Source organism: Gossypium hirsutum, chromosome D03 (assembly GCF_007990345.1).
Source record: "Gossypium hirsutum isolate 1008001.06 chromosome D03, Gossypium_hirsutum_v2.1, whole genome shotgun sequence".
Taxonomy (NCBI): Eukaryota; Viridiplantae; Streptophyta; class Magnoliopsida; order Malvales; family Malvaceae; genus Gossypium; species Gossypium hirsutum.
Genome location: NC_053439.1, coordinates 50965030 through 51020660, shown reverse-complemented (window position 1 = coordinate 51020660; position 55631 = coordinate 50965030). Strand labels below are relative to the sequence as shown.

The 55631-nt window shown below is 33.6% G+C and overlaps 3 protein-coding genes across 3 annotated transcripts; 2 read left to right on the top strand and 1 right to left on the bottom strand.

Moving 5' to 3' along the window:
• The first annotated feature begins 11075 nt into the window (after positions 1-11075).
• Positions 11076-12384, top strand: LOC107927101 (uncharacterized). The gene is made up of 4 exons (XM_016858077.2): positions 11076-11484; positions 11580-11865; positions 11942-12019; positions 12110-12384. The coding sequence occupies exons 1-4, from the start codon at positions 11282-11284 to the stop codon at positions 12164-12166; spliced, it is 624 nt and encodes a 207-aa protein (XP_016713566.1). The 5' UTR covers positions 11076-11281; the 3' UTR covers positions 12167-12384.
• Positions 12385-12668: 284 nt separating this feature from the next.
• LOC107927100 (calpain-type cysteine protease DEK1) lies at positions 12669-32879 on the bottom strand. The gene is given in 32 exon segments (XM_016858075.2): positions 12669-13705; positions 13793-13956; positions 13959-14028; positions 14149-14286; positions 14385-14765; positions 15564-15692; positions 15826-15927; positions 16015-16335; positions 16411-16762; positions 17003-17322; positions 18240-18537; positions 18638-18753; positions 18836-19213; positions 19654-19725; positions 19870-20032; positions 20190-20281; positions 20369-20439; positions 20567-20732; positions 20828-20939; positions 21069-21219; positions 21361-21634; positions 24033-24195; positions 25955-26013; positions 27104-27214; positions 27421-28426; positions 28531-28645; positions 28756-28886; positions 29558-29693; positions 29835-30017; positions 31563-31813; positions 32267-32401; positions 32544-32879. Coding segments are annotated over 31 exon segments (6450 nt in total). The 5' UTR covers positions 32386-32401; positions 32544-32879; the 3' UTR covers positions 12669-13399.
• A 9802-nt stretch (positions 32880-42681) lies between these two features.
• Positions 42682-43870, top strand: LOC107927040 (ribulose bisphosphate carboxylase small chain clone 512). The gene is made up of 3 exons (XM_016858011.2): positions 42682-43077; positions 43147-43278; positions 43428-43870. Exons 1-3 carry the CDS (start codon positions 42931-42933, stop codon positions 43650-43652), a joined length of 504 nt encoding a protein of 167 aa, XP_016713500.1. The 5' UTR covers positions 42682-42930; the 3' UTR covers positions 43653-43870.
• The last annotated feature ends 11761 nt before the right edge of the window (positions 43871-55631 follow it).

Genomic DNA, 55631 nt, shown 5'->3' with positions numbered 1-55631 from the left:
GTCTAAGTTCAATTGGTACTAGAACAAAAGTTGATACACTGGATATAAGACTTCTACATGATATAGCTTTACTTACAATAGTGAAATTCATAACCCAAGTAAATGGTAAATGATATCCTCTCATTGGCATTACATGATATATGAAAATGTAACGTAGCTACAGGTCATTCGTCTAGGACAAATGATTAATTACTATGTATAAGTAATTGACTTTTTCATGAAGGAATATGTAATGGTTACCATGAGATAAAATTGGATCAGATTGATTGAACATATTTAACTCATAGACATTAAGGATATCCTATGAGGGTAACATACATATGACAAGGTCATTGGATGAGCACTTGATAAGTAGTTTTCATAGTGATATATAATAAGAAAAGCTCAGTCATGATACTTTAGTGGAATGACTCTATGGCTAAATAATGTTGTAATCAATAGATGGAGAGTCGGAACTTTATTACAAATTAGTTGATCTCCAATTATATATGTCTAATCATTCTCCCTATTAATTCAATACAACCTTGATGGTTTGCATTTGAATAGATAAGATGAATAAATAAAAATGATGAATTAAAGAATTAGATCGCATGTATCACCATTCGCAGTGAATGTGTTTTCTCGCTATGAATAAGAGATTACTTAGAGATTAAATTAATTTCTTTAGATTATTATTTAATTGATTGTAATTGAATAATTGAAGTTTGAAGTGGAAATTAAATTAATTAGTTGTCATAGACTTATTGAACAAGATAATCAAATTTATTTACTCATAGATTGTAGTACGGTAAAGTCATCATGACTTTAATAGAATTAGAATTAAGTTGAGAAAATAATTTAATTAAGAAATTATTTTATTTTATTTTATATAAACAATATTTTGGGAATAAAAAATTGGTTATTGTGTTGGTTATTTTATATGGGTTGGTTAAAGGTCTAGTTAACACATATAATTGTACATAATATACAAATGAGCCCATTTGATATGGGATGGGCAACAACATTAAGGTTCGAGAGGGGGGTGTCGCCCACCCTAGCAATTCTAAAAGGATTCTGTATTTTATATTAAAATATTATTATTTTATTTTTACTTATTCAACTAAGACTCTTGTGATTCTCTCTATAAATAAATATCATTGGCTGGTCATCACTCACCAAATTAAGTGGACAGTCTATCAAAATTCAATGAGATTTATTCTTCTAAATAAATTCTAATATTGAGAGAGTTTACTTTTCGGTTTCTAGCCTTTAAGAGATATTGATATTCCTACTGAATATTAATAGAAAGTTTTCATAGTGTTCATAGGTTCTTAAATTAGAGCACACACTCTAAGTAAGTCGAGATTCGGGAATAGAGGAGAAGATCTTATTGGTCGGAAACCAAAAAAAAATCTTACAACGCCTATTTCAAAAACACATGTATGGATTTAGTAAAGGGTTTAATGCTATAAATAACACAACTGCTCGGTTTTAGAAAAACTTTAATTTTTCGTTGTGCAACAAAATTGTTTTCTAAACTGAAATTTTCTAAAAATTAGTATTAGAGACAGGTTGTGCTATATTTATAGTGTAAATCAATTTAACGAATTATTCCTCTCTCCCTCTCTCCCTCTCCCCTCTCTCTCCCCTAATCTTTCTCTATATATATATCATGAACTTTCATCTCCACGTAAGGTTTTAATTATATTTTTTTAAAATTAGAAAAATCATGAGAGGCTAAACGAATAAGGAATTTTTGTATCCTAAATTTTCGAAGGATCCTAGAAAAGCATGGCAAACCCATAACCCAAATGAAATGGAAAACGAATGAACAGCGAATGTAATGGCCTGAATTTTTAATGGTGTCAGAACGATGATTCGAGATCACTAAATCCGACAAGTGAGTATAAAATATTATTAATTTAGTGAGTATAAGTTAAATGTGAAGTTAAGAAAATTTTTGAAATAGTGAATAGTGTACTAGGAATAAATATTAAAATAATTAGAATCGAAAATGAGGTATCGAAACCCCAAATTCATAAACTGAGATATTTATAGAGTGTCATTGAGTTGGTATTAAAGTTTCGTTAGAAAATTCTAACGTTTGGGTGGTCAATTAATTAAAAAGGACTAAACTGAAAATAATACAAAATTTGCTAAAAAGTGATTAAATAGCTTAAGTGATAAATAATGAGGGACTTAAGGCATAAATATGCCAATATGGGATAGTTGAAACGGCATAGGAGAAGAAATTTTTTTTGAAAAAGTGATGTAATAAGGGCAAAATTGGAAATTTTGTAAAAATTAACAAATAAAAATCTTAATTAAAAGAGTTTCTAGGTAATTCTTCATATTTCTCAGCCAATAATGCCATTTAAGAGTCCCTCCAAGCTAATTTTTCATATATTTGAATCATGTAAGTTTAATTCTTGGTTATTTCTTCTAATTTTTGTGATTTTGATACTTTTACAATTAGGTCCAACTAATTATTTCATTAGTTTTTGATTTCATGGCTGATTTTGAGAGTTACCATTGATGAGTGCTGAATTTTTATGATGAATGAACATGGAATTAAAGTTTTAATTTTATTACATGATGATTTTATTAAGTGATTTTGATAGAAATTGATTTTAGGGACCTAGTTGTGAAAAAGTTTAGAATTAGGGTTTGGTGTTATGATTTTGAATATCAAAGGCTATATGGTAGTGTAAAATATTTGGAAAAGGTGTTAATTGAGAAAAATTAGATCAATTGAGGGGTTAATTGAGAAAGGACCGAATTGTATAAATTGTGGAATTTGGGGCAAAATGGAAATAATTAATTTTGCACTAAAGCAGTTTTGGACAGCAGCAGTAGTCTAACTTTGAAAAATCACAAAAATATTGGGAATTGAATTAGAGGATGAATAAAATATAAAATTAAAGCTTATTGAGTTTAGTTTCTCATAGAAGAAACAGTGTAAGCAATTGAATTGTAAATCATGAGATAATAATTTTTGTGAGACAATGTCAGAATGATCTGACTTTGGAAAATCATCAAAAATTGAAGAAAAATAATTAGGGAATTAAATTTATATATTTAAAATCCTAAATGATTCTATTTTCAAGAGAAACAAACGGGAACATCATTCGAATCCCGTACGAGGAGATAATTAATTTTTAGTGAAGAAGGGTCAGAACTATCAGACAGCAGAACAAGAGTGAATTTAAAGAATAAAATGTACTTATTGGCTAAACCAAAAATTCTGAAAATTTTATGGTAAGAATATATTTGAGTCTAGTTTCAGGGAAAATTTACGGATCCTAATTTGGAGTTCTGTAGCTCATGATAAAAATAATTTAGTGACTATGACACGGATGGACAGCATTGAATACACATAAGTAAATAGTGAAATTATGGATAATGTTACTTATAAGCGGGTTATAAACATTAAGGATGTGAAATAGAGTGAAGGTGAAATCAATACTGATAAGTGAATGATTTTACAATGATAGATCGAGAACCTGAAGCAAGCTGAGGAAAAGAAAAAGTAGCTGATTAGTCCCTGAACTTTTACAAATTCTGTAAATCGACCTAGGTAAGTTCATATGGCTGAAATTTAATGATTAAATGTTAATTTCATGAATTATATAATGTATGATGAGATATATTTATTGTTGAAATGCGAATAAAATAAAAATGCGAAAACCGAATAAATGATCAAATTGAGCGGAACGCCGAATTTGAGTACTTCTGATCAGTGACAAGTGATATGTAGTAGCTTCAACTACACTTATCTGATCAGTGACAAGTGACAAGTGATAAGTAGTAGCTTCAGCTATACTTATCTGATAAGTGACAAGTGGCAAGTGATAAGTGGTAGCTTAGTTACACTTATCTGATCAGGGACAAGTGATAAGTGATCATATGTAAGACCATAGTTATACTATGGCAAAGTGGAAGTGAAGTACTCAATTTTCCATAACCGTTCCCTAATTTTGATTAAGGATGGTAAGTGACAAATGGGCCCAAAAAAATTATAATAAAAGGATAAGTAGTAGTGAGTTTATACCAAGGGACTCACCAGTGATTGTGGTTGACAGGTAAACTTAGTAATGGTGTATAATGTATAAGTGTATAAATGTTTGGTAAGATTTATGTTTTATGCCTATGAACTTACTAAGTTTTTATAAGCTTACTTGAGTGTATTCAGTGTCTCTTGTAGATTGACGTGAAAATATACGGAGGATCGGATCAACACTGCGGATCACACTATCTAGATTTTCTCTGGTAGCTTTTGTAAATTTCCATTTTGATTTATATGGAATGTATATAGTTTGATGATAATATAAATACTAAAACTTGTTTAATGAATATGAATTAAAGTAAAGTGTGATGAATATGCTAAATAGTATAATTATAATTGAAGTATGATTTGGTATCAAATTGATTGAAATAGATTGGTTGGTTTGGATTGGTTCCGGTTTTAAAAATTGCAGGGAAGGTTGAATATTTATAAGGGGTTATATTGAGTTTTTATAATAATAAAAAAAATTTGAGACTTTGCGAAAAATTAATTAGGTAAACTTCGGTAATGCCTCGTACCCTATTCCGGCGATGAATACGGGTAGGGGGTATTACAGCGAACCCCCATGGGTGGCTAACTGGCGCATATACAAAATCTTTATAGAACTCTATTTATCCTATGTCATACCAATTATACCTGTAACAACCCAGTTTTGACTCTAATCGGAATAGTGGTTTCGGGACCACATATCCGAGTCTAAAAAAAATTTAGTATTTTATTTGGTGTATATTTTGTGTGAATTTGCATGTGTGGAAGTTTCGTGAATTAATATTATGGTTTGAGTGCTTAATTAAAGAAAAAGGACTTGATCGCGTAAAAAAATAAAAAGGCTAGTTAATGTGTAAAGTGTTAAATTGCTAATGCCTTTTTAATATGGAGTCCTTAATAGGTTATTAGCCCACTATTAAGTAAGTGGGTGATATTGGTCAAGAATGACCTTGTATTATAAGGTATAAAAATTTATAAACAAAGGTTAAATAAGTAAACTAGTAATATGTTAATATATGTTAAATTATATCAAAATATAATTCATTATTTTTCATCTTCTTATGACCGAAAACAAAAGAATGAAACTTTGTTCTTCAAGCTTTAACATTCGGTCATCTTAGGGATTTCAATTCAAGGTTAGTTTGATTTTAGTTTTTGATAATTTTTACGTTTTTGAGATCGTTGCTAAGTTATCTTTAAAGCCCATGCTTGAATTTTTGAATTGGTTGTGTATTTTGTGATATGCCATTGAAGAGAGTTTGTTGTTTTTGTTATTGGATGATGGAAAATAAATATATGTTGTTAGATTTTTCATGTTTTAATTAGTAATTTTTAATAAAAATGTGTATTAAGGACTAAATTAAGAAAAGTGTAAATTGAGGGACTAAAATGTGAAATATATGTCATGCATGGACTTACATGAGCTTATTGAATATTCGGCTAAGCTATGGTACAATGAAAGTTTGTTAATTTTATATTTTTTTTAAATAGAGACTAAATTGCAAAAAGTGTGAAATGTCAAGGGCAAATTGGTAATTTGCCCATTTGTGTGTTTTTGGACTAAACTAAATGAATTATTGAATAAAAGAGTTAATTTTAATATGTTTAGATCGAGAAACGAAGAAAACGGAATTGGATCGGGGGAAGTCAAAAGTAGTCGAGTAGTCGACTGTGTTCGTCGATAACCGAGGTAAGTCTAATAGCAATTTAAATGTTATTAAATTGGAATTTATATAAATATATCTATCATACATTTAGTAAGCTGGTACTAATAGTATATAAATTGAATAAAACTTCTTGATTTTTCTATGTGAAAGCCGAACATAGAAATTGATTTTGGGAGGTTAAAATTAACGGTATAAATTACATGTATATTAATTAAAGTATGCTTTAAGTTCAATGATATGAAACTAATAGTAGAATTTACATGGATATGTAGTTCGAATGTAAGATTTAATTTCATGAATTGAATTTAAAGTTATGAATTATATATATAAAGTTTGAATGTATGATATAAGTTCTTTGAGCTGAATTTAATGTATGAATTTTACATACATATGGTTCGAATATATATATTTCAAGTTCTTGAGCTGAATTTAATGTATGAATTTCACATACATATGTGGTTCGAATATAGGCTACAAATTCTTTGAGCTGAATTTTAATGTTGTAAATTATACATATGTGATCGAATGTTTGTTTGCTATGAAGAATTGAATATAATTCAATTCTTACGAAGATACGGTTAGTGAGTAAAACTTATGTAAACATAAAGAATTATACATAAGATCATCCTTGTATTTGAGATTTTCAGGCTTAATGCCTAGCAGACTTGATGTCGGTGGATTACATCAGGCTTTATGCCTAGCAGGCTCAGTGCCGGTGAATTATATCAGACTTTATGTCTAGCAGGCTTTGTGCCGGTGAAATGTATCAGGCTTTGTGCCTAGCAGGCTTTATGCCGGTGTTTTATACAAGGCTCTATGTTCTATAAATCTTATGTGAGCAATAGTAAAAGCAAATAAAGGTGTTAAGAAAGCTAAATTATTCAGGTATGTGTTAGCCATTTGATTAATTAGTGTTAAGGTAAGTTGATTATTTTTAAATTTATAATAGTTTCAAATGAAATATAGAGTATGAGTTAACCATTTGAGTATAAATATATTTTGGCATAATAATTTATTGAATATTTGGCTTTGCTAAATATTTATGTGTATTTGGCCATATGGTTTGTTTATATGAAAATTTAATGTGATTTTATTTAAAGCGTTATATGATACAAAATATTAGGATCTTTGGTTTATTTTAACTTAATGATAGAATAAGTATTAATATAAAAATATATATATGAATTTCTGCTTATGACTTACTAAGCTTTAATAGCTTATTATGTGTGTTTTTGTTTACCTCGATTTTATAGATTTTGGAATCGTGTACGAGCTCAGGGATCATCAGCAAGCCTATCACACTATCGACTGTTTTATTTGGTATTCTACTAAGTTAAAGTTTGAGCTTATGGCATGTATAGTCTGGATAAAATAATTGATTTTGGAACTTGTATGTATATAGCCATGCGAAAAATGGCTTGTCTTTAATCATTAGTATTTGTTTTGGTTTTTGTCTTATGGGTTCTTGATTAAGTGTTTAACTTTATAATTTTGGTTATGGCTTATTTACATGTAAAATACGGTAGCTATGTTTTGTTGATAATATGGTGAATGAGATGATATATAATATGAGTGGAATGTATGGAATTGGTAATTAATTGAGTTGCATGTTATTAAATTTTGGAAGTGTAGGATAACTTGATTTGGGTTGTATTGATAATATGTTTGGGTGTATCTTGGTTATACAGGTTCGGTTTGTTTTTTTTTAAGAGAATAGAAAAATGAGTTATCCATGATCATTTTGTTTAAGTTGAGTTTATGTGATTTTGAATGGATATTTGATGAGTAAAATTTTTATATGGAAATTGATTATATTGGAGCATGAATTGAGTTTGCAATCGAATGAATTATTAATGTGATATTTAATTATGAGTTTTGACATGTTAGTTGAATTTTAATTATGCTATGTAATAATTAGGTACTTAGAAATATCGTAAATTCATGTGGTGCTTTTAAAATATGTTTGGTTTGAAAATATAAGTGATTATATGATTCGGTTTGATGTTCATATTTAAATTGATAAGTATGCGAATTGATGAATGTCAATAAAGTATAAATATGTTATAGGTAATGTATTATAATGACCGAACATGTATTTCTTAGCCTGGTGATGATATTGAAATATGGTTATTTGGAAATGGCTCATTAGGAGTTCAGGCGCAAGCTTTGTTCTTTTATAATGATGTATATTTGTCTTTTAAATGAGTTTAAATAGGTTAGTCGAATAGAGTACATGGTAACTGGCAAGGTGTGAATATAAATTGATGTGAACAGCTGAACATAAGGAATTTAATTACTCAGGAATTTTTATTGAATCGATGTGATAATTCATAATTCTTACTTAAGATTTTAATGTACATTTTCTTGTATGGCTTTGTGACATGTTTATTTAAATATAATTATGATTATATGAAATTCAAAATTGTTTGAAAGTTGTATCTTATGTAGTAATGCATCGTAACCCTAATCCGACGACGGATAATGGTTAGAGGTGTTACAATACCCGGAAACCCTTCCAAATCATCTAATAGGGCTATTAAGATTAATACATATATTTCCTTCGCAATAAACAATTTAATGATATCATTAACATTAAATTCACCAACTTATTCCCATCAAATAACTCATTTAATCATCATATCAACATTCAAAACATTGCACTTCCACATAATCAAGCACATACATATCATAACTTCAACAACCAATTAATTCACCAAAGAGCAAATTAATTAACACAATTAGCAAAAATAAACCTTTGCACAATTAATTTAGGCAAAAGCATAGAGTGAGTCAAAAATTAAAGAGCATAAACCAAAACCGTCTATTATTTTGACACCTTCATTTTCTCTTTGACCTATGAAATTTTGATTAGTTCTTTTGTTTCACAAACACAATTAAATCGACGAATCAAGTTAGATTAACAAGAACAAACAAAAATTCTAAAACGACGATGAATGATGCATTTGATAAAACAAGACTAACTTCTCTTTTCTAAAACTCAACTAAAATCCAGATTAAAACGTTGTTGATTGATGAAGATATCATTTAAAATCAAACTTACCAACCTTAGATTGATGGAATTCAACCAAAGATTGAGAGAATTTTGAGAGAGAAATTTCTCTAGGTTGATTTCAACTAATGTGCATAAAATGGAAAGTAAAAATATAAGTTATAATGTCTTATTTGGTCCTCTAGCTTAGAGGTGCTCATGGGCCGGGCCGAGAAAAAAAATTGGTCCGTGTCCTAAGCCCTGGCCAGGCCCGAAATATGGGCCTGAAATTTTATCCAAGCCCGGTCCAGGAAAAGATTCCTAAGCCCGAGCCCAGCCCAGCCCGGCCCGGGCCATTTTTTAATAAACACCAAAAGTTTATTTTAAAAATAATAAATAAATAAAAAAATTATTTTAAAAATATTTTAAAAATAAAAAAAATAAAAATTTATTATATTCGGGCCGGGCCGGGCCGGGGCCAAAAAAGTGGTGCCCAAGGCACGGCTCGTTTTCTAAACGGGCCTCGTTTTTTTGCCCAAGCCCATATTTCGGGCCTATATTTTTACCCGAACCCTCCCATATTTTGGACGGGCCGTCGGGCCAGGCTAGCTTTATAAAAAAATTATTTAAACTATTTATTTAATTTTTTTATCTCTTTTAACCCTTGAATTTATATTTTTTTTGTCAAATTAATCTCAAATGGAAGAAAAAGTTAATAGTCGTTAACTTTGTTTATGGGCATTCACGTGTATACCACATCAACAATTAATTTTTTAAAATTTAAAAGATATTTTAAAAATTCTAAAAATAGAAAATTATTAAAACTATTTAAATTTTTTTGTAAAAATAAATAATATTATAATTTTTTTAAAAATAAATATATTATAAATTATATATTTAATTATTTTCACCTTTTTCAAAGATTTGATTTCTTTTAAATATTAAATAAAAATAAAGTATTAAAAAATACTCATTTTTTTTTAAAGATATAAGTTATAATTAAATAATTTATTTTTTAATTCTTTCTTTTCCTTTTCGTTTCCTTTCTTTCCTTCCTTTTTTTTTTTCTTGTACTTTCTCGTTTACCCATCTTCCTCTCTTCTCCTAACCCTAGCCACTGCCCTTCCAAGGCGCTACAGACGCCATTCGGCCTCCACCAATTGGAAGCCCCCAAAGCGATGCTCCTTGTCTTCCATTCACGTTTCTCAATTTAGATTTCCTCAAACCCAAACTAAAACCTTCAAAAAAGCCCATTGGTTATTATGTACCAAAAAAATCAAATTGGTTATTCATTTCTATTTTTTTTTCTTGGGATTTAATATTTTAGTTACAATAATAAATGGAAAAGAGAAAACTTATAGTTTGTATAATGTTAAGAAAATAACTAGCAGAAAAGAAAGAAATAAATCATGGAAGAAAATTATAAATTTTAATATATTTTTTTGAATTTTAAAAAATTAATCTCGGAAGAAACTTATAATTTGTAATATTTTTTATGAATTCTTTAATTTTTTTAATTATTTTAAAAAAATTAATTAACTGTTAACTTTTTGATCAGTTTTGGGTTAATTTGACAGAAACCATAAGTTTAAGGGTTGAAAGAGACAAAAAATTAAATTGAGGGGTAAAATGATTTTTTATAAAGTTGGAGATTCAAAGAATAATTGTTCCCTCCTCTAAATGTGAGTGATGGGCATGTTGCTATTTTGCTTGTGGTCTAATGACCCTATAAGGCCCTTTCATCATTTTAATCCTAAAATCTAAAGTTGAGACATTTTCTTATGAAATAGTCCATACCTCAATTCAGTAATAGAAATCCGCAGACATAATAGGTTTGAAGTGAAATGTGAATATTTAGAAGGCAGGCAAGCAGTTTTGTTAAAGATTGAAAGTTGGTTTTTTTATTTTATTTTGAAGCATTACAGCAGTTTCGTTTATAAATAAAAAAACCATTCTCTTCTTCTTGAAAGTTGTAAATTGTAATGGAATACTCACAAACTTTTGGTCTTTGGGGGAGAATGGCATGAGCCATCACTTCCAATTCAGGATATATTGCCCCTTAATTTCTTAAATTTCTCAACTGCTACTACTTTTCAGGTTGCAAAAGCGCTTTCACTTTGCTTCTCTTCTTCTTTGGCTTCATTTTTTTATAAAAAAATATAAAAAAAAATATTTTATTTTTATTGTTATTTTTATTTTTAATAAAAAAGACTTTTTTTTAATTATAATTGAATTAATTGAATATGTAAATATAAAACTACTAAAAAAATTGGGTGAAAAATGAAAAGGATTGGTGAGTAAATGGAAGTGATTTAGGGTTGGGTCGGGTATATGCATGTAGTGTAGGCAAAATAAAAACTTAAAAAAGGATATTATTATAAGAAGGAAATAGGGCGTAAGAAGAAGAGAGAAGTGAGAAGTGAGCGGGTGGGTGGGTGGGTGTTTTGGGGAAGAAAACATAAAAACAAAAGCGCCGTATTTGATTAGATATAGTTTTGGAGTTGAGAGAGAGAGGCAGTCCAGGATGAGAAATCATAAATGCTTTTGCTGAAGCGATACATTGGTTGGCAGATCTTGGGGAGAAGAAAGTGAATGGAAATGCAAGGTGGGAAAATGGAGAAAGATTTCGTGTTGCAATGGGGAAACAGAAAGAGGCTAAGATGTTTCAACAAGCTTAAAAAACAGCACCAGCATCAGTTTGGCAACAGCGGCGGCGGCACCTCTACCACGCCGCACTCCTTACCTCTGCCCAACAAGAAGATGGGCTCCTCGCCTGTTGCCAATCGTCTCAAAATGTAAGGAAAGGATTTTGTTTGTTTGCTTGATTACCCAGAACTAGTTTATTATTAGTTTAGAAGTGTAATCATAGATCTGGGATTTGGTTTAACAGGAATTCGGATTTGGGAACAAATAAGTCAAGATCGGCATTGACATCTCCGGAGAAGGAAGATAGGTACTATGCAACAAGGGGATCGGGTTCCATAGTGTTGGAAGACAATAATACCAAGGTTTTGATGGATCACCACCATGTTAAGGAAGATAAAGGGACTGTGTGGCCCAGATTGTTCACCACATTATCTAATAAAGAAAAAGAACAGGATTTCATGGCAATGAAGGGATGTAAGCTTCCTCAAAGGCCAAAGAAAAGGGCAAAGTTGATCCAGAGAAGCATTCTCGTCAGTCAAGTCTTCCCTTCTTTTTCTTTTTTAAATTGCTAAGATTGCTTCTCATTTGTTGGGTTGGGTGGTGTAGTTGGTGAGCCCAGGGACATGGCTATCAGACCTGTGCCAGGAGAGGTATCAAGTCAGGGAGAAGAAAACTTCAAAGAAGGTAACCACTTCTGGCTTTCACACCCATCTTTCTCTTGCTCTTTAATCAGTATTATAGACGGTGCCCATTTGTTTGCTTTCTGTAATTCAGAAACCAAGAGGATTGAAGGCCATGGGAAGTGTGGAAAGTGATTCTGAAAGAGATTGATTGATTGATACAAATGAATCCACACAGGTGGTCTGCCTTAGCCTGGGGAGACGATTACTGATATAGCTTTTCTTTTCTGTTTTTTCATTTCTTACATATGGTGCCATTGTTGAAGAGAAACAGCCAAAAAAGATGGGGTTTTCCCTTATGTTTTGCTTTTGTAGCTGGCAAATTGTGATCAAATTTGGAATCAATTACTCCCTTGCAGTTTTATCTAATCCAAATTCTGAAAACCCTTGTTAGCATTCCCAACTCACGATTGCACTTGCATCAAGGCTAAAGGCAAAGCTTGTCGGAACATATCCGTACGATATTTGACAACGGATAAGCATAAAACCATCGTAACAAAAACAAGTCAAGCCAATTTGCATTGAAAATAAATCCCAGAGTATCACGTTGTTACAAACATAATTTCATTTCGAATCAACGGGATACAAATGGGATTAGCTTCGCTTCCATTTTCCCATTCCAACAATTGCTAATTAAAAGCATGAGATCCGTAAAAGCCAACAAATAATTAGATTAGAATCAAAGGAAGGATGGCACATGAAAGTAATATTATATATAAATAAGAGACGACTTCAAAACTGCAGCTGAAACTGGAACCTCTTTACAGCTGCTATGCTTTTCTACTTTCCCTAATTACTTGGTAATTATTTTTTTCTATTCTTTTCAACTTCATTTATTTACAAGAATGGACCTATACTCTTCTCTCACCCACTCACAAATACCTACAAATGTACAGTTAGTTAATAATCAATCAGAATGAGAACCCACCCAATCTCACCCATTCTCCACCAGGAAAATACAAAGCTCTATCAAGTCATATCCAAGCTCCACTCCCTGTGTCCAAATCAAAGGAGTTCAGGTTCGTACAGGAATCACATCTTCCAGATTGAGAATGAACATTAAGCTTTCGGTGGTTGATACTCAACTCGAATCAACTGCTAACTCCTTGGCCATCCTTGCAGCTGAGAGCCCCGTGGCACTTTTAACTGCTACACAAGACACTTCAGTATAAGTTTTGCTTCTTTTCAGACAGACTTCCATCCACACATAAAAAAAAGCACTGTTCCCCAAAAATCCAAAAACAAGTGTTCTTCCGCCTGATTTGGTCCAATGAGACCTGCCCCTCAGGTGCACACAGGTTCCGGACAACCCAAGCACCCAAAAGTTTTACCAGCACGCCCTCAGCCAGAAAGACAAGCAGACTGGAGAATCCACCACTGCAAACTACAAAGGTTCCAAGATTACAGATGCTTTTGTGAATACAGAAAGGACAAATGGTGCTTCTTCCCCGGGATGTATGGTTGTAGGCACTATTGTGTAACCCTTTGGTTCAGGCTCTAAAACCATTTCACAAGATATTTCTCGAGAATTAACATAATCTGTACCACCAACTGATTCATGTAGGTAAATGTTGTAAGCAGCACGACGACCACGGGTTTTGAGGATCCTCATTCCAATGTAGAACATCTGTGAATCATGACTAGATTGATAATTTCTAAAACCAGCTGCCGTTCTTGAGAAGCTAACACCCTGAACAGTTAATGCCACTAAAAATCAGAAATTTCTTGTAAGTAGAGAAGAGGTAATAAACTCAATGAAGATTCATGCATTGCATACCTGAGTTAAGGTGATGAATACATGAATTGGATATGAAGCATCTGGACCACTTGCCCTCAATCTGAATTGGGGATTTTGATGCCATGAATTATAATCTTGACAACCACCAGCACTGTAACCACGCCATTGTCCATGAACAGAATATCGCATCTCAGGAGGGTAGACCGACATACATAAATCGATCTGAAGTGAATTTGAAAATCTTGCCATGACATCCAGAATATACCGTCTTTTGACTGTTCAAAAGGAAACAAATAAGTCATAAAATGAAACCCATTTGAAAAAAAAAAAAACACTAGGTTTAGATAAATGCATTTATCCAATAATTCATGCCAAAGTAAGCAAAAGGTGCCTACCTGAGGAACATGCTTCAGCTTGTACCTCATCCTATCTGTCCATTCTGAAGATGAATCAGACCAGGGACCATTCCATTCAACTTCATTAGCCCAAGGGTTTCGAATTTGAACAAGTTTGTGCCCATCCACCTCTCTTACCTGGATAAGAAATTAATAAGATTGATAACCTGTTCCAACATTTCTTTAATAGTTACTATCATATGCAGAGCAAATTGAGAGGTTGCATTCCAGTATACCTGCAGTAATGAGTATGCATGTCCTTGCACAATGCCACTGGAAGAAACATGCACATCAGAGCCTGATGGACTTCCAGCACCAAGAAGAAATCCTTCTTGTTTAAACCGCAACAATTGAGACCATAGTCTACCACTGGCAAGGTCTATCTGGGCCTGGGGACTTCTCATGTCAATCTCTTCCCCAGCACCTCCAGTAAGATCAACAAGTGCATCCTGAACGAGACCACCTTCTAGTGCCTCATAAGAACCATGCAGTTTTGCATATGCCTTCTCCAATATAGAAACCCATAGTTCATTACCCTTCCTGCTGGTAGCAAATGCTGGCTTGCCGAGAGATTCACATGGAATCCAATCATCAACAACAACAGGGACCCATTCACCCTGTAGAGTGTTCATAACCAGTGTATGCCAAGGATCAACATGCTAATTATATGTTGACAAGAAATATCAATACTATAAAACAAAAATCAGTAGCAACTAAATCAAAAAACCACAGGCAGCACTAAGAATCCAATAGTATATAAGATCTGGTCAAATGTCAGGAAATTATACCAGAAAGAGATTGAAATTTCTTTCTACATGCAGAATGAAATAAGCTGATTGAAGGGTCAGATTACTCAAGAATTTATTTTGCTACACCTGTATTTACTGGACATTATAGTAATACTTCATAGATCTAGGGTTGTATTTGGTGTTTTCAACAATTACATTAGGGTATGGTATTGTTCTTTTCCCTAAACAATAGTTCTTTCACAATTGGCTGAAGCAATCATCCTTCCTGAGACTCCTAAGGAACCCTAGGTGTGACCCTCGGTATTCTTTCTTCTTGGTTCATTGATACATGGAAGAAACCTTTAAGTGTCAAGCTTAGGTTTCTTTTCTTTCTGCTTCCTTTTTATTTTATTTAGTTTCCTTCTCAGATCAGATTATTGCTTTAAAATCCTAGGCCCTGAAGCTGTCCTGCTTCAAGGACATTTGAAAATGGAATTAAAACCAATTGTGCCGGAGTGACATCCCAGTTCCTTTACCGTCTGAGTCTGACAGGGTTGCCAATAAAGCCGGAGTACTTTAATGATTTGAAAGACGGAATCCCAATAGTTTTCCTTCAATTTCCAGCTACTCATGCATTGCAAGCTGTGCACAAATTCAATAACGAAATATGACCAACTAGAACATTACCTGAATACAGAAGCGAACGGTGTAGATTCCCTCCTCATTGTACTCTGGAGTAATTATCACTTCAGATATTTGCGAAACCTCCGTCAAAACAGCGACAGCACTCAAAAACCAACAATCGCCCAATCGACCCTATTAAATTGGCAGGCAAAGACAAATTACAAAGAGCTGAACCACTGAGTTTTAACTCTACAACAGAAATTCAGCACAAAATGATGGGACAAAAGACAACATTATGGAAATATAAGGTCATAAAAGAGTAAACCTGACAAACATCAGAAGGATTTGCAGCCCCAGAAAATAAGCATGGACGAGAATCCAGATGACCTTTAACAATTTCAGCAGGTCTCATCCACTCCGAAACAACCTAGGTAAGAAAGCAAAGACAAGGTGATAATAATAATAATAATGAAAACAACAATAAGAAACACCAATGGATTAGTGAGGAAAATACCTGCAACTTTGACGGAGGATACCTTGGATCTATAAAAAGTGACTGATCATTTGGAGGGAACTCATTGTCAGTAAAATGCATTTCACCTCGAGCAGAGAGGGCTTCTTTGACAGCCAACTCAACAGAGAGCATCCGCTGATTAATTTCTTCTTGCGTTTCAATCCTAGGCTTCCTATACCTTCTCGCAAAAGAATCCACATGAACAACAAAACCTTCGCGTTCTGACCTCCTTTTCCTACCACTTGAATACTGACCATCCCAATCTACATCATCTCTATCATATAGGTCAACATCAGCAGGGTCACTATCCCACTCATCAACCTGAAGAAATAATAAACAGGTTTAAGTTACATATATTTTGCTCAGATACAGAATTTTAAAACACTAGAACCATACCCTTGGGGGTGAATCTGCCCAATGCCAGTTGTCCTCTGGGAAATCAATCAAGTTAAACTCAGTTGAGCAAATAGAAGTATGAAGAGAAGCAACCTCATCTTCATTTAAGCACCTTCCCCAGAGGAAAACATCCATTATATGCATCTTAGACTCTGCTCCTTCACTGTCAGACCTCCCAAATGCATCCATATCAATAGGAGGCCTAACACCAACCCAAACCTCAGTCCCTTGTTCCCAAATGCTAGTACCCACAAACAAAGGTAAGCTAGTTTGATAGCCATCAAAACCACCATCTAAATAACAAGTTGCCTCCCCTATATCAGCATCAATAGTCATTGTCACAGTATGCCACCTGTAAAGCAATCACAATCCAGGTAAACTTGAATGCCAAAGGGGACATACTTAGGCAGTAGATGAAAGCACAGGTAAAGAGCAAAATATCTTCCCAACTCCACACCCTTTTTAAAGACAAATGTGATAGCATAAATGAAAAATAAATTCATATATATAAGGATCATAATGTATTGAGCAAGAAAGTTTGGAGCAAAAAAACAGATCAGAAATTTTTTCTACTAAAAGAAAAATCTCAAACCTTCCATCAGCAATACTTGTCGCACTGATGCTCCACTCCTTTGCAACAGTTGTCTGTCTGTCACCCTTAGTAATCAATCTAAGTCCAACTTGTCCAGCCTCAATACCTTGTTCAGAACCCGCCACCAAAATTTCCCAGCAGACCTTTTTCCGGAATTCAGTCCCTAATAGACAAACAGGACCAGATTCCGGTTGGATCATTACTGCAACCGAAAAGCTGACCTTTTGACTTTGACACATGCTTGGATCAATTTGACCACAGTGTCTGCCACTTGTTGTAGGCTCATCATCAAGAATGCAAACAGCACCAGATAGTCCCGTCTGTCAATAACATTTATGTTTTTACAAAATTAAGAAATAATTATATCCAAAAGCAAGGATCTCAATGGTACTATTACTAATGATACATTACAAAACCACTATAACACAAAGTAAGGAAAAGTACAGTAGGCACCTTCTTAATAATTTTGTAATTATGTCTTTCAAATGAATGAAAATCACAAATTACGTAGGCACATACACACATGAACTATAGACCTGAAGGTAGAAAGATGGCACCTTACACTATAGTAACATAAAATCTTTAATATCCGGTAATATTAACCATAAACATTTACCTCAAAAAGTGCATGCTTTAGTACATTTTGAACTGTTCTTTTTCTTGAAAAGGAAAACAAAAAAAAAAGTCCAGGAGGAAACAAACATGAGATGTCACACAATTAGACTTAGTATAGCAAGGTTAACAAGAAGTACAATTTATAACAGATTATTGATTTTCTATTTGATTTTATGAGTACAAAATTGCCTTAGAATAGTATGCATGGCATACAGGACCATGCAAATAAATTTGAACACTAAAACAACAATGTAGAAACACAAACCAACAAGCTCAAAATTTACCCGCTTACCTTCATTATCATGAAATACATCAGTTGAACATCAGGAACTAATTCTAAGTAGAAGCAAAAAGATTTAATACTTCAACTTATTGTTTTTCCTTTATGGGTAGTAGAAAATTACCAGAGCATAACAAACATGGAAAAATGCAATCACATTGCTAAACTATTATATTTTGAAATGAACTAACCTAAATATATTTTTGAACTAGGAATTAACAGTTATTAAGTATAAGCATTTCTCAACTAATATTTACTAATGGGAAAGTATTTGTTGCAAACTACCAAGGACCAAATGCTATTTTTAAACATTTCAAAGAGCAAATAACAAGAAAACTCAACCTGAACTGCTCTACGTGCTAATTGAGCTGTACGAATCCTACGCGCAATGCTTGAAACTCTCTCACGTGCAAAAGAATCCTCAAGAACAGAATCACCTCCTACTGCACGCACTGCAGCAGCCATTGCTGCTGCCTCCCGGCTGCCAGCATTAGGAATAGAAGAAATGAGGGAAGCTTCAATCTCCTTCCATTTACGTTCTTCCTTCTCCAGAAGGGCTTTTCTTCTCTCTTTACCTCTCCCCTCCTCTTCACGCCTCTGCATCAAGATTTCCTCTTCCATCTCCTTCTCTCTTATATAACTATAAATCCAAAAAGAGAGAATTTTAAAATACAGTAGAAATGTTGGAAAATGGTATCTCAAGTGAAAACAAAATATGAAAAGTGACACACGGTTGCTACCTTTCCTGGATGATCTCAAACTGTCTACGGTCTTCTGGCATCCATTTCTTGATTTTCTTGGCACTTAGATCCGAGAACCCTATACTGTCAAGGAAAAGGCTCAAGCGCACCTCATCCTACCACATGGTTATAAAACTATCATTAAATTTTTAAATCATATACCATCACACATGAAAAGCACATAAGGGAATGACAAACCTGTACTCGTTCTGCCTTAGCAGTTAAACCAAGCAAGAGCAGTAAATAACCACCAAATTTATCCCACATGTAGACCCATTCAGTATCAATAGCCTCTTCCAAAGCTAAAATTCGTGCATGAGCGCACATTTCTCTTCTATAATCCACATCATTGGTTGGTTCACGCCTAAACCCCCTATGATATCTCATTCTATGGAAGAATGATCCAGCAACTAGTTCCTCATTTCTCAGGCGATCTCTCAATTTCATGACATCATCTCTAGGAAGCACAAAGTTCCCTCCCTTATCAAGTGTAGCAGCAGGGTCTCCTACCAAAAGAGCTGCTGAACTAGCAGACCTCTGGGGAGCGGAATATGTTCCAGATAAAGCATTTCTTGTCTGCTTGCATACATAACAATAACTTAATCATGAGAAAAGAAATTTTTTTTAAAAAATCACAAAGAAGATTTTCCTGATCAGACTATTCTGTTATTAAATGAAAACAACAAAAAAAGAAAGAACGAATGGAATGGAATGGAATCAGTGATAAAGAGCATTAAAAATAATTAATCCCTTAAGGCAAAAATTCAAGAAAATAAACATTAAGGAAGTTTTATGCATCTACCACCAACAAGGGAGTGGAACAAATACTTTTGGGAAAACAAGAAAATGAAATTACAAAATCAAACATTAACAACCATTTAGAAAATGGCTACAACTTCATGGAAAAATATATTTAACTTCCCAAAACAGCAAAACTGAAAATTTCAACAAGAAATAAAAGAAAAAAAACATCACTTCGAGATTTGAAACCTATTTGTAGAAACATCCCCACATACCTTAGTAGCAGATCTAGAAATTGCTTGGACAACAGTATCTTTGCTGAGAAAATGAACCGCGTCTTCCATCATCTGGTAGAAATAACAAATGACATAAAGTTAACATGCATGTCAATTTAAAGAGAAAAATCGAAACTTCTTTCAAGCAACACGCCCAAAAAGTGTAGCTCCAAGTTGCAATGACAAGCACATTGACAGATTAGACAGGACTCACACCTTCAGAGTTAAGCATGGACGAGAAACAGCAAAGCCGAAGGCTACAACAAGGGTTACAGCAGATACAGCAGCACCAGCGTATGGTGGATAGATTGTCAAGCTAGCTACAACACCCCATCCTTCAGTTGCAAGTGCAATTCCATACAGGACAAGAAATGCGGCACTATAGGCAACAGATTGCCAAAATTTCATGTCAATGCATGACTAAACATTTAGATTCATCATAGAAGCTAACAATACCAAAACCATATAATAAATAAACAAATGTGATTGAAGATAAATTGGAAATCCATCAGACAAAATATTCTATCTTAACAAACCTGACATTCTTTCCACAATCTGCATGAGCATCATAAACATATACAGGAAGCACTCTTGGAGAATAAACAACAATTGGAGGTGAAAGAAGAACCTACAGAGAAGGAGCATTTTTGTTGAACAAATGAAGTAGAAAGAGAATAATACAAACATTTTATCAAGATAATAGAATATAGCTCACCGTCAAAGCTCTCCCAGCAAGCAGAAACAGAAATGAAAAATAACCAACAGATGCTCCAATAAAAGGTTTATCTGAAATAAAATAAGATGTAATGATACCAATAGCATGAGTTATATAAAGTTATGCATCAAAACGACATAAGATTTTCACAAATAAAACACCAAAAAGTAAAATAGGTAGAAGGGTGGTTATGTTCACCTTGAAACCAACCAACAAAAAAGGCTGCCAAACCCAAAAGAAAAGCAAGGAAGCAAACCAAGAACATTTGAGTCCTGGTTAAATAGAAATTGTTTGATGCCCAGTGGTGGATAACCCCAATAGCTAGAACAATCAAGAGAAGTAATAACAGAAATGCTGCCCCAATCTGTTTGTGACTCAAGAAAGACAACAGATTAGATAGGGAAATAGCTATAAAAGAGTAAGGTATAAATCAAGGACACTCAAATAAGCCTCACTTACTGTCCATGGCTTAATTACAACAATAACAGCTGAAATTGCAGCAAGCAGAAGGAGAAGACCAATAGTAACAAATACATATACACCACGAGAAAGTTTCCAACCATCATCTTTCCTGCATAATAACATGAATTGCATAATGAAAAATAATGGTCGACAATAAGTAAAAAACAGATCCTGTAAACAATACATCATATTGGGATTTAAGCATTCATTATTTGCTAAATTCAGGAAGACTACAAACCATTTAAGTAATCCAGAGCAAAGAGATAGCAGTGCTGGAATGCACACCAGTGGAAGAAAGGCAGCAAGAAAATCACCAGCTGTAGGAACCTGGTCATCCCTAGACTTCACAATTTTCAAATAGGAGGCACCACAAAATGCGACGAGTACAACTAACAAAACAGCAGCAGAAAAAAGTAAGATCAAATGACATAGCCTCTAGAAATGGATGAAATACTTCTTTACTGGACACAAACAAAAACAGCTTCAATTGATGAGCCAAAAGTAAAGAGTATAAAATAAAGAAAATGTACCTGAGAAAATACTGACACATATAGCAGAGGAGAGAGAGAACCGGTATGTTGCAAACCATGAAACGATGGGAAGCACACCAGTAACTGCTAAAGCAACTGCAGATGCCATTGCCCAACCAAGGTAAGCAGATGATGCATAAGGAGAGGTAAAGTTATTCTGTTCACCAGTCAATCCCTTGTATCTTAAATCATCTAGAGGCTTCACAGACACTATTGCACCCAGTGCCAGTACAGAACCAGCGAATACTGTTATGCAAAGAGTAAGAACAACAACCTGACAAGGACAACAATGAATGTTACAACAGAACAGCAAATAAAATACTGGGAATTACTGCCAGAGAGCAAAAAGATGTGTAACTAGAATACCGAAGGAGTAAGCAATCACATCTCTTTCAACAGAAGACTTCTTAAAAGAAAAAAGAGATAAAAATTAGCAACACATAGGAACTACATAATGTTTCTTCACATGAGCACAGCCTACACGAAACTAACAACAAAAACTTAAAAAGGATACCTTCTTGGCCATACTTTAGCATGAAAATACAAATAGAGATTGATTAATTTAGTAAGAAAGCTTCAAAAACGGTCAAGAAAAAAGCAGAACAAAATCTAAGGAACTATGGCACAAAAAGTAAATGATGTACTCTTGTCTTGTCAAGTAAGTTCTGAACACTGAACTTCAAAAGGGAGCAAAGGACAAAAAGGTAGAAGTTTCCATTTTTATCTCTTTAAATCTTGGGTAACAAAGGAAAAATCTACATTATGTGTAAATGACAATGCTTAGAAAAATCTGGGAAAGTAATTTTCATATGAAAAAGTTACTTTTTATACTCTCTTCTTTTTATTATTTATTATCTTGGATATTACAGGAAGCACTTTAAATTTTTCTTTTAATAAAATTTGTTTAGATAACAATTTTTAAGCAAAATTATATAACAAATTATTACATAATAAATCTCCCCCCAATGAGCATAAATCCAAAATGCACGCAGGTACACATCATGAACTCAAGTCAATGAAGTTTCAACCATGCAAAGTGCTAAAAAAATCAGCTCTAATGCCAGTCTGATAAAGCAGTCTTCTAAATTGCACGTCAGTCCTATATTTAATGCATGATCTATTTTCCTTTTAGGGAACTATTAATGATCATGTTCATCAATTTCCACAGGAAGTTACTGAAGGCTGCACTAGATGTTAAGTAAAGGCTATAGAGAGAGGCAATTTTTGGAGATTGGGTCAACCCGCTTTTGACCATAATAGATTGAAGAAGATGAATTGAGAAGGCTGGCTTCAGAAATCTAAGTTGAAGCTGCTAACATTTAAGTAATGAGAGACTTTTGTCAACCTTTTAGGGAACTATTAATGATCATGTTCATCAATTATATGCTATTTCATGTTAGATATTTAATTATAAGAATTTCTATTTTTTTAGGTGACCATATAACTAGTGGATTTATTTGTGTCCAAGGGCTAAAGAATAATAGCTGCTGTAGTTCAGTATGAATAGTCTTTTCAACACATTAGGCTGCCATATTATATTCAGTTACCATTCAATAGTCTAGAACCCTAAAACATAAAATACTGTTCTTGTTCCAACCCTAAACTATATTAAGTTAATTATTATCCATTCTTTTCTGTTAGTTATTTAGTTATATGTTCAACAATTATATTTATATTAAGTGATTATATAACTAGCATGTGAACACTTGATGACTTTGAAATGCAAGCAGGCTTTTTTGCATCCAAGAGCAAGGATTAAAAGCTTCTGTAACCCTAGTATAAGCAGCATTTTCAAGACATTAAGCAGCATTACTATTCTTATATTAGTTGTTCGAATTTAAAAATTCAGTCTAGTTGTTAACACCGTTAAAATCCATCTCTTAAATTTGCTGATGTGACATTTTAAAATTACAAAAGAAAATACTCAATAACCATGTGACAGAAAAATGACATTGTAATAACAGAGAACTTTAACGGTGTTAACAATTATTATGGTTCATGTTAGAATCTTAATTAGAATAAAGTATTTAGACCAACTAATATGTTATAAAAGTTGAGGTACCAAATTATATAAAAAATTAACGTATATGGATTAACTCTCAAATTTAACTGCAGTTTAGGGACCAAAACTGAAACTTGACTATTGTTATTATAATCTAAAAAAAGTAGTGGGATCAAAATTGAAATTTAACCATTATCTTATAATTGCGAAAGAACAGGGGACACGCGCTATGTAGGAATGCCTTAGGGCATTGCATTCCTTTATACACAGTAATATAGATTAGTCGGGGGTCTAGATGCTGTGTTCCTGTCCCAACTTCAATTGTACATCAATTTTTTCATTTTACTCTGGTTTTCAGCAACCATTTTGATTTTCTTTCATTGTTTCTGTTTGCACTACTTGAGGTCCTATCCCATTAAAGTTTAAAACTTTTCTTAATATATATTTCCCCTAACAATTGCACCAAAATAATTACAAGCAGAAAACCAATAGATTGATCGTATGCCAAAAGCTAAAAATCTAGTCATATAAACTGTGAAAGAATAACAGAGCCAATCCATAAAATGAAAGATCCTGAAGGCAAGTTGAAAGATGCTTGATGACTCTGAATTAAGGAGGAGCACTAAAACAATGTTGCTGGCAGGAAATAAAGATAAGAGGCAGAACAAACCTCCTTTGTCCCAGAATGTCGATGATTTCCGGCAAAACCTGCACACTGAACTTGTGGAACCCAAAATTGGTAGCCATTGCGGATCCATATAGGAATTGCAACAGAGAGACAGGCTACAATGAGAGGCACTGTCAAGGACAATCCAAGAAGCACTGATGACTTGCTGCAGAAAGAACACAGATATTAGTGCATGACAGGCAATTAACCTGGCACCAGTCATAATTGCAGCAATAGCATAAAAGAAATTGTTAATAACCAATAGTGAAAAAGGGATGATAACAACGAAGGGAACATTCTTAACAAGTATGTTGATTATATAATAGAGGTGCTAAAAAATGAGCTAGGATATCCAATTAATCAATTTTTTATTAACCTCAAAAATTAACTACGGAACCATAAGAGATATTTCCATCAACAGGAAGGGGATCAAAAACATTAATTTATATTTATATTACCCATCACTTCAATCAGTGCAGGGAAAAAACAAAACTCTGTAAGGTACATGAAAGACATATCTCTGGCAAAGCTAAAGATCCATTCATTTGTTACTTTGGGTACTTGCCTCTTTCCCTTCCAAAAGTAAAAAGTAATATTTGCAGTCAAATAAAAAAAAACAAACAATAATTTGAAGGATTAAGGATAAAACATGCTTTAGATAACAAAAAATACATGACTCTTCTTTTATCTAGACGAACCAGCGTTGACAAGGCCATGAAGTGTTGCTTTGGGTACTTTCTTCAAGGCACAAAAAAAATATTTGCATGAAGAAAGTAAGGCTCAATAAGTATACGTTGTCTGTTATTTGTACATGCCTCTGAGTGTATGTGTGTGTGCAATAAGCTTAAGATACATAATTCTGATAACTCCAAAGAGTGGTCTAGTTTATCTTACAAAACATGTAAAATTGCCTTGTTTTTCCTTGACCAATATGCATGGTTTCCTTATGGTCCAGTACTTGTCAAATACTCAAAAATTGAGAAGTAGAGTTTCATATAAAGGTATAGCTCATTACAAAATTAAACAAATCATAGAGAACTTCAATCACGCAAACTTCTTTGTGCCTGCCACCTTATAAACAAACATGCCTAAGCACACCATGAATGCACCTTATCAAAAGTGCTTCACCTGAAAGGGTTTAAGGTGTTTTTGCTATATAGTGCGAAAGTGTAGCCCTAGGCACACCTAGAAACAAACCTTGACAACAATAAAACTGAATAACTATTTTTCTTAAAATTGCTGTTACATTCTAACTATTTGTCCACTTTAATTAAAACTTTGATTTTAGCCGTTTGCCTGTACTTTATAATAAAAAATCAAGAAGCAAATATGAAAAAGCAAGTAGAAAAAGGTATCAACTGAATGGAGCTTTCATAACACAATGAACTAAAAATACAAAACTAGGGGTTGACTAACCTACCAACGACAGAATGAACCCAGGCAAAGCTGTTCAAATACATGACAGTAATGGTTCTCAGCAAAATATAGACTTGTGACAGCTTAGTATTTCATTTCAACACGTCAGCAAACACAAAAGAATTAAAAATAGAATAGATAAAAGAAGGAACCTCACACTTGGATGATCCTAAAGAAATTGAAAGATAAACAACCCAGAAGTTTTAAATTACTCATTGACACTATAGAAACCTTTATGTAGAGAAATTAATTGGAGAAGGAAGAGGATATTGAAGCAGAGAAAATTAAAATAAATAAACTTTATATTATTGATAAAAAAGAATCATACATTATATAACAATTCTAGCACATTGCAACTGAATTTGGAACCATAATATAGTCATTCAACTGAATCTAAAAATCTTGAATAAGAAATCAAAGTATTACCATTTCACATTTTTATGCTGCAGAAATCACTATTAACTGAAAATTTTGAAACATATTTCATTCATGGATAAAATAGACCATACCTTAGGAAAGAAAGCAGCAGTCCGACAGAGGTGCTGAGCAGCCAAGCAACAAAGCCATACTGGACAAAGAAAAGAATAAGTGGGGAGGTGGGAGCAAAGCAGACAAGAAAACCATAATAATTAGAAGCGAGAAAGGATTTATGTAAACTAATGGAAGTTAATACTAGAAATGGTTATCCAATATTGGATGTCATTACAAAAATAATGGCCACAAAAACAATGCTAAACACTTGAGCCAAAGGAAAAAAGAGTCAAAAAAATCTAATATAAATCAGCTACAGAAGAGACTTATTAAAAGGTACGGGGAGAATATTAAATTGAAGGCAGCTGCACCATAAAATTTATTTTTGGTGGCACATGAAAAGTTCCACAATCTTTTGTTTCAAGATTTCATTGATGCCCACTCAAGAAAAGGAATGAAGGATGCACAAGAAAAATAGAAAAATGCAGCTTGTAACATAACACTCCAGATATATGGCTATCCACCAGTAATGAAGATTTGGTCAGCCATCTAAGTAAGATGTGTAATTACGAACACATTTAGTTATCCTAGAAAAATATAAATAGACTACCAACTATGAGTACTAGGAGATTTCAGGGATAAGGAGCTGACCCGTATGCTTAGCCTCAATGAGAAAGCATGGTCAAATGAAATCATTGTATATGAAAAGTAGAAGGCCTACTGGACCAATATTTCCATATAAACCTTTTCTAGAAATTTCCATCAATGATATTGGCAACTCAGAACAAGAGAAGTACTAAATATCCACCTAGGCATTGTCATCTTCTAGAACCACTAAAATGTTTTAGGAAAACACCAGCAGTATATTTGACACACAAGCAGATTCCAAAAATTCCAACATACAGAACCATTAAAGAAGAGAATGCCTTAATACTAAACAAATAAGCAAAATTATGAAAATAACTACAATCTTAACCTGCATTTTGGAGCCAATAAATTGCAAAAAGCCACATTAAAAAGTGAGAAAAATCACAAAAAAAATTCTCGAAGGAAACCTCCTTATAATAGAGAATAATAGAGACAAACAAAATTAAGGAAATACTCATATTAGCAATCAAATTCAATCTGAAACCAAACTGTACTTTCATGTAGGAACATCCAGTACAAACTTGAGAAGAGAAGTATACCCTGCGAGGTTTCGGTGTCAAGGGTGTTTCCTCTCCTTGAAGTGAACGAATAAAAGCCATGATTGAACAGACAACAGGAGATAAAAGCAGCACAGCAAAGCCAAATTCAAACTGCAAGAGATGCACAGAATCTCCACATCAGCTATGGCAATGATAACTCTAGAGTAACGTCTATTTACAATTACCAAATTGCTATTAAACATATACATCAATCAGGGCACTACCGAATTGCTATTAAACATATACATCAATCAGGACACTATCAAGTGGCGTCAAATAAAATAAGCAACATCCCAGGGGAAGAAAGGCCCACTTACTTGCTGATGTGTAGCATTTATAATTTTGATCGTCTTTGGACGAAAAACTGCCACAATGATTGTTTCTATAATAAAGACAAAACTAAACAGTACCCATGCTCGCTCTGGAGTACTTGCTATATGATGCAAAACAAGTCTGGACAACTTCAGCCACTTTTCAAGCCCTTGGAGTCTCAATTCTTCCGACAGAGAGATTTGATTCGGCATAGCATTATCAACACTATTGGAATCAACAATTGTAACATCAGTATTGTCTCGATGATCCCGATCTGCATCCAAGCTACTTCTCTGAAGTAATGCAAGTATAGTTGGATCCAAGCTCTTCTCCTTCAACATCATGGCAAAATTAGGATCCAATCCTTTATCTTGCAATAAACTAGTCAGTTCTCTATCACCATGTCTTGCCCTCCTTTTCAACATTGATGTAATCCTAGGATCACTCAACCTTTCTTGCAATGCAAGAGCTAAATTCAAATCCAACATCTGTTGATTTGCTGAAGTTGATGTACTAGACTCACAACCTTGGCTATCATGACCACCACTGGAGCAAACCATAAGAGAGCTATTGGGATCAATATTTTTCTCTAACGTTCCCACTTCATTCTCTTGGACAACTGAGTGATGAGAACTGTTATGCATTGCTAAACTTGGTCTTCCACTGTCTACACTCTTATCACTATTTATCCCCTCTTGAATGTATCCAAGGCTATTCCAATTACTAGCATCAGAGCATTGAACCATACTCTGACTACTACCTTCAATGATGTTAGTGGAATGACCTCCTTCAACACTACTACTGCGTTTGACACTTGAGCCACAACCATCAGATGAACTAGAAGAACTATTTTGCTCCTTCCTACGAAAACCTTCCCTCAGACGGATCACAGTGCTCTGCAAGGCATCTCTTCGGGCAGCTAACGGGTTTGTAGCTGAAAAATGGCGAGAAACCGCCGCACCTAATAAGACAGATGCTACAACTGCATAGCTAATACAATGCCCCAAGTACCTGAATAAATAAAAAAATTTAAAGAGAGAGAGAGAGATCAACTATCTTTAAGCAACAGTAACAAAACCATCGCTACAAGAATCATGTGGGAGTTTAGAACAAACCAATAATGCACTCCAAAGCAAATGAGAAAAACCCGTGTAGTTCCAGCAACAAAGAGTGCAACAACACGACTTTTAAGAAGCTGAAACCCATACAAGCATGCTCCCATGTTCCAATCTACAAGACAAAAAAATAAAAGAAACTGAATATGCACGATAGAGATATGATTGTTGTACCAGGAATGTAAACAGCTAAAACAATATTAATACAATAATTTACAACCATACCAAGAATTATAACCGCGGCAGATGTAATAGCCCCAAGCCAATGTGCATCCTTTGCAGTCAGACCATATAGGATAGAGTAGACAAGAAGAACAACAAGGGAGCCAAGGTAAAGAAGTCCAAGATGTGAAGCCCTAAAAAGAAAAAAAAAATCCAAGAAACACAGTGGCATGAAAGCAAGTTCTTGCAGAACATGAAGCTTTCCAGTAAATAGATTGAGAAGAAGGCATAAAAAGATATTAAGATTTGAAACTGAATATACAATAGGCTCTTGAAGCATTCACTTAGTGTACCCAGAAAAATAGTGAAGCCTTGAACAATTACACCATCTATTCCTTAAAAGAGAAATGGAGAAAAACCTTAACAAATTGAAAACATATAAGCATATTACGAGGCATAAGCTGCTATGTAAAACATACTTTACTACAGCAAGGTATCTACAAACATTATTTTGAATCGTGGACAATCAAGACTATCACTGAGCATGATATATAACAAGAGATGTTAATCACTCAGTACTCGTACATAAAAACCGGAAACTGCTACCATCTGGCAATATTTCATACAATGCCAAATATGAAGATACAACATATTAGAGGGTGACCCTATTTCCATGAATGTCATTATGTGAGTAAGCAGGTGCCATAAGCATGCAAGTAAAAATGACCAATAAGTATTGAAGGAGCAAAAGGATGGAGAGAAATAGAGACACCCAAGCATCAAAATGTACACAATAAATGAACTGGGTTTACCAACTGAGTTTCACACCAGAGTAACAAAAGCAAACACAATAAAATGGTTATACCTACTAAACTCCCGAGGATATAACTCGTTTGGGTCTGGTGGTTCTGGTAAACAAGACACAGGACCCATTTCTATGCTATCAGAGTATGCAAATTTATAAGCCCTCCGGACATACTCATCCACATCCAAGCCATTTCCTACATAAGATGATGAAAGGGAAAGTCAACGTACAATCATTTATAAGTTTAGTCCTGATAATAGGGAAAAAAACCATCAATGTGTAACGAAGAAATGAAATGATTCATTAGGAATCAGGATAGCACTAGAGCAAAAATTACCATTGAAGACCATGCGGCATATAAAGAGCATATTGATTGCTAAGGCAATTGCTGATACACCAAAGAAAAATCCAGAAGGAGAATATCGCTCAGACGCACTGGAACCAGCTGTGACATAAACAGCACAAAGTTCATATGCACAAAGCAGAGCAACAGCCAGCAGAAGCAGAAAAGCAACAGCCCCTATGACAGCAGAAACAAGAACAGTATGAGATAAAGGGAAAAAAATCACTAATAGAAAGATATCACAGAAGATAATTAAAATAAAATCAAGAACACCTATAAACAAAACATAGTATCCTTGAACATCAAAACATCAACAAAGAATTCCAACACCTCTTTCCTCAAAAATGTTGCTTACGGTAGATACCCTCTTCCAACATTTCTCCTCCTAAAAAACTACAATAATTTTGTTTTTCCCAGACCTATTGCATGCTTTTTTTATTTTACCTTCTACCAGAAATAGATACTTATAACATCATTGCTCAGTTAGTGTCCTTTTGGTCCAATCAGAACTAAGTCAACAAGAATGAGGAAACAATGTTCTCTGAAAATCACTGTTGGAATACACCTACTTTGAAAAGGAAGAAATGCATTTTATCTAATAGAAAAACTTACCCAAGTGGGCATCAGCTTATCATTGCAGTTCTTTTCTAATTTCAAGCTTCAGCTAAACTACAGAAGTTCGATTTCAGCTTTACACAAATTAAAAGTTGATATTGAAAAGACTAAAGCTTCATCATTCTAGAGCATATAAGTAGTTGCTCCCGAACTTGGGCGAAAAGGCACCAAAACATTTTTAGTAGTTTTCTAGTTTAAAATGAAGAACAAGTCCAATGTTGTTTAGATGGCAAACCTCACAGTCGGTGTCAAGTGGAGAATGTATATTGCAAGACAAATCTCCACCTGCTAACAAGATCTTGCATTAAACATAAATGAAAAAACTTTGCTACAACTTCTGGTGTTCAATCCACCCGTAAATGCATACAGTAAAGCTACTCCATCCTAATTAAAACTAAGCTAAGGTATACAGTCCATGGTTTTAGTCAGATCAGTCCTTCAATACCACTAATGCACTCTTTTTCCTTCAATAAATAAGCATTTGGCTGAAATAGTTGAACTGTATACTTATCAGCCTCAAAGAAGCCAACTCAAACAGGATTGCAGAAAAGGGATCAAGACAATAAGATAAAAAGGTTAAGAGACAATGCCACAAGGAAAATGGACAACCAAGTAGACCAAACACCCCGTAAGGCTCACAACCACGGGCCAAGAGAAAAGGAAACATTGTGAAACACTTTCTCAGACACTTAAAAATTTGCAGTATAATCTACTTGACCAGTCATTGCCACATTCCTTTCTTTAGAGATATAACATTCTCAAAATATACTTCATCAAATCCAATATCTTTTCTCAATACTGATTTTGTTCCTAAGGAATTCTATCTCCACTTGTTAGTTCATTCATAATATGTTCTTAAAAATCTAGACAGATGGACACTTTTTTTTTCCTTCAGCAGAGACAGATGAGCACTTAGACTAAATGTGACAAATTACAAAGTCTATCACTAGTGCCAAATAAAGAACCACGACAAGGCTTCAAATAAATTTGAGTTGACTGGAAATAAAATGACTAAAAAAACCTCTGTTCTTCTAAAAGGATATACGTACATCACAAAGTTGAACGGCAAAAAAAAAACAAAAAGAAAGAGGTCATTAAGATGCATACTTGAGCTTTGCCATCGAGTCCTCCACCAAAGCATAATTGAATAGAATGCCAATAATAGAGCAATGCCGGCCATTATTACTGCCAGACCAACAATATCTCTGCCTAATATTATGATTAGCCAGCATCCCCACATGATAAGCACCACAACTGGAGATAAAACAATCGCCCATGCCACTAGAGATAAAAGAGCACATAGCATACCCAGTTGAGGTCCTTGTAAAATACTCGGCCATTTTCGGGCGAAAATCCAACTGAAAAAGAACAAAAACAGTCATTGAAAGAGCACATAGCATAAGACGGGCTTTACTCGCATATACCAACCAACTTGTGAAGGAGAAAAGTTATAAAAATGACAATTTTTTTTTTGTAATAGGCAAGAATTAGTTATTCAAATTTCCAGAAACAATAAAAAGAAGTCGGATCATAAACCACATGGTGGCATTCAACCAGCCATACAAGTAAACCACATTAGTAGTAAAGCCAACAAAACAAATGGTTAATAATAAGCCTCATAGTCAAATTGTCAATTAGAATTAAATGCAATTACGGAAAACATCTCAGTTATGTAGAATTAAAGTCGTAATGCATTCTTAACAATTCACTTGCAAAACCAGAAAACAAACGCAGCTGCATTGAAGCGCTGTTATGATGTTAGCAACTATATCAGTAGCAAGATTAAAGGTTGGAAATATTAGATGCAATACCTATAAATCCGCCATGGGCGCCAATTGACAGCCCAGAGAATGGAAAATGAAGCTAAACCCAAAACTGCAAAAAGGATCCCAGAAATCAAACACGCCAGAGCAACCCCATCCCCTTCCATGGCTTCCTTCTCTCACCTTCAAACAACAAGCAAAAGCCTTCGTTTACATTTCAAACTTATAATTAAAAGAAAAACAGCAGTAAAAAGTTAACTTCTACGTTGTACGAAAAAAAGACCTTAACCCATATAGAGAACAGTGAAGAAGAAATGAGCTTTACCTACTTAAGTGAAGCGAGCGTAATGGGCAATCGCATGACGGCGAATTTAGGTGAAAGGAGCGAGTTTCGGGCATGAAATTTTGGCTGTTGAGCTAGGGCAATTTAGTCATTTTTGAAGTGAGCTAGGATTGAAACGAAGATGAAGAACCGCGACGATGAAGAAGAAAAGAGATAAGGTCTATTAGGGTTTTCTTTTTAGTCTTGTTTGCGAAATTGCTGAAAGATTAAAAAGTTGCAGATGAAGACACAAAAAGAAGGGAAAGAAAAAAAAGAGTAAAGTTTAAAACCCTACAACACTCTCCTCTACTCTCCTGTATGTCAACTGTGAACTCTCTCAGGTCAAAAATAAAAATTATTTTTTTATTTAATAGAAAACCAAAAGTAAATAATGGGAACATAAAAACAACCAAAAATGATAGGCCAAGCGAATATATTAATCTTTTTTTTTCTTTTGACGGAAAATATATTTCACATCATTTTAATAACTTCTTAATATTCGTTCAAAAAAATATCTTTTTAATATTATTAGATAATCATATCATATTTCTATTAATATATCATTATTTTTCATATTTATGAAATATTTCTCTTAAAGTAATAATTTTAATGTACCAAAAAATATTAATAATACTAATATGATATTAATTCAAAAAAATTGACTGTAATTTTATATACAAAATGTTGAGGGCGGAAAAGTTTTCACACTATAACACCTACAGAAGTGGATCTAAAGATAGGAGGGATGCTAACAAGCAAAGGTGAACCTTCTTCAAAGATGATCTCTAGTGATGGCAACATTTGAGGTGATCTCGAATAAGATGTCTGGGTTTGCAAATGAACATCCGAAGTCTCAAAGATGATCTTAAGGTAGAACATTCTCAAAGTTAAACTTTAGTGATGGTAATGTTTGAGATGATCTCGACGTGATAGGTGATATAATGCCCCTAAATCTCTGATGTCATAAATAATACTATTTCGGAAAAATATTTAGTGAAAATTTCTCTAGTAATGAATTGCATTTAATCGATAAAAATTAAAGGATGTAGTTGGACATCAAAGAAAGTCATTAGAAATGATATATTTTAATTTATTAAATCGATGTATGGACTAAATTGTAAAGAAATAGAGGTGGAAGGGTTAAAAGTATAATTATATCAAAAAGTGACCATACGTCCAAGGATGAATATAAAAAAATTATAAAAGGTAAAATAGACAATTAACAAGAAGATGTATTAAGAGTAAAAAAGAAAAAGTTAGTGTACTCTTGAATGCTTTTGGACCATTAAATTAAGTAAAAAAAAATTCAATTTAGACCATCAAATCTAAGTAGATGTTTTTATCTGTGTTAGATTTTTTTTTTTTAAATATAGAATTATGTACACATCTTCTCTACCCATGGCAACAAAGGAAAAAAAGACTTCCTCTTTTTCATCTTGTTTCATCTCTTTCATCTAATCAATAAAAAATGTAACCAAAACCTTTTGTTTCTCATGAAATTCTAAATGAAATGTAGCTTCCAACACTTTTAGTTACATGTTAGAATTTAAATAGGGGCAAATCCAGAAAAATTTTAGCAGGGCCGATATTTAACTATAATTTTTTCATTCATTAAAATATAAGTTTATTATGTATTAATTTATAATTTTACTATTTTTGAATGGACTAAACAAAAGTTTTTATTTTAGTTTTAGGGGTTAAACTGTAATTTGATTATATATTAATTTATAATTTCTTTATTTAGAAGAGAATTGAATTGAAAATCTTTCATTTTGAAGGAGCTAAAATGTAATTTGATTATATATTAATTTATAATTTTTCTATTTCTAAGAAGACTAAAATGAAAATTTTTCATTTTTGGGTACCAAAGCCCCTACCTGCCCTGCTTAGATTCACCTCTTAATTCAATAACCCATGGTTGGAAGTGAGAGAAAGTTTAGTGACTGAGAGGTAGTTGAGAAGACAAGGTGAAAAACTCATATTTTCATCATGTATTCATGTTTATTTTAAGTAGAAAGATAAGAAATTGATATTGGATATGTATTTTGATTTTCTTTCTTAATGAAGAGGAAGAGAAGGGAAATGGAAAAAGTGGTCTCCAGAAAGGAAAAGAATGAAAGAAGGAAGAAGAAGGCTTAACTTACTTATTCAAGCTAAAGTAAAGTACGTACTTTTTTGAACTCTTATTTACCATGCTTGGATTTAGTTAGAAATTTTATAAACTATGATTTAGAATAATATTTAAATTAAAGAATTAATAAATGAAGTATGAATATTGAAAGCTTGAAAGGGTTAAAGTTCATATTCAAGTCTCAACAAAAAATTAACTTTAAAAATTCATCAAAAACTTTTAAGTGATGAAAGGTCATAGTTGCCTGGCAGCCAGTGTTGTTTGAACCAAATCAACCGGTCGAATAGGTTGAACCGAGAACTGGCTGGAGGATCGATTCGAAAAGTGACTTTGAACTAATTAGACTGTGAACCGGTGGTTGAACCAATTAAACCGATGATTGAACCGGGGTTTTTATTTTTTTTATTTTTACAAATTTTTAATATTTTTTAATCGAACTGGTTGGACCGATCAGACTAGTCAAACCAGTGAACCGATAGCTTGACCAGTTCAACCACCAGTCCGGTTTAAAAAACATTGCTGGCAACAACACTGAAGTAACTTTAAAAAATTGTTGGGTAAGGAATTAAATACTAAAATTTTTATGGATGAAGTATTATTAAGTCTAGTTTCTAAAAAAGTTAATGAATCTTGATTTTAGTTTTTTTGGACTTAGACATAAAAAATTTAGTAACTAGTACTCAAGTTGACAACCTTATTTTGAAAGTCGAATTATTTAAATTGATTAGATGGTTGTTAATATGTGATTTGGAAAGGCTACTATGATCTAAGATTATGAAATTTTGCCTATAATTAATTATGATATTAAATGACTCAAATAAACAAGGTTTAAACTAATTGGATACAAATTGCATGCCATTAAGAATTCTGTTTGCGCACATTTGAATTTAAGAATATGCATCTTGCGCTTAATGTGCATAGCACACTTGTGCTTCTAGTATACATGAGCTATTGCACCAAAGGTGCAATTTTGTTTATTCATTCATTATTTATATAATCTTTTGTGCGATTGATTTATTATTCTACTTATCTAGCTATAGTTCACCAGAGTTTACTAAGGCTAAATTAAAAATGGGAATTGGTAAGTTATCTATGAACTTTAATATTTATGTGTAATGATAAATTTTACTTTAATGTTAATTTGATATACTCAAATTATAATCATATACTAAATGGAAAGGTAAGGAACCTAAGCAATTCAATTCTGTAACGTGTTATTAATTTCTACATGTAGATTAAAGGTTAAACTTGAGAAGATTGGATTGAGATTCTACTCGTTTTGAATCACGTCACCTTGGGCCTTGAAGAGTATAACTACCTTTTTATGTTTAAATTATGGTTTTTAGTATGACATGTACATAAGAACTAAAGTTAGGTCTAGTGTATTTTGAGTAGTTGCTTAGTGACTTGAAGTTGAGTTATGTTTAAGTTTGAACATTTTGAACTTTTGGTAATGACTTCATACTCGAATGATAATGGTTGAGTATATGTTATTTTAAATGATGTTAGAGAGTAAGTTGATGATTAAATGCTTCGTTAAGTTTGGGAATGTTTTAAAATTTCATATTTAACTAAAAAGAGTTGTAATTATGAGTGTGAATTGAAAATTAGCTTTGATGGTTGAATGTAACATTTCCTATTGGGATCAAATATTAGGCTCAGGTAAGGAGTGTTACAAATGAGCCTTAAGATGATTTCGTAGGACGATATCGGCATGACCAAGTCTTCCTGATGTGGCATATCAACTAAGAATATGGTCTTAGAAGGTGTTCTAAACATGAACAAGGCCTTTCCGATGCAGTGAATAAACTAGATTAGAGACCATCTGATTTATCTCAAACTATGGGAACTTTAGAATATCTATAAAGAGAGAAACACGATTAGTGGTCACTAAAGGACTTCTCTCTAAAGCACATTTTGATGCTTAAGTTAGTAGTCGAATGAAACATAGTGTAGATGCAACACCCCGAGTCTAGTTTCTAACTCGAGCAAGAGATGCTACATTCAATTACCTATAAGACTTCTCAATTTTCACATATGTTTTAAGCTTTATTTTTTCTTATATGACGCTTAAAACCATTTCAGAGGATCCTAATATGAGGTGGGAGCATTCTAAAGTCATTTAAAAGCCTTTCAAGGCTTTAAAACAACATTTTCTTAGAACAAGGCACCTTAAGTATTAAGGCTTATGCTTGTTACTATAGATTTTTAGGTTCAAAGTTATAAGTATCAATAATTAGACCTTAAGTATCGAGACTTGGATACAAGGGAGCCAAAATCAAGCTTAATGACACTTTAAAACATACCAATTCATACTTTAATCATTTGCAATCATCCTCAATCATTCTTAGACCTCAAAATACTCTTAAAAATAATTCAAATAATCATACAACTCATTTATGTTCAATTTCCAACAAATATGCCACAAAGGTTCAAAACATTTCATCTTAAACACAACTTATCTTTATGTCATTGCACTATCTATTTGAACACTTTCATTTTAGTTTGAATACCTAAGTACATGCCACACTAGTACCATAGTTTAAAGTCCATACATCAGAAACCTTGCAATGTTTATGAGATGTGACCTAAATTGCCACACGTGAACTGTCAGAGTTGTGTGACCCAAATTCTAAGAGATTGCTTGCAAGTCAAGTTAAACAAAATTTATTTTATTTCTAGAAGATTTAGTATTTATTAGTATAATATATTTGGCATTTATTAGCATAGTTTATTTGACCTACTAATTTAACCTATAAAGAGGTTCTTTTACAACCTTAGAAAATACACCCATTAGAGATTAGAACTCATAACATATTTAAAGAATTTTGTGTTTACGTTTTGAGGGTTCTTTGTTTTCGGGTTTTCAGGGTTTAGTTTTTATCTCCATCTTTTGTACTCTTCGTTTTTTTGCCATTATAGTAAAATTATCTTTTCCCGTGGTATTTTTATCCTTTTTGGAGAGGTTTTTCCACGTTAAATTTGTGTGTTCAATTTCTCAATTTATTCCACTATTTTTTTTCTTGTTGCTTAATCGGGTCGATCCTAACATGAACTCTTTCCTCTCAATCTCTTTCTCCAATTTAATTGTTTGAAAATAATGCCTTAAGTTTCATAGAAGCTTAGTAAGTACTCATATAAACTCTATACTTATCTTACTATTAAATATAAGTTCATTTTAAACACATTCTTTCAATTATTTCATATCGTAATCTCTTCATTATTACTTTATCAAATACTTATTTAAAGTAATATAACTTAAAGTTAAAAATCTTCACTTACCACTTACTTCACTTGGCCGTTAGTAAATGATTGAGAACAGAGAAGGTTGTGCGGAATCACATTGGAACGCTAAAGTGCTAATCAAACTTGTGTATCATAGTGCAGGTCACACTTAAGTGCGTTGAGGGTATTCTTATGGCATGTCATTTATTCCCACTAGTTCTACCTTATTTATTAGGGACTTTACATTATCTTATTCACTTGTGAACATTTTTTTTATTTTTTCATCACATTTGGTCTTCATATTCAAATATACACTTTTACATGTTGCTTTTTTCCATATCACATATTTTCATAACCACTTCACGTTGTTCATCAATTCATTCACTTATAAAACATTCTTTCACTAACTTTACATATCACTTTTCGTTTTCACTTTTACATTTGCTTAATCATTAATTTTCACTTCTTATATACTTTACAATTAATTTATTGAATTTCACTCATATTCACTTATGATAGACTTTTATTATTTTAATTACTTCACTTATTTACTTTTCTTAATTATTTATGAATCATTTCACTACAAATCATATTATTTATAATTCACTTCACATATCACTTTTTCAATAGAATTTCATCTTTCTTTTAGAAAGCTTATACTTAATTCTTCCATTTTTCTCACATTCTCACTAACTAATATGTCACATTCATGCGCTTACTCAGAATTTATGTTCACATTACTTTTGTTATTAACTATATTCCATTTCACTAATTTCTTTACTTATTATTTGATTCATTTTTCAGACGGTAATTTCCTTCTTAAATTCACTTGTTTACAAATTTCATTACACTTTTTAATATTTTTCAAATTAGTTCCTATAACATCCCTAAAACCCCTAGATCATAGGTAGAGTTATCTCTAGAATACATTCGTAGATTTTTTAGAGTAAATAAAATGAGGTTTAGTAGTGAAAAAAGAGAAGATAGTTGGATATCAAAGGAAGTTGAAAAGACTGATATATTGAGAGATATTAATCCAATGTATAGAATAAATAGTAAAGTTGTGAAAAGTGTAGGGGTCAAAATGTGAATTTAAAATATAAAACGATAAAATTGAATTAATGGGAAAAAGTAGAAGGATTAGAATTGTAACTGCACCAAAAGTGAATAGTCACTCAAAGGCTGAATTGTAAAGATTCTAAAGGGAAAAAGGGTTACTTTTCAAAGTGACAATTATAGAATTATTAAATAAGAAAACTAGGTAAAAGTTCGCATTATTTAGAGCCATTGAATTTGATGGCATTTGAGTTTTAATCTTAGATAGATTTTTTTTATTAAATTAAATTATTTTTTATTCATTAAATTAATAGGATATTTTTATGGAAAGATGGAGAAACTCTCCATCCTTCTTCTTCATGTCAACCAAAGAAAAGAGAAGAAAAAGTTCATTATCTTACAATTTCATCCCTCTCATTCATTAAAGATAAATCCTAGCAAAAATCCTTTGAATTTTCATTAAAATCTTTAGTAGAATTAAGTTTCCAACTATTGGATATAGTGCCCTTAGTGTAGTGATTTCTTTTATACGTACTTGTATTTTTTGAACAAATTGGTTTAATAAAATATCTATTAGTTTCATTAATATCTTCATATATTGTCCTCAACGGTTTTTGAACGCAAAGCAAAATGAAAGTAAATATTGGCTCACTGATTATATAGTGTTTAATTAAGAATAAGTGATATTACGTGATTAGATTGTAAAACGAAAAGACAACATATATTAGTATATAATCTAAACACATCCTTGGTGTAAATAGAAATGAACAAGCCGATTGAAAAATTAATATGCCGCCTATCGAGTCTAAGTGGGGAGATACCTTGCCATGGCTATCGGAGCGAATGACTCCTAGAAGATAAAGACATAGATGTGACTAGCTGGACTATCAGTACATCGAACAGGTTTCGACTAGAATAGATCCTAGATCCGTTTATGAGTTTATTCACTTGTGATGTTCATAGTATGTCATACATTAATCTTGAGTGGATGATGGATTATGTATGCATGACTCGTATCCTTTGATGTAAGGACGAGCACTTATTGAGTGGTTTTCGTAATGGTATATAATAAGGACATATGGGTCACACAACCGTGTCACCAGACCGTGCGACTTCACTCAGACCGTGTGTGTCACAGAACCTTAAGTGTATGACATCATCAGTAACGCCATTGATATTAAATGTATCACAGATCTCCAAAAGGTTAGCTAAATGAACATTCAAAATTTCATCTTACTACCTATCAAACTGAACATATTGTTGCACCATCTGAATTGTGTTCGGCTTAATCTTAAAATTATTTGCAGCAATAGTCAGTCTGACAATACTCGATTCAGCCTCAATCAGAGTGGGCTTAGCATAGTCATACATAGTCTGAGGAGCAAGACGTGCAAGAAGTTGCGAATTAACAGGATTATTATCTATCTCCACAGTAATATCCTTTTGCTCTTGATTATTTATGAAAATCTGTTGACGTTGCCTTGCTTGTCAAACCTCTTTTCGATTCTACAAACATTTTTTTTGATCTCACTATAAAAAACTAATGGTTCCAATGGGTTACCTCCAGTCATAAACCAAAGGAACCTGTAAGAATCAAATAAAAGAAAAATCAGAATTTAAAAATTAAATTTAAAAAGTATTTAATTAAAAATAAAAATTACTAAATTAATAGAAATAAAGTTTTCATAATATTATAGTATTGGTAATGACGCCAAAAACTAGATGTTCATGAAACTAACTAAAAATTTGACTAAGGTAAGTGCACTTATCAATTAATAGTATAACTATAATGGACAAAGATATCATTCTCACGAGGACTACAAGTACTAGTAATTATCGTCTTTCTATTATTTAACCAAATAGTTTGAATGATTGATTAAAACTAAAATTAACTAATTTAATTACTAACGAATGCTGCAAAAAACAAATCATGAAAATAATCGAATAAAAACCAAGAAAGGAAACAATACCTAGGAAAGAAGCTACTCAGATTTCATCTATTACTATTAATCTAAATTAAGCAATTTTTTTACTTAACACATTGATCCGTAGAAATCCCTAAATTATGTTAATATCTCTTTCGAGCATAAGAACAATTGACTCTAGGTTCATTAATTGAAATTTCTTTATAATTAAAACCCTTATTATCGCATTAACTCGTGCTATGGATTCCCCTATTAGATTTGACTCTAATCCAATAAATTTATGTTGTTCTATTTCTAGGATTGCATGTAACTCCATTCAGTTAGCAAGATCTACTATTAAACAGGGTCTTTTCAACCACCGATTTAAGCACATTGAACATGAATTAATAATCTAGAAATATTAAATCAAGAATTAAGCACATATAATTGAGAATAAGAAACTAAAAATTTATTGCGTAAAATAAAAATCAAATGACATAATCCATCATAGGGTTGTTCTCTCTAGTTATTTAGAAAATTAATTCATGCTTGAAAATAGAAATATCCAAGATACAATATAACCAAAAGAAATAAAAAAATTCATGATAACTTCCTAAGAAATCAATTGGGAATATTCAATCTTGACGAAATTATGCTTTAAAGTCAGCGTCAATGGTGTTTTTCGAACTATTTTCTTTTCTCTCTTATCTTCTTATTTTTGTCATATATACGTCATAAAATACCTGAAAAATCTAAAAATTACGATTTTTTATTGTTCAGTGTGTAATCTCTTGAAATCAACATGACCTATTACACGCCTGTGTGGGTCACACGACTGTGTGGTCTGGTCATGTGTAATGGTTTAGCTCGTGTGGCATCTATAACTTGCTCCGACGCTCTAGTTTTCGCTTGTTTTTACTCCTTTTACTCCCAAGTGCTCTATTAAGTATTAAAACATGAATGTAAAGGATTATGAGTATAAAATTCACAATTGACATCAGATAATCACCCAAAAGCATGTTAAGAATAAAATTAAACCATGTTATTTTTAATACTTATCAATTGTTTATCATTATCACGATTCCCTAAAAACATAATTTTCAAAGTACATTTATGAAAAAATCTCAAGAGTTTTCAACACAATATTTCATTGTCATATAAGGTTATCATCCACAAAAAAAAGGTAGTTAAATGAAGAAAGGACAACATAATGAGGTGTATTGAGAAGGGTCACTTTATAACACCCCTCTCGACTTCAACTAGAGGGGAAATATTGTTATACCCTCATCCGTGCAAGGACATGTGGTAAGTTGGAAGTATACTTGGGTAGTAAGCAAGCAGGCAATAAAATGAAAATTATTCATAAGTCTCGCCTTTCTTCACAACCACCCAGAAAAGTGCAGACCATCCAATACTCAAGTATTCATGCATTCATTGTGAATGTGATGTCGTTAGTTACTAAATACTATATGAGTTCAACTACTTAATATCAACAAATCAGAATGAATGAATTCAGGTTTACAAAAATCCGCACTCTCTCATTCATATTTCCTCAATCGCTGAATATCTTAAAACTTTGTAATAAAAATCGACTTCAAAATTCCTACTTAATTTAAATACTCAAAACGAAATCCATTTTCATTATTTCAATTATTTTGACGCGACCATGCCAATGTCTTGGACTTTGTAGCACAAGCAGCTCAGTGGAAACCATTGGCTTCTAATGCTCGCAATTTCCCACCCTTTTCACTGCTTGCCAAACGTACGGCCGAAGGGTGGTGAAAAATAAAATGGTAAAAGAAAATTGCGGGGAAGTTGGTGATAAAACCGAAGCTAAAGAGCATTAGAAATACCTTCAGTCTTTGAACAAATCGTCTTTTCAGTAACAACTTGCTTTCCCTTCAACAAACTATACATCAGCTTACTGGCATCAAAGCCAACTCCTTTTGTCTTTTATTTCTTCCATTCCCATGTCCATTACCTCAACATAAACTACTCTACTCATCATTTATACACAATCACTCCTTTTATAGCTTACCCAATTTTCTTTCAACCTCCAAATCCAGCCTCCGAGATGTCTGCCGGAATCTTTGCATCACCAATCGCTGGTTCTGGTTTTGTTGGCCTGAAAACCAATGTTACAAAGCTGGTTCCAACTAATGGTTCTATTTCATGGAGCCGGAAAACTGTGTCCAATGGTTCAAGAACCCACTGCATGAAGGTACTGTCATTGGTTTCAGTTCTAATATTATTATGTGGTTCATCTGACTTTGCCTTGTGATTTTAACAGACATGGAATCCAATCAACAACAAGAAGTTTGAGACGCTTTCTTACCTTCCACCTCTCTCAGATGACTCGATTGCAAAGGAAATTGATTACATGATGAAAAAAGGGTGGATTCCTTGTCTTGAATTTGATGAGGTAATAATAATTTTATTTTCTGTAACTTCCTCTAAGAATCAGCTAACCTAGGTCTAATTAAATGATAAAAGGTAGAGATCAATTCCTGGAATCAATATTTTTCAACGTTGTAACAGTTTAAAAACTGGTTTTCCTTTTAAAAATGTTAGGTGGGGGCTGTCCACAGGGAGAATAGCAGCATTCCAGGGTACTATGATGGGAGGTATTGGACTCTATGGAAGCTGCCGATGTTTGGGTGCAACGACTCTTCTCAAGTCCTGAAAGAAATTCACGAGTGCAAAAAGGCATACCCCAATGCTTATATCCGTTGCCTGGCATTTGACAACAAGCACCAAGCTCAGTGCATGTCCTTTGTCATTCACAAACCTAACTGAAACCACCACCACCGACTGATCAGCAGCTAGCTGCCTACTCGGATTTCCCCAGTCTATTCCTATTCCTTTTTATTTGTAGAATAATGCTATATGATCTCTCTTTCTTCTGTCTTTTCGATGGATGACAATACGACAGCCGGTGGATGATTATGAGTGTGGTGGGTTGTTTTGTTTCGGCCACTTGTTTGCTTTTATTAAAACAACTATGATTATTATAATGGCTTAGGCACGCACTTACTTTTATTAAAATATAATGATAATTATAATGGCTTAAAAAAGCTAACACACAAGTGGATGTGACATTTTATTAGCACATGGTTTTGGGTTTCTTCTCAACGGCGAAGGAGGAGAAGCATTGTAGAGCTCGATCAGTTTTAGTGATTTTTAATCAATTGGTTTTGAATCAAAAGATTTCTTTTTGTTTAAAAAAAGGAAAATATATCCGAGGAGATAACGGAGTCGGTAGTTTTCGTAAACAATTTGATCCGCACTGTCCAAAACCCCAAATCCCACTTTTTAAAATAATTAATTTTTTTCGGTACAATAAAGAAAAGCTAAAGAAGCCTAGCTGCCAGCAGACTGAAAATTCTTCAAAGCATCCATTGGCACTTGCATATCTTCATCCAGCAGCTTCTGAATGTAGCTTGGGGGGTTCATTAAAATCCGCAGCCGGTTGTATTCTCCCATTGCAGCTTTAGCCAAGCAGTCTCCCACTTTGTTACTCTCCCTTTTTTATATATAGCAAAATTTAACATGCCAATTCCTACTGCAAATATCATGGATCAAGCGCATCTCTAATAAATTAATTTCAGCAGCATAGCCTTTTCCAACAAACTCAATCTGTAAAGCATTCAACTTCTATGTGTCGAAAGCCTCTAGACCACGCAAGCAAAAGGCCCTCATCCACTGCTCTTGCTTCTATCTGAAAAATATTAGAAGCTCCAACTGTCACCGAAAAACTAGCTAACCATTAGCCACATGGACCTCGGATCACCCCCCTATAGCTGCGCGAGATCAGTGGCTCATAAGAAACCCATCAGAGTTCAGCTTAACCCACCCTTCAGGCGATACTTGCCAATGCTTCCAAGTGATATGGTTGCTCTCAAGACTAGTTTTCCTCTTTGCATTTGCAAGACTCCTAGCCCATGCAAAACTAGTTGAGAGTAAGTATTCATGGTTGTTGACACCATTTTTTTTGTGAAAATGAGGTCGACTTGGATTTTAAAAATTAAAACGAAAATGGGAGTCGCCACTAATCTTTTTTGATGAGGTGCGATCGGGCTACCTCGAGAAGTGGTTATTTTTAATAAACAATTTGATTTTATTGAAACACGATTTTGGGTCCACGAAATTTAAGAAAATGATTTCGGGAGTCGGTTACGTATGAGGAAGAATTAGCACCCTCGTAATGCCTAAAATTAGTACCTAGTTGATTAATTAATGTCTTAATGTTGAAAATAATTTTTTTTAAAAAAGGTTCGAAACACAATCCTTGTTATTTTAAAAAAACTTGTATAAATTTAGGGAGAGAAGCATATTTTTACGTTATTCGAGAAAAATAATCACATCGCGTAAGTTAGGATACAATATCTAAAATTCTCGATACGAGAATGAATGCTAAAAAAAAATTATTTATTTTGAAAGAGTTCGATTATCTCGAGTTTAAAAAAGGTCATGTCCCGTGAGTTAGAACACGATCTTTTGTTAGTTCCCAATAACATTTAAAAATTTTGTTTGAAATGATTCATGTATTTGAATTTGTCGTGAAGATCAAAACCTCGTAAGTTAGGGCACGATCTTCTCGAATTTCAAAATACGAAATTTTATTTATTTTAAAACCATATTAAATAAAATTAACTTAACATAAAATGGTAGGAATAAAGGCAATATTAACATATATAATAAAATGATAATGATGATACAAGCACAACTAATATAAACAATAATCAAAAAAAGAAATAAAATACATAAAATAAAAAGTCAAGTATATATGAAAAAAAAAACTAAAGCATTTCCTAAAAATAATAATGAACACATGAATAAATAAATAAATAAATATCAAATAGAACGACAATAACAATACGAATAATAAGAGATAAAATATTTACGTATGTATATTAGTATATTTAAATTATAAATTATAAAAATATGTGAGTTTATATACATACATATATATGAAAACGAATATACATATTTATGTATATATAAATTATAAAGCCTAAAAGATATAGGTATGTATATATCTAAAAGTATGTAGGTATCTATATAAATTATGAAAATATAAAAAATATATGAATATGTGTATGTGTTCACAAAAGTAAAAGTATGTGTATACATATATAAAGTATAAAGCATAAATAATATATATCTAGGTAGGTATATATATATATAAACAAACTTGAAAAATTATATGTGTACACATACTGTAAAAATATGTATGTATATATGTATAACAAAATCTAAAAACGGTATAAATGGGTAAATAATAATTATAATGATAAATGCAATAATAATAAAACTAATTATTTTAATAATAATAATAATAATAATAATAATAATAAACGGGACTAAATTGAAAACAAAACAAAATCCCAGGGGAGAAATCAAAAATAAAAGAAGGCGAAAGATCAATCTGTGATGCGCGCTGAAGGAGGGGGACCGATTGGGTAATTATCCCCAACCTTATGCGCGTCATTCCACGTATGACTAAAATGAAACGTCCGAAAATAAATGGCCGAATTTAAAAAATTCTGAATGGGACCAGATTGCGGCCATACTGCTTAAACGGAGGGGCTAAATGAGCAAATAGCCCCTCCGAGCTAGAACACGCGGATCCTGGCTTCATTCGGGTCGGGTTTTCGGTTATTAGGCGAAACAACATCGTTTTGGTCATAATATTCAAGCTCAAAACGGCGCCGTATGGTGGCCTGTATAAATAGTAAAAAAAGGAAAAAAAAAGAATTCTCATACTATTTAAAAAAAAACAGAGAACTCTCTCAGTTCTCTCCTCCCTTTCCCGTTCGACACCACCGTCGGTCACCAACACCGTGGCTCCGCCGCGATAGGTGGTCTTAGCGAGAAAAAGGTGGGTTTTTAACCCCGTTTTCGATCCCTTCTAAAGATTCGTCCCTTTAGTCCCAATAGGCTAAAAAAGGAGGGGCCTTTCGTACCCCTTTCAGTCCGATTCCAACACCGAAGACGGTCTCCGGCGATAGGCTTTCGAAATCGGTAAATCCCTTTTCCTTTTCTTCTTTATTTTCATTTTTTGTTAAAAAGAATAGTAAAAAAACAAAAACAATAAAAATAATAAAGAAATAAAGAAAGATGCTCAAGAACAGAAAGAAAGAACACCGGAGTCCACCTTTTTTAATCTTTAATCTGCTTTTTATTTTTTTCGTTGTAAAAAAAAATACAGAATATACTCGGCTTTTTATAGCCGATTTGTTTCTATTTTTTATATTATTTTTTGCTGCTCTTTGCGTGTTTGCTCTATTTCGTAAGGTTGATGGGCGACAATCGACGTGACAGCGACAGTGGCAGACACGCGACGGCCCGGAGACCATGGGTCTGAAGCGAGTGGTGGCAGAAGACCGAAGGTCTGAAGCAAGTACGGCGCTTAGGGTTTCTGTTTCTGAAACCCTAAGTTGACTTTGGTTTTCGGGCTTGGGTATTGGGCCTCTGTTGTGTTTTTATTTGGGTCGTGTCTTGTGGGTCTGTAATTGGGCTTTTTGTCTTAATTTTGTTTTATTATTTGTGTTTTGTGTTTAAGGCCTGGGTAAAATTGGGCCCGTACAATTGTTATTGCTAGTATGTTTAAAAATGAAGTCATTTCGACTGTTTCATAAAAACCAGCAAATAATAGAGCACAAAGTTGCAAACCTCCCTCGACAATAGTAATGTTCCCTTCATCTTGAAAGTTCCAACTAAGCCATTCCTCTTTCGTTGATGAAAAGAAAGAGCTCCAAAGATCCCTTGGCAAGATGGACCACCAAACTCCACTAAGGGTGAGTTTGGATAGGCAGTGCGTTTACTTGCGGTTAGTGTAAAAATAGCGGTGACGGTGAGATTAGATTCTGTAGCGATACTGTAGCATGAGACAAAAAGTAAACTAAACGCATCGCATCGCACCTAATCACCCATCCAAACCCACCCTAAGAAAACAACAATCTCTTACATTGCGCAATGTAGTTTCCATCGGAGCACCGCATTGTACACATGAATCATCATCAGCTATACCTCTACGACATCTTTCACCATTAGTGAGCAAGTGAGATTGACTAAAAAGCCAAAGGAAAGCTCGTACATGTCGTGGAGCAATAATCTTCTAGACTTTTACGCAAGAATTTTGAGGGTTCAAAATATTAACACCAAGCAAGTTGTTAAAGGTATCAGGGCCACTAATGTCGTAAGGGGGCATCAATCTAGTTAATTGATTAAGGATAGATTAAGGCAAAAGAGATTTGAGACCTTGCCAATCCCAACTGCCATGGCCAATAACTAGATCGCATAGACGAAAAATTTCATCAATCCTCTCCCGACTTATGTAATATAGCTTAAGAGGGCCAATCTCATTGATCCAACTATAATTCCAAAAATTAATTAAACGACCATCACCCACAAACCAAACAACACCCTCTGTAACTTCACACCAAACATTTGAAAGGGAGCGCCACACATACGAACAATTGGTACACTCAATGGACTTCGAAATCAACCCGTCCATGTTGTACTTGTTGCGAAGGATGTAAACCTTAAAAGCCTCTATATTAGCCAATATATGGAACCCTAAGTTAAGGAGGAAAATGTGATTTTGGTAAGACTTCGAATTCTCAAGCCTCTTTCACCAAGCGGCATGCAACAATCCATCGAACTAACAAGAGTTGGCTTCGTATTTATAGAAGTAAACTCCAAATAAAATTATATGCAAGCTTCTCAATCTCTTTACACATAGAGACCGGGATACGAGTAGTCCTCATAAAATAATTTGGGATGGCGTGAATTACTAATTTAGCCAAAGTAATTCTACTAGCCATAGAGAGGCGACGAGCATCCGATCCATTAAGTTTACCTCACATTTTATCCATAACAAATTGAAAAGTGTTTGAGGCCACACGTTTGTGAAAAATTGGCATCCTAAGATATGTCCCCAAATCTGTCACCATGAAAAACCAAGTCGCTAGCTAGTGGCCAAAGCAGTCGCCTTTGGAGTATTATTAGAGAAAAAGATTTGGGTCTTATGTCTGATAATATTATGTCTAGGGAATTGACAAAAATTTGTGATAGCACTCTAGAATAATGTATTTTTATGTATTAATTATATATTTATTCTGAGTATGATCCTGCTAATTTGAGCTATTTATGATCTTTTATCTCATAGGGACTAAATTTGAGGCAAAAGCAAAATTAATGGCAAAAAGCGTGAATTTAGAGATAAAATGGGCCAATGTGCGACACAAGGAAAAATTGGTGCCAAAAGTGCAAGCATGGAGGACATAAGGGTTGAAATGCAAAAAGAAGAGATTTTATTCTATTAAACTATATTTTAATTATATTAGGATAATTAATATTGAGATAATTATTAAGGATTATTTTTAGGATTTTATTTTATTTATCTTTATTTATCTTCAATTAAATGTTTTTATCTTTTAGGAATTTAAGTAGGATTAGACTAGGGTGCTCATAGGCCGAGCGGCCCGACGGCCCGACTGGCTCGACGGCCCGCCTGAAATATGAGAGGGTTTGGGTAAAAATATAGGCTTAAAATATGGGCTTGGGCAAAAAACGAGGCCCATTTAGAAAACGGGCTGGGCCTCGGGCACCACTTTTTTGGCCTTGGCCCGGCCCCGCCCGATATAATAAATATATTTATTTTTTTAATTTTTTTAATTTTAAAATATGTTTAAAATACTTTTTTTATTTTTTTAATTTTAAAATACTTTTTAATTTTTTTTAACTTTAAAAATAAATTTTTGGTATTTATTAAAAAAATGGGCCGGGCCGGGCTTATGATTTTTTTCCTGGGCCGGGCCTGGGAAAAAGTTCAAGCCCATATTTCGGGCCAGGCCGGCCTGGGCCAAAATTTTTTTATGGGCATGGCCCAAACCTAACCCGACCCGGCCCATGAGCACCTCTAAATTAGACTATCTCCCCTAGCACTATAAATAGGGGATGAAGTGACTCAAAAGAGATGGATCTTTTTCTGTAAACACTCTCTCCCCAAAAGTTTAGGCTTTTGTTCTTTTCATATTTCGTTTTAATAAAATCTCCTTTTTTTATTTTATTTATTTTCTTTTCCACCTCAACCATAAGCCACTAAACCCATCTAGCCGAAGGTTGTTGATATTCCCCAAAAAAGGTTCTTGAGGCTTAGAGTCCGTACTTAGCCTCCTTGCCGAGTATTCATCATTTTTTCGCACTACGGGGCTGATGCTTCCGTCCATGTCTCTTAAGAAGTAAGCTTTTCAACGTATGCAAAGGCGGCCGCTTTGTATGTTTTGGGAAGGTTGCACAGTCGGTTCGTCAGAGGTTAGTGAGCCCAAGAGACAAAATGGCGTGGGATTCGTCATTGAGAAGCGTTGATCTAGCATAAGACAATCCCACAGAAGCGATTGTTGGCTAGAGTTAGGTTTCACTGAATCGTTAGTCTAAATCCTTGGAGCTGGTGGTCGTAGGCATCCTCTTCCACTATAACTGACTTATTCGATTTGGGAAGGATCATCTAAAAGCCGAGGATTGAACCCAAGGCAAAATGAGACAACTGGAGGAACGCAAGTTTTCTTGGGTAAGATTCTACCTGGGATTTCACGGAACAAGATATTTTACAAGTCCAGTCCCTGAGGATCTGACCCTACTTCCCTTTTACTATTCTTTTTCATTATTTATTAGGGATAGGATATTTTTGGTGCTTTCAACGACCGCATCAAATTGACAAGATATCATTAACCCCGTCAGCCTGCTGAAAGTCAGCTCTGCAAAATAGAAACAAAGCATCTGCGAAGAAAAGATGAGAGAGTGCAAGACATTTTCTCGAAAGCATAAAGGGCTCCCATTTCCTCTCCTTAATAGCCTGATCTATTATATGACCCAATCGTTCCATTCTTAAGACAAAAAGATACGGGGATAAGGGATCCCCTTACAGCACCCTTTGGGTAGAAAAGAAATCATCAATAATAGAGCCATTGCAAAGTAGCTTCATGGATACTAAGGTGACACAATACATTAAGACGCTAAGGAACTAGGAAAGCCAGCATCCACTAAAGTGTCTTTAAGGAAATCCCATCGAACTCTATCATATGTTTTTTTAAGATTGGCTTTTATCTTCATCCAACACTTTTTACTTTTAATGTTATTAATTATATGGATTGCTTTTTGGGCAACAACGATATTGTCTAACATATTCCTCCTAACAATAAAACTTGCTTGATTCTGTTTGATAAACCTTTGCATGACAAGATGCAACTGATCCACTAGATTTTTGGTAATAATTTTATAAAAGATTGTGCACAAATTGATTGGACGGAATTGAGTTAGAGAATCCGCCCTCAGAACATTTGGAATCAAGACCAGTAGTGTCGTATTAAGCTAGGGATCCAAGTGGTGACAGTTTAAAGTCTGCCAAGTCTGGACATAGTTCAAGTGAGCATAACGAGGTCGACTATTACATCTAATAATTTTGAGATCAAACCGACAATGATTCAGATGATCCAAAATCATCTGTAATTTAGGGTCACAATAACAGAGGATCTGAATCAACACTTAAAATGGTTTTTCCAACTTTGTGAGACTTTCAACTACAACGGGGTCATTGATGACGCTATTCGTTTTCGGTTGTACCCCTTTTCTTTGATTGATAATGCCTTTTCTTGGTTAGATTCGCAGGCACCAGGTTCTATCATGACATGGGATGAGCTTGCTGAAAATTTTTTATAGAAGTTTTTCTCAATTAGCAAAGCGGTTCAACTAAGAAGAGAAATTGCTTTTTTAGATAAATAGAAGGGGAAAGTTTTCATGAGGCTTGGGAAGGTTTTAAAATGTTGACAAAAAATGCTTGTACCACGGATTTCCTGAGTGGATGCGATTGTAGGTGTTTTACAATGGGTTAGATGCAAATATAAGATTCGAATTAGATGAAGTAGTAGGAGGAGCCCTTATGAATAAAACGTACAAGGATGCGTACGAATTGATAGAAAACATGATGCTGAACTCCTGTCAGTGGCCCATTAAACGATTTACATATGGCTAGAAACCTGCTATAGTAAAAGCTATTCAAGAAGATAACAAGCACCAAAAATTAGTGGATAGACTTAACTGTATAGAATCTGTAAATAATGCCCGTCTATGTATGGAGGAGACAAACTGCTCTTCCATTATATCAACAATTCTACGAAGAATGTAAACTACATTGAAAATAAGGGTGAAAATCCCTATTCAAATATATACAATCCTGGATGGAGAGATCACCCGAACCTGAGATGGGGAAGAAACTAAGGAGGAGGTAATAATTCGAATAAAGTTAAAAACACTAACTATCAACATCCATATTTGAGAAAACCTTAGGATAGGGCCAGCCCAAGTAACTATACTGTATGTGGTTAACATCTGGATAGAATCAAGGGGGAGATGCAATCAATGAGAATGAACGTAAAACAAGTGCAGTTTGAGTGCGCCAACTCAACAAGAACATTGACTAAACTTGAAGATCAAATGAGCCAATAAATGAGCATGATGGGTGACATCAAAAGACAAATTGACACAGGTATTCCCAGGAATACATAAAATAATCCTCGTAGGGAAGGTAAAAAGTATGTGAAAGCAATAGCGCTCCGATCGGGCAAAGTGTTGGGTAGCTTAGAAAACCATATTTAGGAGGTAAACTTGGAGAATATTGATTATCTTCAAGAAAGATCTCTAGAGGCTAAAGAAGAACTGGAGCCAGATGAGGTAATTGTATCGGCAGCTAAACCAAATAAAAAAAATGACAAAAGATTCTGTTGTTGCAAATATCTCACTCTCTTCAAGACTAGAAGAAAACAAAAGTGGGATGAAGATGAATTCATAAGTTTTCTAAAGTTGTTCAAAACATTAAACATTAACCTGCCTTTAATTGAGCTAATTGATAAAGTTTTTAAGCATGGCAAGTTTTTAAAGGAAATTATGTCTAGGCGTAAGAAAATTAATGTAGATGAACAAGTTAATATAAGCACTTCCTGTAATGTTATTATTTCAAAACATGTTGCCCAAAAATTGAAAGACTCGAGAAGTTTTACTATTCCTATAAAGATAGGGAGCGTTCATTTTAATAGAGCTCTATGTGACCTCGGGGCTACTATTAATTTAATAAAATTGTCTATTTTTGAATAACTCAGGTTAGGGGTCTTAAAAATACTCAGATAAAGCTATAGTTGGCTGACAGATCTTCAGTACATTCGAAAGGTGCATTGGAAAATGTGTTAGTCAAAATGTGCAACTTCATCATCCCAACAGACTTTGTGGTTCTAGATTTTGAAGAAGATTGAGAGGCACCGATCTTATTAGATAGACTTTTTCTAGCCACTTTTAGGTCCATCATTCATTTAGAAAAGAATGAATTAACCATGAAAATCAATGGTGAGACTGAAATTTTTAAATGTGGTCATCGAACGAGCAAGGAAGGGAGGAGGGAATTAGAAGAACAGTGCACGAAATTATTTGTTTCTAACACTCTCAAGTCAAGGAAATACTTCCTTTAATGCGTACAAGTCCAGAAAACAGGTTTAATGAAAGGGATAAGTGGGCAAAGATGGAATGGCACAACGAACGATGGGTGAATACTGATAGAACTGAAAGATCGTTCATATATGAATTAATGATACTATCGGACGAATCCAATAGTAAGACATAAATTATTTGAATTTTTGTTTTCACTTTTGTAAATTATTGTATATTTAGCTAATTGTTTAGTATAGATTTAAATTTTTATCAACTTGATCTTTTATAAAAATCATAATGCTTTGGAATTTTTGGTGAAAATAGAGCCGGTGTCGCAACACCAAAGGCAGAACCGATCAGATTGGGAAAATCACTTCGATGTCGCAACACAGATTTTGTGTGTTGCGACATCAAAGCCAATACACCTAAGAATTCAAAAATCCAGAGTGTGTCGTGACATTGAACCTTGGTGTTGTGACAATGGTAAATTGCCAGATATGTCGTGACACGGAACCCCTATGTCGCGACATCGCTATAATCTTCTGCAGGGTTAACCCGACCCATTCACACAACCCGGCGGATTAAAACTCACTTTACTCAATTTGTAACCCTTAAAACACCTATTTTAACCTAAATCCATACTATACCCTTAGTTAAAACATCTTTCAACTCCCTTAATTTATCAAAACCTCTCAAACCCCTTAAACCCTAAAATTTACTCTTTTCTTTTTCTTTTTCATTTACTTGGAAAATTTTCTTCTTTCAATCATACTTGGTGCCACAAAGGACGGGAACACTCAAGGGAAAAAAGACACTATACGAAACAAGGAATACAACAACTTCTATGAGGTTAAGGGTTCTCAAGTTAGACTTTTACTGTTCTATTGAATTTCTTTGCTTGATATTTTGCTTTAGTTCTTAGTTCAACGACAATGCCTCCTATAAAAGTTAGACAAATTAATGAACTTTTTGAGAATAGATTCATTCAAGAGAGGGGATTTGATCCATTGATGATCAGTTGTAAGGAGATATGGGCTCTAGTTCGGTATCATAGATGGGGATGTTTTTGGACAATCTTGAAAGATATTGTCGTGGTTCCGATAGCTCAAGAATTTTATGCATCTTTGCGGGATCATAAGTCTAGAAATACTGACAACCATATATGGGATACTGTATCTGTGCAAAGGATAGAAGTTAAAGTAACCTCTCAAATTATTTGCAATTTCTATGATGCTCCATTCTATGACCAAGATTTTATCAGTGAAACCAATTTGGAATACTTCAGAGATATAGATATGGAAAATATTATAAATTACTTAACAGAGGGAATAGGTGAATAGAAATACCACCCATGTACTTGTATCCCAACCTCCTTCAATCAAGCTATTGTGTTCCTAGAGGCCAAAATGTGGATTCAATTTGTGTACACGAATAACCACTACTTTAAATGTATTTAACGTTAATACCTTTCGAGCAATTTTACTATATGATATTTTGTAGAAAAAGTAGGTGTGTATTGGAAAGTGGATCCATCAAAACATAAAGAGATGTATTAGTGGCCAAAAAGCGGGAGTGTTCTTTCCCCACTTAGTGACGACCTTATGTAAAAGAGTAGGCATTCCTATGGTATCTATCGAGCAATCACTAAAACCATCTCGGAGCATTATTGGCGATACTTTGTTCCAGCAGTACGTAGAATTACGAGCCAAACAAATAAAAGATTGGAACAAACAACAGCAAGAAGTGAGGGCTACACCAGCTTCGTCACAAGGGTTAACTCAAGCTCAACAAGAAGTTGGTGAAAGTAGTCGTCCTAAACTAGAATGGATGATACAGTGGATGAAGGAGTCGGGGCCAATATTTTAAGAATTTGCAAGACAGAACAATATCAAGGTCCCTAACTACACGCCAGACATGTTTGAGCCATTTCTATTCATTTCTGTTCATTTGATTCAATATGAACTTGATTTCTAGTTTTAACGAGCAAATGAAGGGACCGATTGGACATATTCAATTGAGGCTCCAATGATTTATAATTAAGTTTCAACTTTTTGCCTATTAATTATGACACTATAAAGAAAATTCTCAACCTTTTCTAAGAAGTAATAGGGTAAGAGGTTAACCACTCAAAATCTTCAATTTTCTTCTCTCCTAATATGTGCATGAGTCTAAAGCACCATATTCAACATTCTTTGGGAGTTGTCTTCATAAATTGCTAAGGTAACTATCTCACTCTTCCTATTATTTGGGGTCGAAATAAATCAGAAGCATTCAACTTCGTTTTTAAATGAG

Coding starts and splice junctions, on each gene's coding strand:
- LOC107927101 (XM_016858077.2), top strand. CDS start 11,282: ATGGAAATGCAAGGTGGGAAAATGGAGAAAGATTTCGTGTTGCAATGG. Junction 11,485..11,579: donor GTTGCCAATCGTCTCAAAAT/GTAAGGAAAGGA, acceptor TTGGTTTAACAG/GAATTCGGATTTGGGAACAA. Junction 12,020..12,109: donor AGAAGAAAACTTCAAAGAAG/GTAACCACTTCT, acceptor TCTGTAATTCAG/AAACCAAGAGGATTGAAGGC.
- LOC107927040 (XM_016858011.2), top strand. CDS start 42,931: ATGTCTGCCGGAATCTTTGCATCACCAATCGCTGGTTCTGGTTTTGTT. Junction 43,078..43,146: donor CAAGAACCCACTGCATGAAG/GTACTGTCATTG, acceptor TGATTTTAACAG/ACATGGAATCCAATCAACAA. Junction 43,279..43,427: donor CTTGTCTTGAATTTGATGAG/GTAATAATAATT, acceptor TAAAAATGTTAG/GTGGGGGCTGTCCACAGGGA.